Source organism: Glycine soja, chromosome 15 (genome assembly GCF_004193775.1).
Source record: "Glycine soja cultivar W05 chromosome 15, ASM419377v2, whole genome shotgun sequence".
In the NCBI taxonomy this organism is placed as follows: domain Eukaryota; kingdom Viridiplantae; phylum Streptophyta; class Magnoliopsida; order Fabales; family Fabaceae; genus Glycine; species Glycine soja.
This window is the reverse complement of record NC_041016.1, coordinates 33,042,271-33,114,359: the sequence shown is the minus strand read 5'-3', so window position 1 is coordinate 33,114,359 and position 72,089 is coordinate 33,042,271. Positions and strand designations below refer to the sequence as shown.

Genomic DNA, 72,089 nt, shown 5'->3' with positions numbered 1-72,089 from the left:
ATTTCAAGTTAAAAAAAAAAGTTGCAGAAATTTGAAAAAAAAAGAAGAAGAAAACAAGAAAAAAAAAAGAAAAGAAAAGAAAAGAAAGTGGGGCGTTTGATCTTTGAACACGAAATTGAGGAAGTTAGAAGCTTTTTTTGGCAGAAAATCGTGTACCAAATCCCCTTATCTAGATTCTCCTTTGAATTCTGAGCATTTTGATATATAGTGGGCCTCAAACGGACAACCGTAGCAAAAGTTATGAGCATTTGAAGTTTACTGGTCATATCTGTTATCTTATCTATTATCCTATCTAATATCTTATCTGTTATCCTAGCTAATATCCTATCTAATATCTTATTTGTTATCATATTTGTTACCCAAATTAAAGCTAATTTGTTATCCAAATCCAATCTAATATATTATTATACAAATCAAGTCCAAGTTGTTATCCCAAATCAAATCTGTCTGTGATCATTATATTGTCTTTCCTTTTATTTGATATTACCTTGTGTGTCTAATTTGGTCCATCCAGAAACTTAAGAGGAAACACGAGTGGTAAAAGGCAAGAATGAAAACATCACACAAAAGCCTATATTGAGAACATCAAACACGAGAGAACTATCATCAAAGAGAGAAACACGTGAGTAGAGTGTGGTGAGGTTCGGAATTTTTTTTTAAAATTACTGCAAAATTCTTTGTTCCATAATCATGGCAGGAGCTGGTGACAATGGTGGTGTATATCATCAACTGGACGGATTTCAGCGCTTGTTACTGGATGCGATGACTACACAAATGCAACGTTTGTTGAATCGTAATAATGAAGTGCTCTAGAGGCGAATAGAACGACTAGAGCACCAAATGAATCCAAATGCTGGGAGACCTTATGGTGGCAACAGAAGGGTCAATGATGGATCGAACCGAATAGAGGGGCAAGACAAAATTGAGGGAGTAAAACTCAATGTATCCTCTTTTAAAGGCAGGAGTGACCCAGACGCCTACGTTGACTGGGAGATGAAGATTCAGCATGCATTCTCATACAATGATTATCCTGAAGAGCAAAAGGTGAAGTTAGCAGCAGCTACATTCTCAGACTATGCCCTTGTTTGGTGGAAGAAAAATCAAAGAGAGATGAAGAGAGAGGAAGGGCGGGAGATAGATACATGGACTGAGATGAGAAAGGTTATGCAAAAGAGGTATGTTCCAACTAGCTACAGTAGAACCATGCGACAGAAACTCCAGAGGTTATCCCAAAGAAGTTTGACTGTTGAGGACAAGGAGATGGAGATGGCACTAGTGAGGGCCAACATTGAAGAGGACACCAAAGCAGTGCATGATGGCTTCACCAACAAGATTTCTTTCCAGCACCATGACCAGAAAATTATTCATAAACCTCTATCCCTTAGAGAAGTGTGTGATAACCAAATCAGAAGGAGAAAAAAGAGAGAACAAGAGAGACAATAGTGAGGCATCACAGAGGAATAGAAAAAGGAAGAGTGATACACTTGAGAGATGGAGTGATACACAAGAGAGAGAGAGTGATAATTCTAATCAGTTAACTATTTATGTTTCTCCTAGTGTTCAACCCTTATTGCAGGAATGTAAATATGTCTTTCCCAAGGAGATTCCTCATGGACTGCCACCTTCAAGAAGCATAGAGCATCAATTTGATCTCCTTCTAGAAGCTTCATTGCCTAACAAGCCAACTTACAACAGTAAGCCCCAAGAGACTCAGCATAAGGATGCACAGGTCAAAGTTAAGTATGTGAAAAGATTGTATGTCCAAGTGAAGGTGCAAATTACAAAGAAGAATGAAAGTTATACTAGGCAAGCCAACAAGAAAAGGAAGGAAGTGGTACTTGAACCTGGTGATGATATTGGACATTTGAGGGCAAATGTTTTCCAAGAAGGAGGGAATGATAAGAATCCTGAAATTGGCCAAATACAGGCTAAAGGCCCAAGTGGAGAAGGGCGAAGGCCCAAGTGGAGAAGGATAAAGCCCCCGAGTGGAGACAGATGAAGGCCCAAGTGGAGAAGGATGAAGGCCCAGAGGCAGAGACACTATCAAGACTATTAATTGTTGCTGAAGGCCCAGATTAATTTGAAGGCCCAAGTTAAATATGTTTTTTAGTTATTGTAATTTTGGCCCAAACTATTTAGAAGGCCCATGTCTATTTTTAACTTTTAGTTCAGATACACTATAAGTATTGGTTTTTGTTTTGAATAAAAAAACTTTTGGCATTTTCATAAAATTTGGTGAGAGTTTCTCTCTGAGTTCCTTGTTGAACGAATCTCAGACTTATCAAGGTAATCCTTGTGGCATCTACCCTGACTTATCTTCCTCCATTGGAAGTGGTGTCTACCTTGACTTATCTTCCTTCACTGGGAAGTGGCCTCTACCCTGACTTATCTTCCTTCACCGGAAGTGGCATCATCTAAACCTTCGTAGCCTGTATCAAACGATCCGCCCCATAAGATTCACATCACCTAGTGGATTCCCTCTAATAGATCCTATTAGAGGGTGTTGAGCTGGCAGGAGGATATTGGTCCATAGGGAATATGTTGTTGACATGTTGCTTCCCATCATGCAACACTGCATTATCACCATTTCCATAATCCTTTCTTTCATAGCCCTTTTACCCCTGACCAGGTTACAAGCCCAATAAAGCCCATGCGGATCAAGGAATGGCTAATTTTGCTTTTGAGTTTGGGTTCTGGAATGGAACCCACGCATGCTTGTGATTGCTGAAAAAAAATGTATATAAAAAAAAAAGAATCCCTTGAGGTTCGCACTTGCACATTTGAGAAGAAAGCTCATTTGACCAAGAGCTCGTGGAAGATGCCCAAATATTTGATGTTAGTCTCTCATGCAAACTCTTTATGATTTCTTTCGAATCAAAGGGTAGCTTTGTTATATAAATTCTTTCATGATCAGCCCATGTCAACAAGTTTCAGCGGGATCGACAGACCCTTGACATCACTCTATCAGGAAAGTTTCACTTGGTCACATACCAAAGTGTGACAATTCATTGTCATCCTTCAATGGGGCACACAATCGATCCCGAAGCCTTACGTTTTCTTGTTGCATAGAATAATCAAAGTTTTAAAAAAGGAAAGGGGACGAACCCTAGGATTTCAATTGATTGTTTAAATGTCAAATGGCTCCACTGTCGTCACCCAAAATTGTCAAGTGGTTAAATAAAAGCATACACTCTGAGGGAGTCCCCCAAGAGATTTGCAAAAAGTGATAGGATGAGGTTGCATGAGTTATCACATCTTTCAAAAAGAGACAGTCAATCTGTGTTTTCCACAAAAAAGGAAAAAAAATCAAATCAAAATCAAAATCACAAAAATAGGAAAGAATGTCATGAACATTGTACAATTTTCCATTGCATTGCATTGTTGCATACAAAGCCTGCATTTACTGCATTTCAAGATAAAGGTTGCATGCATCTGCACCTAAAAATCATGTTCATATTAGGCTATGAGTGCATAGATTTCTCTTTATGTAGCACTATCCCAAATCTAGTCTTTCAAGTTTAGGATGAGGGGTCCTCTCAAAGAGTCAATCTCTTACTTTCTCATAAGGTTGAGCCCTTTGGTACTAGTGCCTGTTAGACAAGTGGCCTTAGATATCTTAAGAAGGGGGGGGGGGGTTGAATTAAGATATCACAATCTTTTCCTAATTAAAAATTCTATTTTGATTGTAACTCAAAACCCAAGATTCCTTTCAAAATGTTCTCTTAAATAATTATGCAAATTAATCTTACTGAATAGAAACAATAAGCAATAAGCAATAAACAATAAAAGAGTTTAAGGGAAGAAAGATTGCAAACTCAGATTTATACTGGTTTGGCCACACCCTTGTGCCTACATCCAATCCCCAAGCAACCCGCTTGAGAGTTCCACTATCTTGCAAAAGCCCTTTACAAGTTCTGAACCACACAAGGACAACCCTTCCTTTGTGTTCAGATTTCTTTACAACAAGAGACCCTTAGTCTCTTAATCCCTTTTTAGAAATAAGATGAGAAGAAGAATTCTCTCTTGAAAGAGATAGATTGAACAATTGAGCACTCAAATAATTCCTTATTGAATTGCAAGTGCATTGGCCAAGGAATTTTTTAAGACAATTTTTCTTTTGAGAGGATAAGACTTTTTTTTATGAAAAACTCTAAGCAAATTCGTGTTCCAAGTCACATATAAATAGACCTTTGATGGCCATTCAAAAACCATTTGAATAGATGTGACTCTTTGAAATTATTTTATGAAAATTTCCTCTGGTAATCGATTACAAGACTTGTGTAATCGATTACAAGCTCTAAAATTTGAATTAAAACGTTCAATAACTGCTGGTAATCGATTACCATCCATGTGTAATCGATTACACATTGTAAAATTTGAATTCAAATTTCTAATAGTTGTTATAAATAGTTTCAAATCATTTTGGCCACTGGTAATCAATTACATCCTCTGGTAATCGATTACCAAAGAGTAAATATCTTGAACAAAACATTTTAACTCATATTCTTTGGCCAAACCTCTTGTTGTTTCAACTTGGAATTCCCTTCCTAAGTCTCTAGAGATTTTCTTGATGATGTATCTTGAATTTCTTGGATTCTTGTCTTGAATTAAAATTGAGAAGCGCATGATCATATGGCATCATCAAAACATCAAAGTCAAAGTCTTTGCTTTTGCTTCTATAGTGCCCATTGGCTTGTTTCATAGGACTCAACTTCCTTTGCTTTATGATTTCATAGGACTCAAAGTCCTCTGTCTTTGCTTTCATAGGACTCAAAGTCCTCTGTCATTTACATTTCAAGACTATCATAGTCTTTTTTACCTTTTGAAGACTTCAATGTCTTTTGTCAAGACTATCACAGTCTTCTTTACATTTCAAAGACTTCAATGTCTTTTGTCGAGACTATCACAGTCTTCTTTACATTTCCAAGACTATCAGAGTCTTTTGTCTTGCAAAGCCTATCAATGTCATCTGCCTTTACTTTTCAAAGACTATCATAGTCTTTTGTCTTGCAGAGACAACCAAGGTCATCTGTGCCTTTACTTTTCAAAGACTATCATAGTCTTTTTGTCTTGCAGAGACAATCAAGGTCATCTGCTCCTTTACATTTTGAAGATGACAATGTCTTCAGTCATTTATGCTTTCAAAAGGCAACAATGCTTTCATTTACTTTTCAAAGACGACAATGTCTTCAGTCATTTATGCTTTCAAAAAGCGACAATGCCTTCATTTACTTTTCGAAGACGACAATGTCTTTAGTCATTTATGCTTTCAAAAGGCGACAATGCCTTCATTTACTTTTCAAAGACGATAATGTATTTAGTCATTTATGTTATCAAAAGGCAACAATGCCTTCATTTACATTTCAAAAGACGACAATGTCTTCAATCATTTATGCTTTCAAAAGGTGACAATGCCTTCATTTATATTTCAAAAGATGACAATATCTTCAGCCATTTACACTTTCAAAGATGACAATGTTTGTTCTTCATAGGACTCAATGTCCTCTATGTGTTTAAAAAAAAAGAAGAAGAACTTCAATGTCCTCATGTTTTCTCGGTTTCACTTCCTTAGCTTTCGCCAGTTGCCCGATCAAATAGCAAGATTGCTCGAACGAAATTAGTGTCCTTATCTTTACTTCCAATTTATTTCCAATAAAATATAAGTAAAGAGGGGCAACTGTCATACCCTAATTTCATCCAGGGACTGTCATTTGCTAAAATTTTCATCCTTGCTAGCCGAATTGATCTGCTTGACACCAGTTGTCGTGCAATACAAAAGGTTTTTCGATGTTTCGAAAAAGAACACGAAAATATCCAAAGGGGAGGACAAAAGGGTCATTTTAAGGCTTTTTCAGGCCCCTGGCTTGCCCAGGCTAGCCGCTGGCTCGCCTGGGCCACCAGATAACTTCATGGTGAAGTAACCAGCTCGCCTGGGCAAGCAAGGTTGCTTCAGAATGAAGTAAACAGCTCGCCTGGGCGAGCTATCATGACCCCAAATGCCTTGTTTTGCTATAAATAGGCGTGAAGAGGGGCTGAGAGAGAGGTCCTGAGGTCCAGAGGTGAAGGATTGGAGAGAAAGAAGAGAAAAAGAAACTAAATCGCTGCTAAATCATTCTTCGTTTGTTCTTTATTCTTCATCTGGTTAGTGTTTGTCTTTAAGGATTTGAACATGATTCATGGACCCTTAGGGGTCCTTTTTATTGTTTTGTGCATCTTTATCTCCTTCTCTTATCATCAGTAATTGTTTTCTCTTGTAAAGCAAGTTTTAACTGATCATTAGTGCGGCAAGTTATCTCTAAAAAAAGGTTGAAGCTTAATAAGCAAAAACCAATATAAAACCAACTCATAGCTAACATTCTTTTTATCAAATATCACTTGAGATCGTTTCAAGGTCCAACGCCTTAAACGACTCTCTCCACTTTTCAAAAATCCAAAGATTGTTTCAAGGTCCAACGCCTTAAACAACTTTTGTTCGCGGTTAAAATCAATCTTTCAAAAAACATAAAAATAATGTAACACATAAACTTTCAGACTTAAAGAACTACGTAGGTCTGATTTCCTCATCTCACCTGAGGATACATAGGAGCAAAGGCAACACCCTTGTCGACCCCAAAAAGTAAAAAAACATAAAAAGGGAAAATATATAAAAAATATAAAAGGAGAAAAATACATAATTTTGAAGTCATGTTTTGCACAGTCGAGTAAAGGCTGTCGTCCCTTGTGATGGGCGCATAGGGTGCTAATGCCTTCCCCATGTATAAAAAACTCCCAAACCCTCATTTTCAAAATATGCAGACCCTCACCTTTTTGGTTTTTCTAATGTTTTCCTCAAATAAACATTGGTGGCGACTCTGCTCATTTTCTCCCTTGGAGACAAACACTTTGGCCTATCCATTTTTGCCTTTTCGCACCCCCACCAAAGGGTAGGTTGCGATAGTTATGATTAAATGTTGTAAGACTCGAGTGTGACCACTTGGCAAGGCATGTTGCATAATCATGAACTATTGCGATTTGGGATTGGGTCCAGGGGTGTTCAACCCTTGGCAAATTTTATTTGGATGTCTTGTGATGAAGAAGTATTTTGGATGGGTATTTATGAATATGCAAGTGGTCTTGTCCACTTAAAAGGTCATTTTGATGATGACCTCAGAGATGGAAGAGGATTATTTCCCCTCCTCTCTTGTTATGTTTGTGTGTGTGTGCATGATGGAGAATACTTGTTGTTGGAGACTTCATGAGGGTCGGCACACATTACAAGGAAAGAATAGAAGAACGAGGTAGTGTGATTATGTTAAAGTTGGAAGGACTGTTGTGTCGAGAGTTGGGGTATGACCCCATACTCAGTAGGAATACATTCTTTAATGTTTATTCACAAGTACCAATGCAACCATCATCTATACTTCACATCATGAAGAATGAGTGAGTATTCGTTAAGTGAGGGTCGATGACACACAATAGGTACACTGGGGGGCGGTCCAAACAATTGAAAGGAACCTGGGGAAAATGTTGAGTGGTGATAACCCAACTAAAGGCATTTTCCGATTAGATCAATAGACTCACAAGTCTCACTTGGCATTCTTAAATAGAACGGGGTTGTATCCATGGTTGGTGAGAGTGTCATGTCCTGTACAGGCATATGACGTGTACTCCTAATCGTCATCCATATGTTACATAAATCATGAAGGCTTAGGAGGCTTAGTGGTAGTGTTAGGTCCAAAATAGTAATAGTGTGAGTAGAATGCGGAATAGAATGTCATGAGTGATGCATGCTAGTAAACCACACGTGGTGGTTGTTAGGTCATGTGTAGGACTTAGCGTCTGTGTTATGGGTTTCGAAAGGGATGGAATAGTCACCCCTTACACCAACATTTTCAAGTTCGGATGATAAGCATCAGGATAGATATTCGCTCATGGGTTAGCATCCTTAAGTGTAGAAGGATCCCTCTAAGAGTTCTTCATCGAGTTCTCATTGGTGGGTTTACTTTCATCTGGTATGTACCTTGATAGCATGGTTATTCTGCATGACTTGGATAGATGACTGCTTTGAGACTTAGGTTTTCTACTTTGGTATATCGATTTGAATAGACCTAGGTTTCTCTCTCTATACACACACGCATACACACATGATGTTATTTCAAAGATGTAAGGTGTTATGCTTGAATTTTAATTATTTATTATGCATACCAACTTATGGCTTTAAATTAAACAACATTTTGTAAATACGTATATTGCATATGATTTTGAAAATAGACCTCTTTCTTTTCAAGTTGATAGCTCTCATTAAAACTGAAAAGATTGAGGAACTTTCATGAAAAGTTTTATTTCAATGAAAAATTTACCCTGTCTTTTTGTTTTCTATTACAATATTTTTTAAAAAGGCTTTGAACTCACTTGCTTATAAAGATAAATAAAAGGTATTTGAAGTTTATTTGTAAACCCTAATTTAAGGGTGTTACAAAAACAATATCGAATGAATAAATTAATGTCTAATCAGACATACATTACACATGCTAACTTGTACCTAATGAATCAATTAATAACCATACTCCCTCAGGACTCATATATAAGCAAAAAAAGTTAATTTGTATCTTGGACTCAAATATAAGAAAATCTAACTAATTTCCTCCATATTTAATGATATCATTGTTAGAGATAGGGGGAGTAACATAAAGATCAAGACTAAGAAGTGTTTTGACTTTTACATGTCCAACTCCTTATTGAGTGGCATTTGTATTGTTTGTTGCTTATTATTCTTAGTTTTTTTGTGTGTACATCATGCATCATCATATTAAAGTAGGAAGATAGTTTCTAAGGTGAGAAACATCTTTTGTGCTATATTACTCATTGGTTTAATCGATTACCACTGTGTGTAATTGATTACATTAGTCTTTGAGAAACTTGCAAAGAGATCTTAGCTCTGGTTTAATCGATTACCATATATTCATAATCGATTACACAGTTCATATTGAGACCATGTTTGTTTTCTTGGGTCTCTGGTTTAATTGATTACGAGGATATAGTAATCGATTACTTTGTTCTTTAAATTGTTCCCAAAAGTGATAAAGAACACTTTAATCGATTAAATCAAGATTTTAATCGATTACATTGTTCTTGAATGTTTTCCAGGGTTAGAGAAGAACACTTTAATCGATTAATTAGGAAATTTAATTGATTACTCTCATGTAATAATCAATTACATTGTCAATCTAATTTATTACAAACTGTTAGAACTATTTTCTCTATATATACCCACCTTGTGTTCTCACTTTCAACAAGCTTCGAACGAACTTTTACAACTCATAAACTTCAGTTTTCATTTCTTGGAGATATCTATAGCATAGTTTCTCTAAAGGTTATGTGATTAGGAAGTTGTAAACACACTTGAGATCAAGATAGGTCCATTCAATCGTCTTTTGTTCTTGCATTTGAATGTAAAGGTTGTATCTCTCCCTGACTTTGTTTCATATGGTTTTTACACATTGTTACTGCATGTGCCAGATTTTTACTGCATGCTAGAATAAGTGTTTCTAGTTTAAAGCTAAGAGTAGGTTTCTCTTAGGCTTAGATTCACTAAGGATCCTAGGATTGGGTGCCTAAGTTTCATTTTCTAGGTAGAATTTGAAATTTCTTGTGATTGCTTGTAAAACTCACATTGCATAGTAAAAATCTAATTGGATTGAATTAGGTAACTAGATTGTCTTTTCTAGAAATAGAGAGTGAACTTGTATAAATCTTGTTCTCTATCTTCTCTTTAACTCTCATCTCTCTATTGCATTCTTTATCAATTTACCAAGTTTCAAAGATATTTCAATTTGATGGACTTTATCAAAAGGATACTATGTTCGGGTGATTGATTCAATATTGTTTTATTTTATTCATGATATCAAGCTCCAATGAAAGGAATTTCAGGAATAACCTTATTTGTTATTTGGGATTAGTAAAATTAAATGATTTCAACTAACTTTTTTAATCTATGTGAAAGTAGTTATTTTTTGTTTATATATGAGTCTAGAGAGAGAATCAAATAAGCATGACATAATATATTCACAAAAAATATATTAGTAAAAAAATATGTAACACACACACACACACACACACACACACACACACACACACACACACACAACTAAAATTTAGTAGACCAATTAAAGGTGAGCGGAGACATGAACAATTTTATTATTTTAGTAAAAGAAATTGTGGGAAGATAATATTACTATAACCATGATATTAATGAATTAAAATGCTTAAGAAATTAAATGTTATTAAATTGAATCCATTTTATATTAATTTTTATCTTTCAATGTAAATCACTTTAAGAAACACTATTGTTTCAAAAATAAAGTTTAAATTTACATTTGTTAAGTTTTGGTATTCATTTAATCATTCTAGTGCTTGAGATTGTATTTTTGTCTTTTAGGAATTATCTAACGAAAATTTAGAAAATAGTAATTTAAACAAAATTAACGATAACATAACTAAACATAAAATATTACAAAAAGATAAATGAAAATATGAAGTTTTATAAAAATAATGGTTTGGGGTAGTAGGTATTAAATTATCAAAATTGATCTAGATTGTAATTTTCAAATAAAATCTTGGAAAATTGTTACCAAACAAAAAATCTTAAAAACATAATGTATAAAAAAATTGGAATATTCAATATGTATAACATTAGGACTTACATAAGTAGTTTACATAATATGTTGAAAAGTAATGCTAGGGACTTTGAAACTACATAAATTGTAATGGACTTGTATTTTAGGTTACTTTTTTTAATGATTTTTCTAACATTATTAAATACTCATATAAGTCTTCTCCTTTGTTTATAACCCATTTCAATCCTATTTAATGGCCTAGTAGACCATTATGTCTTTTGATCCCCAACTACTCCTTCTACTGTTCATAACATAGATCAATGTTTTAGATAGTGCACTATAATGTCGTTATAGTGGTGTAGTAGTGTAGCATGTCATAGTGGAGTGGTTTAGTGGAGTGGTCAGAGTAACATAGACCCATTTTATTGACATAGACTCATTTTATTGGATGTTTGCTAACAAATTGATATGTAAAAAGAGGGGAAAAAAGAATCACACTACTTACGATTGTAAATGTGGTTCGTTTACCCAAGAAGGGAGGCTACCTGATAGATCATTATATGACAAGTCTCTACAAGCCTGTTAAATCAAACCAAATGAAAGATAATATGTGAGGAATAAAGTAGTTTCAAGCTGAAATTAGTATAGAAAAAATGACCTAAGTTTAATATTAATACGAGTTGACAAACTCTTGTGTTTACATGTATACCTAAATAGTTACTTCTTACTAAACCCATAGAAATTAATATGATCACAAATACAAGAATGGATAGAAGTGTCGTATATACCACTCTTAAAAAATTAAGTATGAATGAGCATGATGGGATAAAGTAGAATTTTAGAACAATAATAAAAAATTATGTAAATTATAAATCATCTCATGAAAATATCATAAAAATAGAGAGATTATAAAACATCATTCAAAAAATTTATAGTTGAGAAATTCCAAGAATGAGTTTAAAAAGTGGAGAAAGTAGAAAAAAATCAAGATAGATGTTGTTAGCTTTTTGTTTTCACCTTTATTGTTTACTCATTATAGACTTAATAGATGACTACCATTTATTCAATACATATGATTACCCATACATATCTACAAAATATTTTTGCCCTAATATTTTGAATTAGTGAAATAATAAATTTCATCCTCCATAATTCAAGCAGGTCAATCTTACATATTTAGAAGAGATGGACTTTTTTGCATTGGGAGGGTGCCACTAAGTCTATTATTTTCCAAGAAACCTATGATTTGATAAAAATGAAACATCCTTTAAACTATGTACATTAGCATATCAACAAATCAAGATGTAGTTTCTTGAAAATGCAATATTACAAGTAAGAGAGTGAACTCAAATTGAAAATTGATCCTAAAATTTGTCTTGTGATGTTATTGAAGCTTAAATCCTTGCAAAAACCAACATAGATATATAGTTTTCTCGGTGTGGGGGTACCACACAACTATAAGATAAGATGCTTATTTATTTTCTGTAAATAAAGAAAGAAAATGTACAAATATCTTATTTTTATGATAAATAAGTTGAAAAGTTATATCTTTCTACCACATAACAATGGAAAAAAAACAAAAGTAAAAATGATAAAGGAACAATAAGTTAGTAATTCATTTTGAAAGCACACATATTTATTTTTAAGATATCTCTCATATAACTAGCCAGAAATTATATTGGAGATATACTATCGAATAACAATAGAGGATTGATCAATTTCTTGCTTTCTAGCCAACACCTTTTACATAACAATTTCATTTGAATCTAATTTAACACAAATAGGTGATACTCACAGCTGAGTCAAAATTTGTAACTCTCCAATGGAGGATGAAATTGAACCAGAGATATTATTCCTTAGCTCTCTGCAACAATTGTAACAAAAAAATTGGACAACATTTAGGAAGATAAAAAAACAAGTGAAGAATTCAATATGCATGGTAGAGTGAGTAATGATCATTAGCAAAGTTGGGGCCTTACAAGATAGTCAAAGATTTCATATTCCTTACAAATTCTATTGACAAGCTCCCATTAGATAAACCACTTATTCTCCTACATTTATATCATCATAAAATATTAGTTTTCATAATTCAACAATAACCAAAGAAACTAGTAGTGGTACTTACAATTCTGTTAAAGAATTCAAATTGGAAAATGATGCCATTAAAAGAATTGCCCTGAAATCTCCTGTCAAGACATACAACAATTCTCAAAAATTGTCAATATTCACTTTTGGAACAAAATATGAAAGTAACCATAAAAAAGAAAACTTTAATTTCACATCCAATATAATTGATTTTACCCCAAAAAAAAAAATCACCAACTTATTTCAATTCAAGGAGGAAGAAAGAGTTGTATTGTTGTCTTACAAGGTTTGAAGCTTAGACCAATTCCCTATGAAGGCTGGTATTTTTTCTGTGAATTTCATGTCTGAAGCCCATCTGAAATGAATAGAAAAAGCTTTATTGTTGTAGAACCTCTTTTTTTTTTTAATTTATTTAGGCACATTAGAGTAGGAATATCTTACACATGCATCAAATTCCTAAGATTTGCAAATGTGGAAGGAATTGGACCACTAATTCCTAAACTATCAAAGTCACTACAAGAAAATATTTTTTGAAATTAATAGTGTAACCACGATAAAGATATACTTTGTAGCAAACTGTAATTTTGAATTAAAAAAAGACCTAACACTTTGCATTATCCAGAATCAACTCATTATTCACAACAATGTATGCTTATGACAATAGACAAGTCTCATTGATGAGTATCAACAATAATAAATAATTATTTGTTACATGTAGGTGAGTATGGGCCTAACATGTACTTCGTAGGGATATTGCTATTTGCAACCGCAAACCATATTTGAAATAGTAGAGATAAGATTATACACAAGAATAAAGAAACTTATATATGACTAACACTGGAATTTAGAGATAGGATTCACTACTATTAGAAACAAATGTTAGACGTATAAATATTTGAGCAATAAGATGTAAGGAAGAATGCATTGGGGGTTGGGGGAGTAACTTTTTATTAAACCGCCATTCCAAATTTATAGTGGCAGCCTATTTATGGCTTGTCAAAATTTTACTTTTGCCGCTACACTTCTAAAATAATAATTAAAAAGAATTTAGGTGGATAATATGTTGTATATGACTTAAACTTGATTAAATATAAGGCCAGAATATATTTGTGATACTTAATAAATATTTAAAGTTTGTGTTTGTTCCCTAATAAATTTTTTCTTTGTTTTTTCTTCCTAATAAAACAAAAAAATTGTTTTTGATCCTTAACTTTTTTTGGTCCCTGATAAATTAGTGAATTTTGTGTTTACTTTCTAGTAAATTTTTTCATGTTATTAAAAAAATAATAACAAATGAAAAAAATTATCAGAAAGTAAACACAAAATTCAATAATTTATCAGGGACAAAAATACAATATTATTGTTTTATTAGGAATTTAGTGTAAAAAAAAATTATCAAAAAATAAACACAAAAAATCAGTTATTTATTAGGAATTGAAAATATAGTTTAGCCTTAAAATAATTTACTAGTACATATAAAAGGTAAAACTAAAGAAATACTTACATTTCTTCTAACTTGGTCAGTTTCCCAAGTTCAAATGGAAGAGATCCTTTGAACTTGTTTGACCCAAAACCATTACAAATTTAACAAATTATAAATCTCATTAGTTCCATCAAGAGAAATTTCTCATGCATAGCATCATGTATCAATAACATAACAATCTTAGATTAATTAAAGAGAACAACTATTTTGTACAAATAAATTCTTTCAAGTCAGAAGGGAAAAAATTATTTCAACTCAAAATTTTCCTCTTGACTTTCTATTAGTTTACAACTCATTTTTTGTACAATATGTTTTTTTGTTAATTAAATTCATCATTTATAGTCTCATCCCTTATTTGTTAGAGATTTCATTAATCCCATTACTAGAGGAAACAAACATCAATTATCAAAAGATTAATCATAAGACCACAACATCCTTTTTTACACATATATGTCATTCTAATCTAAGGGCCCAAATGAACTTTGGTCCATATCAGCCCATTTGGGTCTAGGCATGGTAAGTGTACCTGTCCCCGAGGGGACTGACCCAGATCGATCCTGACTTTGATGGGAAAAAACCAAGTTGACTGGGGTTAGGTTCGGGTTTCGGTTTTCCCATATTGAGAAAGTCGGGTTCAAGGATGGGATCGGGTATGTTGGTCCCCGCCCCCGTCCTTGCCCCATTACTATTCTGATATAATAAATGTTTTAAATTACTATTATAACCTTATAATTTTAATGGATTAATGCTTGTTTTATGCATGAGATTATTGTTTTCCTTATAAATGTGTGCAATTTTTACTTAATTTCATGTTGAGCTCAAAAAATAAATGAGAGCAAACAATTTTTGCTTAATCTGTTGCTAAGCACTTGGAATTTTGACCTTAGTAAACAAGGTGTCATGATCACTATTTTTTAAGCGATCTAAAAATAAATAAGATCAAACAATTTTTACTTGAAATTTCGATTTAGCATGTTGAAATAAATTAGTCCAATTACAAAAAAGAAAATCTTCTGTTTTCTCCATTTTTTATGAATAGAAAAACAAGATAGGATCGGGGGCACAACAGAGTGGGAAACCTGATCCCCAAGCAAGGACAGGGATGAGTCTAATTTTTGGACCCGACAGGGATCAAGGGCGAAAGCGGGGAGAACTTGGGGAGTTGGGGTGGGAGTACAGAGACTAAACCTCACCCTCCCCGCCCATTGCCATACCTATTTGGGTCAATCCACTTTCACACCATTAATTAAACTTTTTACTAACACCCAAGATTCATACCACAAGGCACACTGATATGACTTAAGCATAAGAGAACCAAATCCAAAAAACTAGTCCATTAGGTGAAAGAAGCTCGAGTACCACATTAAGTTTCTTATCCTATTCAATAATGTAAGACTTATATTAGACACTAAATCTCTTTGGTGACTATTTGATCCCAAAAAGAAATCCATTGATACCTTCGTAACTAGAGAAGAAAAGTCCAAAGTAAATATCGTACAATACTTTTATCTCTGTAAGTTTTCCCAATTCCTTTGGAAGCTCCCCTTATAAATTATTGGTGCCAATGCTCCTAACAAATAATAAAATTTAATGTTAGAATTTATGTGTCTCGACAATACAAAAAATGTTATAACTTCAACATGGGTCAAATTGGCTTACAAGTATTGCATTCGAGTTAGATTTCCAATGGCGAGAGATAGAGAACCTGTCAAGTAATTTTGGCAAAGATCCCTGCTTGCAATTTGATTGAACATAGTATATAAAAAAAGGTATGTGATTCTTGCATGAAAACAACTAATCAAAAGCTTAAAAACACTTAAATAATAATAACAATAGAATTTAATTAGAACACATTGATAGTGTAAGCTATTGCAATTATTTTTATACCATCATTAATCATAGAATGGCATTTATAGCAAGTTTGTTGACTTTTATAATAACTACAAATCTACTATGTAACCTAAACTCATAATAATAAAAATAAGGTTTAAATATATTTTTAGTCTTTTCCATTTAGCATTTTGTTTTGCTTTTAATCTTTGCAAGTTGTTTTTTAGTGCTTACAAATTATGTTTGTTTGGTTTTTGTCCTTTAACACTTTAGATAAAAAAAAATTTCCACTATTCAAATCACTTTAAAAAAACAATAATAATTTGAAGTAGTGGTAAGTTAAATTTTTCCTAAAGTTATTTTAATGTTATTATTAATTAATTAATTAATAAGGAAGAAAGCATACAAATTGGTGAGGTAAGTCAAAGTCCATAACTTTTCTAGAATTTCACCAACTACATCCAATGCATAAACCTTCATGTTCCATTCAAAAAATAAAAAACAGAAAAAAGAGTATTAAATTGTTATAGTTATAGCAAGTTTTCAACTTTGAAACGGTAACACAAATTTAAAAGTAATTTTTAGAGAGAAAGAAAAAGATACAATTTTGTGATGTGACAAGTAATTCTATTGTCATGGGAACAATCACATTTGATGAATGGGTTGAAAGTGCTGTCAACAATGGTGGTGGTAGTGTCGATGGCAAATCCATTGTAAAGTTCACTGCTAATATTCCATTGATTTGTGTATGCTAATATACCCCATTTGTTGAACATTGAATTTAAAGCTCTTGCTACATTCATAAGTTCACATTTTGAGGGATATGTAACCAATATAAAAACAAAATAGAAAAAGATTCAATTTGAAAACTTATAGAGAGAAACAAGAAAGAAAGACTTTGTTTTTTAAGAAAACTCATATTACCTTTGTCCCTAAATATAAAACTCTTTTCTCAGATTTATTTTTCTATTTTTATAACACTGTTTTCAAGTTGTCTTTTACATTAATTATTTTTTAAAATATTATTAATTACTTTACAATAAATGTTATGAACTAAAAAGATAATTACACTGTCTCTTATAAGGATTGGAGAAAAAGACTACCAATAATTTTAAGAGCAATTTTAGAAAAATAATATAAATTACTAACAAGTTTAATGCTATTAACTAAATCAACCAACTTTCTTAAATGATGTGAATTGAGTCATATATTTAGGGACACATGTAGTACTTGTTTGGGGAAAAAAGAAAAAATATTGATACTAAGAAAGTAATTAAAAAGTAATATCTTTTAGTTGTTTAATACAAAAAGAAATGTAAAAGAAAATAAGAAAATAATGATAATAAATTTATATCTTTTACTCATAAATGTTTTATTATGAAAGAGAGATACAAAATAAGGGTATAACACCACTTAAATGGTCTATTTCTATCTTGTGTCAAATTAAGGAAAATACATTGATAATTGAGTTTTTTTTCCTTACCATGTCCATTTACTTAATTTTCTTTTACTCCCTTATAATTATAAAATATATACTTGCTAACTACATTTTTTCTATATATATACAAAACACAAATTTGAGATCATATTTAAGAGATCTAAGTATAGTTCCATCCTACCAACAACAATTGGTACAAATGGTAGTGACTTGTGTCCCTTAACCAAGTGGTCCAAGTATCAATTCTTGATTGACCCTTAGATTTGGAATAAATCATGTTAAAAGGGAAATACCAATACCATGATTAGAAAAAATAATATATATATATATATATATATATATATATATATATATATATATACCAGAGATCAGCGGAATAAGATCAAACGGACAGATAGGAAGTAAGAATGCAGTATGATAATCAAAAAATAAGAATTATAAAATTGTAAAGCAGATATCAAGGGCACACCGAAACGGCTTACAAACCTAGGTTTTTGAAAACAAAGAAACCGAAGCGGCGGCAGAGCCGCACAGGATCGGTGAGGGGAGAAGGGAGATATGAAAAATAGAACTTGAAATTTATTAAAACTGAAAGAAAAGCTTACAAAGAGTTTTTCCCTAGGCAGAGCTTCTCTCTCTAAAAACCTGATTCTGGGACTATCTGAAAGGGTGCCTCACAAAGGGGATGAGGACTCCTTTAAATAGACCCAATTTTTACTGTTTCTACAGTATCGGTAATGTTTACCGGAACTGTTACAAAACTTTTACAAATTACATTTTTTTAAAAGAAACTGACAAATTAGTTACAATAATTCCTGATTACTACAACTAATTAATCGTCGTCCAATGATATACCAAAATAGTCATCTTCATTCTGGTAGAATGGATCATCTTCTTGGTCATCATTAGTCTCGGATGATTCAGCTTCCTTCTTAGAAGGTTCTTCTTCCACTTCCTGTTGAAGTAGTTGGAGAACTTCTTTGAGATTCTGAGCAAGACTCTCTTTAGATTTTGAGCTCGCTAAGAATGCTGCCAGTTGCGACTTTTGATTTAGAAACAAAGATGTCTCCGGATCAGCAGGTTTAAGGAACTCAGGATTGCTCTAGAACTAGTTCTTGACTTGGTCTGGAGCAGCCTTTGAAGTATCGAATTGTGACCACCATTTTACAAAGGCGTGTCTCTGTAACGGTGGATATTGTTTGTTGTTTTCAGTTTTTCCGTATCTGTATTGCCATGAAAAGATCCATGACAAGGAAAAACTAGAAAAGTACTTTAAGTCTCCCGGAATACGTGATTCCTTGCTATTATAGAGCTTGTTGAATTGTTCAAATCCCTGTTGGACTTCTTATGGAAATATTTGTGGAATTGGTCCGAAGTAGTTCCACCATTGGAGGAACCAATTTGGAAAATTATATGCAATATTATTTTTGAAGTAAATCAGCCATGAATGCTTGAATTTACTATTTGGATGCCAGAACACATTGGTCCAGGCATCAATGTAATCCCAATAATTGTATCCTGCAGGGTCAAATGGTGCAGAGAATTTTTTGGGTTGGTTTAAGTTTGAGCCATAATGTCGTGGTTGCATAACTTTCAAGATTTGGATTGTGGAATGGGTATTTAGATTTGGATCTTTGGGGTCTTTGAAGTGTTTAATAGATACTGAGTTTGTATCTATTAGGATGAATTCGTAGAATTTGCGGGTTTTGTTTGTGGCTATTGGCCTGTAATGGAATCCCGGGGGGAATACTTTGGCGGTTGCCTTGAAAGGATTTTTGTCCCAGTATTCTGGTTCCATTTGTAAAACATTGAAAAATTTGTTTTTTGAAATGTAACTGTTACCGGGTTGCGTTGTTGATTCTTGTTGAGTCAACGATTGGCTTGGTTTTTGGTTACAGACGATTTTGGTCTGTTTGGCTTTTTGGATTTGTTTTTGCAGATCTGTTTCAAAATCATCGTCTGATTCTGAGGCCATTTCTGCCCAGGTCTTTTTGGCTAATTTTGGTATTTTGGTGAGGCCTATATCTTCTAAGGCCAAGAGAGTTTGTATTGACCAGGCATAGTCAGCCACAGTCTGTTTGCTTGTTGTTGGTTTTGGAGATTCCTGAGTTGATGACTCAGATTTGACGGTAGTTGTCTGGGTTAATGACCCTTCAAGTTTTCCTTTCTGGGTTGATGACCCAGTCTGGGTAGGTGACCCAGAAGATGTTGTAGTTGCCTTTTTGGTTACTGGCTCTGGTAGAGCTAGTAGAACTTCTTTACCTTTTGTACTGGATCTTCCTCCTCTGTAAAAATTCACGGGTGAGGTAGTCAGGTAGAGAGTTGGAAGAGCCCTTGATATATTCTATATTAAAATCAAAGACACTTAAAATTGCTTGCCATCTTACAAAAATCTGTTTTGAGGCAAGGTTTTTTACATCCTTCTGTAAAATGTCTTTGGCTGATTTGCAGTCAACTCTTACTAAAATTTTTTTATTTAATAAATCAGATTGAAATTTGGAAATGCACAAAACAATTGCTAAAACTTCTTTTTTAACAGTTGAATACTTTAATTGTGCAGGATTCCAATGTTTTGAAGTATATGCGATGACATGTTCTTGACCATGTACTTGTTGTTTGAGGATGCCACCGTAACCGATGTCTGATGCATCAGTTTCGACAATTTTGAATGCCTGTGGAATGGGAAGATACAGACATTTTATGGACTGGACTTTGACTTTGATTTCTTTAACTGTTTGGGTATGGAGGTCAGACCAAGGAGGCGGATTTTTCTTTAGCCTATCATGCAATGGTTTGACAATATTGTTTAAGTAGGGGACAAATTCACCTACGTAATTTAGACAACCTAGAAATCTTTGTAACTGGGTTTTGTCTAAAATTTGGTTGGGGAATTTGCTAGCAAACTCAATTGACCTTTCGATTGGAACGATTGTACCTTGATAAATATTGTGACCAAGGAATCGAATTCGTGTTTGGAAAAGATTGATTTTTGATTTGGAGACTGCCAAACCATTTTGTTTGATGATATGGATGAAGGTTTAGAGGTGTTTGAAATGTTGGTCAATGTTTTGGGAAAAGATTAAAACATCATCTATGTAAACAATGACAAATTTTGAATAGGGATTAAAAATATCATTCATAATTTATTGAAACTCTGAAGGGGCATTCTTCAGTCCGAATGGCATTACATTCCATTCATATTGCCCGAAAGGTACAGTAAACGCTATTTTGTTCCTATCTGATTCTTGGATTTGGATTTGCCAAAATCCAGATTTCATATCAAATTTTGAAAATGTCTTTGCAGAATTTAATCTGTTAAGCAAATCTTTTTTGTTTGGAATAGAATATCTAATCCATTGTAATGCTTGATTTAGTGGTTTGTAATTTATGACTAAGCGGGGTGTTCCACGCTCAATCTCAGATTGTTTGTTGACATAAAAAGCAGCACAAGACCATGGGCTCTTGCTTTTCCGGATAAGGCCTTTATCAAGTAAATCCTTGATTTCCTTTTGACAGTGTTGAAGAAGTTCTTCATTCATTTGAATTGGTCTGGCTTTTGTGGGAATTTGTTTTTCCCTAAAGTCTTTCTCATAAGGGAGATCAACAATATGTTTCTTTCTGTCCCAAAATGCATGTGGTAATTCAGAACAGACGGTTGATTCAATATGATTTAATAAAGATTGAATTTTTTCTTTTACTTGGGGTTTTCCCAGTTGTATCTGAATATTATTAAAAGATACTTCTTCTTTTAAGAAGTTAATTTGATTAATCTTATTTTCTATAAGATTTATATTTCTGGAAATTGGTTTAGTAGAAAAATTAAATATAATCTTTCTTCCTAAATAATTTGTGGTTATTCCTTCATTAGATATTTGAATGGGAAACAGGGCTCTAATGAAGGGCGTTCCTAAGATTACTTCATTCTTAAGGTTTTTTACCAGAAGAAAGTTTGTGTTAATCCTAAGACCTTGGTTTTCAATGATTGCATTTGATAGCTTAAAATTAATTTTTAATTTTGAGTCGTTTGCCGTACTTAATTTTTCTGAGGTTTTCTCAAAGAATTTTGTAGGAATTAATCCTTCTAAAATGCAGTTTGAATCAGCCCCTGTGTCAAATAGGGCCATTGTTTCTAAAACGAAATCATTAATAATTATTTTTGTTTATGTAAAATTTTTGGATTTTAATCTTGTTGATTAATCCCATAAACATATCATCTTCTAAATTTTCTGGTTGATTTTCTTCACTGTTGTGGGCACTTTCAGAATCACTATCTTCCTCAAGCTGGGAAAGAATGATCTGATGAATTTCTTGTTGTTGACGAAGTTCTTTTACCTCTCTCTTTAGATTGTTTATCTCTGTTTGGAGATCTTGGATTGTCGTTGGTTTGGTTGAATAATTTTCTAATCTCTTGAGTATGTTACTTACATCAAATTTGTTGTTCGTGATAAAATCCTTTTGTCTAGGTTTTACCTCTAATGTTTTCTTGAGTTTTTCCAGGAAAACCTTCTTTTCCTGGGGTCAGGTATGGAATTGATTGCTTCAAACAAGAGATCTTGTTCTCTCGTTAGAGTATTGATTTGCCCATCATCATCTGTTGATGATAGTTGGTCATCTTGTTGGATTAGGTTTAGGTTTTCATCGGAAAGCACGGAGGATGAAGTTTCTGTTTCTGTTTCCTCCTCCGAGGTTTCTATGAGCAAATTGTTTATTTGCTCTGCAATTGAGGGTTCTAGGTTAAGGTTTCTTAACTTCTTTTTTAGTCTACAATATTTGCTAATGTGACCTTGTTTTCCACAATTGTAGCACGTTATTTTTGATTTTATTTTTTGTTTAGGATTTTCCATTTCTCTACTGGTTGAGGGGTTTTGAGAGTATCTTCGTTTTCCAATGAAATGTCTCCATTACTAATGACGATGATAATCAAACACATATCAGTTAGATTTTTCTAAAAATAATTGGAATTATTATTATATTAGAGATATAAATATCTTACAACAAAAATTATTTCCTCCTGATATTGCTTACATGTTTGGAATATTGATTTATTAAAAGTACATAATTTTTAACATATTATAGGTTAAACTGATATGTGGGTTTCCATACTTTAACCAAATTTTCAATTAGGTCTTTGAACTTTTTAAGAAAAATTAGTCCCGAAACTTGATTATTTTTCAATTGGGCCTTTTCTTCTAATTGTTGTTATGAAAAATTAACCATAAACTCCTTATTAGAGGTGCATACAGTGGACTAGCGCTTCTAGAGTATGTTGTAAGCACAAGTGAGCCAATTGTGAGTTTTCTGCAGTTTTTTACCCCTTTGTAGAGTCAAACAATTATAAGAGACTTGTGAAAAAATACATAGGTTGAATGAACATGTGGAGGTTGGAACTCTACATAAATCTCTCACAATTGATTCACTTGTGCTTATAACACACTCTAGAAGCACTAGTCCATTGTCTACACCTCTAATTAGGTGTTTGTGGTTAATTAATTATAATGACAATTATACAAGAGGACCCAATTGGAAAAAAATAAAAAGTAAAAGTTCAGGAACCCAATTAAAACAAAAAAAGTTCAGGAACCTAATTGAAAATTTGGTAAAAGTATGGAACCTGCAAAATAATCAAACATATGTTATATAAGATTTTTTAAATATATATAAAATTAAAAAATGTAAATGTAAATATATCATTACTTAGTAATGATAAAATTACATATGTAAGGAAATGAGATTTTTTATTAAATAAAATAAAATTAAACAAAACATGGTTTTAAATTAATAAAGAAATTATATATATAGAAACAACTTGTTTAATAAGATATGTTGTTTTATATCTCTACATCTTTGAATTTGATATATTATGTCAAAATTTAAAATTTTAAAAATTAATTGATATAGATTGATAAAAACAATTAAATAATAATATACAAGATTAATAAAATTTAGTATTGTAGTCTATGCAATATACACAACAAATATTTTTTATATAACCAAAACTTATAATAAATAAATAGTTTTGAATATATAAATTATATTATAATAAAAAAAATCAATAATAAATATTTATATATATATATATATAAATTATTTAAAATTTATAATAAATAATTTATATTGTGATATAAAATTACTTTAACTATTTAGTAATTTCTTTTAAAATAAATATTACAAAATTTGGTTTGGAAGTGAAACATAGACAAGAAGGGTCCTCTTTAGTAAAATATGTCCATAATCATCAATAATGTGGCATGCCAATAAGCGACCCTGGCTGGTCTTTGGAAGGTAACTACCAATTAAAAGTTAAGAATAAAATGAAGGGTTCAGTATGAGATGAGTGTTGATCCTTGATATGATTGTTGTCTTACAGCTAAAGGCGAAACCACTTGGAATGGTATGAATAGAGACGATAGGAATAATAGTACAAACAACTGTATGTGTTCCTTACTAGGATGCATATTGTTTCATACAAGTTACAGAGTTTTGGATGACACCACTTCCAGTGAGGGAAGATAAGTCAGGGTAGAGGTCACAAGGATTACCTTGATAAGTCCAAGATTGGTTCAGCGAGGAACCTAGAAAGAAGTTCTCACAAAATTTTATCAAGTGTCCAAAGTCCTTCTATTGAAAATGAAAACAATACATATAGTGTATCTAAATAAAAAGATAGAAATAGACATGGGGCTTCTAAACAGTTTGGGCCGAAATTACAACGAAAAAAATTATAAATAAAAAATAGAACATATTTGACACGGGCCTTCAAATTAGTCTAGGCTTTCAGTAACAATTAATATTCTTAGTAGTGCCTCCACCTTTGGCCTTCATCCTTCTCCGCTTGGGCCTTCATCCTTCTCCACTTGGGCCTTTTTCCTTCTCCACTTGGGCCTTCATCCTTCTCCACTTGGGTCTTGTTAAGTATGTCTACTACCATTTGTTGGAGGGTATCCACTGACTGCTTGGTCTCACTCCTGGTCATAGGTCCCTATATTTGGGCAGTTTTAGGATTCTCATCATTCCCTCCTTCTTGGAAAGCATTTGCCCTCAAATGTTCAAAATCATCACCTGCAACAAATGGAGTCAAGTCAACAACATTAAATGAAGAACTTACTCCATACTCACCTGAAATATTGATATTGTAAACATTGTCATTGATCCTTTCTAGTACTTGGAAAGGTCCACTCCTCTAGGTTGAAGTTTGGACTTCCTTTGTTTAGGGAACCTCTCTTTCCTCATGTGTACCCAAACCTAATTACCTGGTTCAAGTACCACTTTTTTCCTATTCTTGTTGGCTTGCTTGGCATAGCTTTCATTCTTCTTTGCAATTTGAGCCTTCACTTGCTCATGCAATCTTTTCACATATTCAACTTTAGCATGTGCATCCTTATGCTGAGTCTCTTGGGGATTGCTTTTGTAAGCTGTCCTATTAGGCAATGAAGCTCCTGGAAGGAGGTCAATTTGATGTTCTATGCCTCTTGAAGGTAGCAGTGCATGAGGAATCTCCTTAGGAAAGACATCTTTAAATTCCTGCAATAAGAGTTCAACACTAGGAGAAGCAGAATTAGTTAACTCATTAGAATTATCAGCAGAAACTTTACTTTCTTTGCAGTACAGTAGATAGAGCGGCCCACGAGCAAGTAACACTATCCTCACTTCACTCGCCTTTGCTAAACAATTAAATTTTCTCTCATGTGTATCACTTTTTCCCTCACGTGTATCTCTCTTTTTTTTCCTATTTCTCTTTGGTGCCTCACTCTTTTCTTTCTCTTGTTCTCTCTTTTCTCTCATTCTGATTTGGTCATCACACACTTCTCTAGGGGATAGAGGTTTAAGAATAATCTTCTGGTCATGGTGCTGGAAAGAAATCTTGTTGGTGAAGCCATCATGCACTGCTTTGGTGTTATACTACCATGGTCTCCCCAACAGTATATGAGTCGCCTCCATTGGAACCACATCACATAGCACTCTATCATTGTATCTTCCAATGGTGAAACATACCTCAACCTGCTGAGTCACTTTTACCTCTTCATTTTCACTAAGCCACTAAAGTCTGTATGGCCTAGGATGGGGCTTAGTATCCAAATTCAGTTTGGACACTAACCTGGAACTTGCAACATTGGTACAACTTCCTCCAACAACAATTAAAGAGCAAAGCTTACCATTAATTGTACATCTGGTGTGGAAAATATTTTCTCTTTGGGTGTCATTCAGTGGCTGCATCTGACTTCCCAAGAGCCTTCTCACCATTAGCATATCACCCTGCATAGCTTCCTCTTCAAGCTCTTCTTCCACTTCTTCTTCATTGATTTCAGATTCACTGGTGATTTCTCCATTTGCCATTTGCCTTCATGATCATGGTCCTCCTAGTTAGACAGTCAGAAGCAATATGTCATCTGCATAAACATTTGAAGCATTTTATGTTTCTGGTACTTGTGTTGGATGATGAGGCAAAATTATGCTTGGTTTCAGCACTGGACACTGCTGACTTTCCATGTGGGCTGGACGAGTTGCCTCCTTCCTTCTTGGATCTGTTGGTCCAGTTCTGGTTGAAATTGTTGGATGAGTTCCTTTTTGCTGCACTTTTCCCCTTGAGCTGTTGTTCAACCCGTACTGCTTTGTGCAGTAAGTCATCCAATTCCACATACTCCTATAATTCAACAACATCTCTAATGTCAGGATTTAGGACACTCAAACAATGAGCCATTGTGTCCTCAATTTCCTCTTCAATGTTGGCCCTCACTAGTACCATCTCCATCTCCTTGTGTACTCCTCCACAGTCAAACTTCCCTGGGACAGCCTCTGGAGTTTCTGTCGCATGGTTCTGTTGTAGCTAGTAGGAGCATACCTCTTTCACGTAACCCTTTTCATCTCAGTCCATGTATCTATCTCCCGCCCTTCCTCTCTCATCATCTCTCTTTGATTTTTATTCCACCAAACAAGGGCGTAGTCTGAGAATTCGGCTGCTGCTAACTTCACCTTATGCTCTTCAATATAACCATTGCAAGAGAATACATGTTGAATCTTCATCTCCCAGTCAATGTAGGCATCTGGATCACTCCTACCTTTAAAAGGGGGTACATTGAGTTTTACTCCCTCAATTTTGTTCTGCCCCTCCATTCGGTTCGGTCCATCATTGGCCCTTCTATTCCCACCATAAGGTCTCCCAACATTTGGATTCATTTGGTGCTCTAGTCCTTTTATTCGTCTGTAGAGATCTTCATTGTTACGATTCAACAAATGTTGCATTTGTGTAGTCACCACGTCCAGTAATAAGTGTTGAGATCCGTCCAATTGATGATATTCACCACCACCATCAACAGCTTCTACCATGATTAAAGAACAAACAATTATGTAGTAATTTAAACAAAGATTATAGGACCTCACCACACTCTACTCACATGTTTCTCTCTTTGATGGTAGTTCACTCATTTTTAATGCTCTCAATATAGGCTTTTGTATGATTTTATTTTCTCTTGCCTTTTACCACTCACTCCCTCTTAAGTTCCTGGGTGAATCAAATTGGACGCACAAAGGTAATAGAACAGGGAAGACAACTTAATTATGGAATAGCAGATTGGATAACAAACTAATAGATCAGATAAAAAACTTGAATAACAAACTAGGATAACAAACTAACAGATTGGATAACAGATTTTTGCCAAAATAAAACACCTCTAACTGCTTCAAATTCGTGTTCAAAGATTCAAACATCCATTTTTTTCTTCTTCTTTTTTCAAACTTTCTACAACTTTTTTTTCTTTCTTTTTCAAACTTCGTCTAGGATAATAGACTATTTTTCACTCAATCAATTCCACTAGTCCAAATTCAATAGGCAATTGGGCAATTCGTTCAATAGTCAAACAAACAAATATGAGAAATTGAATGGCCTACTACACCCTAAACCCCCAAAATTCTTCCAATAAGCCAAATAGTCCCAAACAAAATTTGAAACAGAATTCAAAAAAAAATTGACACAGAATCTAAAAGAAACAAGAACAAGAATAAGAATAAGAACGAAAACAAGAACATAAACAAGAATGCAAACAAGAACGCAACAAGAACGCAACAAGGACGCAAACAAGAAAGAAACAAGATGTAAACAAGAACGAAACAAGACACAAACACGAAATTGAGACACAAATGACAAAGGAAAAAAATAAAAATTGGATAGGATAGAACCTGTAACAAGAGCCGAAGCTCTGATACCAAATGATGTGATCCTTACTAGGATGCGGATCGCTTGATACAGGTTATAGAGTTTTGGATGGCGCCACTTCCAGTGAAGAAAGATAAGTCAGGGTAGACGCCACAAGGATTACCTTGATAAGTCCAAGATTGGTTCAGCGAGGAACCCAGAGAGAAGTTCTCACAAAATTTTATCAAATGCCAAAAGTCCTTCTATTGAAAACGAAAACAATACATATAGTGTATTTGAACAAAAAGATAGAAATAGACAAGGGCCTTCTAAACAGTTTGGGCCGAAATTACAATGAAAAAATTATAAATAAAAAATAGAACATATTTGACATGGGCCTTCAGCAACAACTAATATTTTTAGTAGTGTCTCTACCTCTAGCCTTCATCCTTCTCCACTTAAGCCTTCATCCTTCTCCACTTGGGTCTTGTTAAGTATGCCTGCTACCATTTGTTGGAGGGTATCCACTGACTGTTTGGTCCTACTCCTGGTCATAGGTCCCTGTATTTGGGCAGTTTTAGGATTCTCATCAATTTTGTCCTTTCCGTAAACTCAAATATTATCGATTTCAAATAAAGACATGCAGAGCTAAAATTCAAAAAGCAAGAACATGCACTTCCCTTTGTAGTTAACATTGTCATTTACTGCCTTGTTGGACGTTACTTATGAGGATATAAGATAAGTTTATAAGTGATTTAAATCCAATGGGCGCGTATAAAAACAACTTAGTGTCTAGACACTGGTTTTCATAAAAAGTGGACAAGGTTAATTTAACAACATGTTGGATGTTGAATATATCTTAACAAAATTGTATTTCACTTGTGAGTGGATGCATACTTACTAAAGCTATAGATGGTGATATAATAATAAGTTAGCTCTTTTATGAAGTAGGTCTTGTTCACTTAACAATAACTTGTCAGTCCATCAATAATTTATACTCTTATAATCATCAAAATCTAAGATATGATAGGTCATTCAATGGTCAGTGGATTGTCCGAACCTAACAATCCATCTACTATAGAAAGGATCAATTTAGTCCAAAAATGTGAAGTTATCTCTGTTTCTATTAATGTGGATTGCATATGTGTCTTTTGTTAGCCAGGAATCTAGAAAGGGGGGTTGAATTGTTTCCTTCAAAAAATTTACCGCTTAATTTCTTAATTCAATAAAAATGACCCCTTTTGATTAATCAAAATTTTCTCAAAATGCTTGTCACTAAAAGATTATCATAACCGAGAAAACCATGAAATCAATAACATATGAAAAACAAAGTTTTGTGGCTCTTTAAGATCAATTCCATTACCAAGATTGAAATACAAGACTAAGGGTTAGAGAAAGAGAAAATCACATAGAATTTATATTGGTTCAATTCTCAAGAGGACCTACATCCAATTGTTCTAAGACCCCTTAGAACTTCCCCTAATAGAGAATCAAGTACAAACACTATGCACATGCAATTCCCTAATTCTACTCTTCCCTTAAACCCTACAATAGAAAGAGCAAGAGTTGAAATCCTATCAACTATCATAAACCCTTGGTAAACCTAACCAATATCAAAAAAAGAAATTAGAATTGGATTAAATACACCTTTATGTGTAGATCAATATATCCAACCTCTTCTTCAAAGAATGATCAAATCATGATGAACAATGAATGAATCTTGATCAGCTTGAATCTCAAGAAGAAATGTAGTGAAAATCCCTTAGTTGACTATCTTGGAGTATTTTCTCAAAGATAAAAACATATCAAGAGTCACTAATGAAAAGAACAAATGAAGGTATTTATAATTTTAACTGACGAAATTGGTTTAATCGATTATCAAACTTGGTAATTGATTAATTCATTAAAATCCTTCTTGTTCTACATTTTCAAAAACATGGTAATCGATTACAGGAAATGGTAATCGATTATCTCGTTTCAAACCTCGCTTCTCATGCTTCTGTGCTTTCTGGAATAATCAATTATCAACGTAATAATTGATTATTTCAACCACATAGAGGGCTCCTTAAGTTTCTAGACATATTTAATCAATTATAATAAATGGTAATTGATTATCTCGAGCTACAGAGCCTTCCTTCTTCTAAAACTAACACATATAATCAATTACAGAACTAGTAATCAATTAATTCAATGCTTCTAGTCAAATTTCAAGTAGAAGATTGTTATGTTTCATGTTCTAACACTTTGTAATGGATTACAAAACCTTGTAATCGATTACATAGTGTTGAACTTAATGCTTCTAAGAAACTTAAAGATCAATCCACCTGTCTAACATAGTTGAATCATACTGCGCATGGATATAAGAAAAACTACAATTTTATCAAGCATTATGCCTAGTCTAAAAATATACAATACAAATTCCACATCTATTAAAACGTGTTTGGCATTGTAAAATCATGAAACTAGAACCTAAGGGCTAATCTTCAAAACTTCAAACTTGAATCAACAGCGTGGCATGTTGATGTTGATGTGGCAAATTCGTGGGAGAGGTTCCACATTAGCCAACAATATTTTGGACAAATTGTTAGTAAAACTTTTCTTAACTGTTGATTTTTAAATTTACAAAGATAACAAGTATTTTGACAAAAAGGCCATTCTTAATTTCACGCTAATACATCTTTATTCAATGACAAAATGGTCCCTAACAAATATAACCTAATGGCAAAATGGTCAACAATAATTATGTTAATTTTAAAACGCACATTCAAATGGGAGAGTTCTTGTTTCTTCAATTTCATTCCAAATCCAAATCTGAATCAATTCAAAATTTTAAACCACAAAACCTCAAAATTAGGAATTATGATTATTAATTGCAAAACAAACATATACAAAAAATAAAAGAAAAGAAAATATGGAACATCAATAATGGACAGTTGTCACTGGTGACCTAGACGGGGGTAGAGTTGAAGATACCTTGTCATCGGTCATGGAGAAGGGGAAGAACCACTTAGTGTATATAATCGATCTCCTTGTCAGCACCGTCATCAAAGGCAGTAGATGAACTGAATATGAAGGGGTTGTTGAGTCAGAGGCAACCATGAAGGAGAAACCAAAGAAGAAGGTTGAGTTCACAGAGATCTTTCTTGCAATGGCCTTTGATGTGCCATCATTTTCTTCTATTTTCTAAACCCTTTTTGCACCATTTTAATTACTGATTGGTCTTAATTGTCAATTAATCAAGCAGTTTTATTATTTGGGCTCATTTAGCTAATTTGATGTTTTTAATATAATTTCAGGAATTAATGAAACATTGGGCTTAATCCGGATTTTGGTTATGGACTTGAAGAGGGCAAATAACGCAGCGCTTACCTTAGTTAATTTCTAATTAGGAAATTTCGCAATTTTATTTTATGTTGTTCAGTGTTTATTTCGTTTTGGGCCAGAGTATTGTAATAGGGCCTAGTGACTTTGAGTGACTCTTTTTAAATAGCAGCCTTGGGATTCATGCAAGGCTATTCTGTTATGCAATTTTATTATTCAGAGCTTTTGTTTTAGGTTTTCACGTTTTTCTGTTCTAAGGCTGTTGTTTTCGTTCTTAATGCAATTTTCTGTTTTCTGCTTCTAATTACAATTTCGTTCTTGCTTCTTCATCTACTCTCATTTACGTTTCTGTTTCATTTACATTTCTGTTCATTTACGTTTCTGCTTCATGTTTCATTTGTGTTTTCTGTTTGAATCTATGGAAGGCTAGTTTTTCTGGTGTTGTTTCCTTTTGAGGACGAAGCCCAACTCTCTTTGAGGTTTCGTTTGTAATGTGGTTTCCTGGCAGTTTTCCCTTCACCAGTTATCCCAAATTCGTGAACATTAATCAGTGCACGCTTCGTGTTCGATTAATTGCCTCTGAGCCTAACTTGCGTTCATGCTTAATGGACGAAGGGGTAACTGGTGTATGTGGTGCCTAATCACGTATTGACAACCCTAAGTTGATTTTCGCTTAGTAAATTGAAATAGGGTTGGATTAAGTGGTTGACTGTTAGGGACGAATTCTCCAACTTGTTGCAAAAGGAGGTGGAGTTTGACTTTAATGACAGATGCAAAGAGGCTTTTGATTGCCTCAAAAGAGAGCTGACTACCACCCCCATCATCTAGGCACCCGATTGGACAGCCCCTTTTGAGCTTATGTGTGATGCATCAAATTATGCATTGGGGGCTGTCCTTGCTCAGAAAATTGATAAATTGCCCAGGGTGATATATTATGCTTCTAGGACTTTAGATGTTGCCCAAGCGAATTATACTACTACTGAGAAAGAGCTTCTAGCCATAGTTTTTGCTCTTGAAAAATTTCGATATTATTTGCTTGGTACCCGCATTATTGTTTACACTGACCATGCAGCTCTAAAGTACTTGTTGAAGAAGGCTGATTCTAAGCCTAGGTTGATCCGATGGATGCTCTGGCTCCAAGAGTTTGACTTGGAGATCTGTGATAGGAGCGGAGCACAAAATCTAGTTGCTGATCATTTGAGTCGGATCGAACGTGTATCAGATGCGGATTCACCCATTCGGGATGATTTCCCGGATGATCATTTGTATATACTGTATAGTATTTCTGACTCTCTTTCTACTCCCTAGTTTGCTAACATTTTCAATTATTTAGTTGCCTCTGTTTTTCCTCCCTTGGCATCTAAGGCCCAAAGAGATAAAATTAAAAGTGATGCTAAGCATTTTATTTGGGATGACCCCTACTTGTGGAAATTGTGCAGTGATCAGGTAATTAGACGATGCATTCCAGATCATGAGACTGACTCAGTCCTGCAGTTCTGTCATTCTTCCGCACCGGGAGGTCATCTGGGTGTTCAAATGACAGCTCGCAAAGTGCTTGATTGTGGTTTTTATTGGCCCACCATCTTTAAAGATGCGTGGAAGATCTGCAGCACTTGTGAGCAGTGTCAGAGAGCAGGAAATACACTTACATGGTGACAACAAATGCCTCAGCAACCTATGCTATTCTGTGAGGTGTTTGATGTCTGGGGTATAGATTTCATGGGCCTTTTTCCTGTCTCTTTTGGTTATGTTTACATTCTCCTTGCAGTTGACTATGTTTCAAAATGGGTGGAAGCCAAGCCCACTAGAACTAATGATGCTAAAGTTGTTGCAGACTTTGTCAGGTCTAATCTGTTTTGCAGGTTTGGAGTACCTAAAGCAATTGTTAGTGATCAAGGAACCCATTTTTGCAACAGGACAATGCATGCCCTACTTAAAAAGTACGGGGTGGTACACAGGGTATCCACACCATACCACCCCCAGACCAATGGGCAGGTAGAAATTTCTAACCGGGAAATCAAGAGAATTTTAGAGAAGATTATGCAGCCAAGCAGGAAAGATTGGAGTACCAGGCTTGATGATGCTCTCTGGGCACATCAGACTTCCTACAAAGCACCCATAGGAATGTCTCCTTATCGGGTTGTCTTTGGAAAGGCATGTCATCTTCCAGTGGAAATTGAGCACAAAGCTTACTGGGCAGTGAAGACTTGCAACTTCTCTATGGATCAAGCTGGTGAGGAAAGAAAGTTGCAACTGAGTGAGTTAGATGAAATCCGCCTAGAAGCCTACGAGAATGCCAAGTTCTACAAAGAAAAGACCAAGAAGTTCCATGATAGCATGATAGTTAAGAAGGACTTCATGGTTGGGCAAAAAGTGTTATTGTATAATTCTAGGCTTTGACTCATTAGTGGTAAGTTGAGGTCTAAGTGGATTGGTCCTTTTGTTGTTACTTATGTTTTTCCTTATGGTACAGTTGAGATCAAAAGCGACTCCACAAACAAGAGCTTCAAGGTCAACGGACATCGACTTAAGCCATTCCTCACGAACCCTTCTTTAGTGGACGTAGTGGTGGAAGAGACTTCCTTACTCCACCCAACTCTTCCTCCACCATGACTTAGGGAGTTTTTCTTTTCCTATCTCCTTCTTTGCTTTTATTACACTTGTCTAATTCTTTTTGATGATTTAATTGTTTTTAATCTTTTAATTGTGCTACATTGAGGACAATGTGTTGTTTAAGTATGGGGGGGGTGTTCTTTGGTTTTGCTAGTTTTGTTGGTTTTGTTAATTTGTTAGTTGTGTTAATTTGTTAATGTTGTTAGTTTCGTCGGATTTTTAGTTTAATATTTTGGGTCAATTTTGTGTGCATGTACGACTTTGCATGTTTTTCTTTGAATTATAGGATATGTTCAAGAAATGGGTAATTGTATTGAAAATAAAAGTTCTTGACATTTTGTGACTTGAAATCCTTGATTCTCCTCTACATGTCATGATAGTTTTGAAAGCTCAATTTGAAAGTGATGAGTTTACCTTTGTGAGAATTTGAGCCATCCATCATCATAATCATTTGGTGTGTTTTGCCCCATTGATTGCTTGCACAATAGCATTGGCTTGATTCTTGTTGATGCTTCCTAACTCACATGCATATTTGGAAATGATTAAGGCAATTTTGTTCTTATAAGCTTCTAGCCAAATGGACTTACCTTGAATTAATTCCTTTGATAGCCCTTTTGAGCCTTGTTTCCCTTTCCTTGTTTTGAAGCTCACTACAAGCCTTAAATGAAAAAAACCATGATATCACCATATCCTTAAGGAATTTTGGAGCTTTGGAATTGTTTTGGGAATAAGTGTGGGGGGTTTTTGTTTCATTGGATAACTTGTTTTGTTGGCTATGCTTCATGATGTATTTTGGGCCATACTTGATGTACATTGTATATTGGTTAAATGTTGGACATGCTGAATGAAATGTTGTTTCTCAAAGGCTATAGAGCAAAAAAAATCGAAAAAAGAAAAAGAAAAGCAATAAAGTTGAGTGAATAAGATCTTAAATGGCACAAGAATGATGAAAATCTTGGTTCTACTCTTTATGTTTAAATTTTATCTTTACTTCTTTTTATTTTCTTATTTTTTTTCTTAATATGCACTTATTCCCCATTGCTCCTCTATTCCTTTGGGATTTAGCCACTTATTCCATATTTTTCCATACCTTGTCCTTGGCCCCATTACAACCTTAAGAGACCTTTTGATCCTCATGTGCTTGTGTTTATGGGTTGATTGTCAATTTTAGAATCTTGCCAAGTTTATGTGGTGTTTGCTTTCATGGGTGCTTTGAGGGTAAATAGTAGCCTAGACACTTGAGAGATAGAGTGTATATCTTGTGAGGCTTTATCACTTTTCATTCTTGAGCTGATTAACTATTTTGCCATGATTGGGTTGCTTGGATGATTTTCATGAATGTCTTGACTTTTTGGATCTCCTTATGTTAGATGTTACCCATTCCTTTCATTCCTTGATGTTCATTGAGAAATATGTGAATGTTTTTGTTTGTCTCTCTTTGATATCCTTGGATTTTGTTCTTTGTTTCATTTTGCCCAGGAGTGCAAAAGGCTAAGTATGGGGGGTATTGATGTGCCATCATTTTCTTCTATTTTCTAAACCCTTTTTGCACCATTTTAATTACTGATTGGTCTTAATTGTCAATTAATCAGGCAGTTTTATTATTTGGGCTCATTTAGCTAATTTGATGTTTTAAATCTAATTTCAGGAATTAATGAAACATTGGGCTTAATCCGGATTTTGGTTATGGACTTGAAGAGGGCAAATAAAGCAGCGCTTACCTTAGTTAATTTATAATTAGGAAATTTCACAATTTTATTTTATGTTGTTCAGTGTTTATTTCATTTTGGGCCAGAGTATTGTAATAGGGCCCAGTGACTTTGAGTGACTCTTTTTAAATAGCAGCTTTGGGATTCGTGCAAGGCTATTCTGTTATGCTATTTTATTATTCAGAGCTTTTGTTTTAGGTTTTCACGTTTTTCTGTTCTAAGGTTGTTGTTTTCGTTCTTAATGCAATTTTCTGTTTTCTGCTTCTAATTACAATTTCGTTCTTGCTTCTTCTTCTACTCTCATTTACGTTTCTGTTTCATTTACATTTCTGTTTATTTACATTTCTGCTTCATGTTTCATTTGTGTTTTCTGTTTGAATCTATGGAAGGCTAGTTTTTCTGGTGTTGTTTCCTTTTGAGGACGAAGCCCAACTCTCTTTGAGGTTTCGTTTGTAATGTGGTTTCCTGGCAATTTTCCCTTCACCAGTTATCCCAAATTCGTGAACATTAATCAGTGCACGCTTCGTGTTCGATTAATTGCCTCTAAGCCTAACTTGCGTTCATGCTTAATGGACGAAGGGGTAACTGGTGTATGTGGTGCCTAATCACGTATTAACAACCCTAAGTTGATTTTCGCTTAGTAAATTGAAATAGGGTTGGATTAAGTGATTGACTGTTAGGGACGAATTCTCCATAACCCAGGATAAGAGAATGGCTTCTGAATCAGAGGAAACAACCCGTTTTTAATATTAGTAGTTTCATATTCCAGTTTACTTGTTCTGCTCTTTAATCACCAAACAAACAAACCCCCCCCCCCAATCGTTACTATTACTGCGCAAGTATATTATGAACATTTGGTTTGTCATTGCTCGTTGGGAAACGACCTAGGATCACTTCCTAGTTACTGCATTTTCATGTTTATTTGATTCGGGTACGGCCTCGATCAGCCTTGCTCCACAGTGGCGAAGAAGCCAAAGATGGGGGTTGAGTCAAAGCCTATAGCTAGAAGAGACAACACAAAAACCAAAGAATAGGAGGTTAAATTCACAAAGGACCTTCTTATGATGGTTTTACTCAGTAGTAGAGGAGGCATGGTTGTCGAAGGTTGCAATGCAATCAAAGCTAAGACTCTACTTGGGTCAAAGGGTTTCAAATCTGGAAAAGAAAGAAACATATATAGAGAAAACATATGCAAAATGGTTTTTTGAATCTTAGTTGTTTTCAAGTGCATAAATTGGTTTGGAATGTAGAAGATTTGAAATTTGAAACTATCCAGTTAAGAGATTTGTTGATTTTAAGTTAATAATCCCAATTCCTAAAATTTGGTTTTGTGCTTTAAAATTTTGAATTGATTAATATTTGGATTTAGAATGAAATTGAAGAAACAAGTATTCTCCCCATTGAATGCGTGTTTTAAATTCGCATATAATGGACTATTTTGTTATTAAGTTATATTTGTTAAGGACCATTTTGTCATTACATAAGAACGTATTAGCACAAAACTAGGAAGAACAACCTTCTTCTCAAAATACAAGCTATCTTCATAAATTTCAACCGTTAAAAAAAAATTTACTAACAATTTAGTCCAAAACATTGTTGGCTGACGTGGAACGTTTCCTATACTCATGGATTTGCCATATCGACATCAACATGCCACATATCGAAAACAAAGATAACTTGACCATTGAACTACATTGTGCGTACATTGGTGCATTTAAGGACTAAATTGATCATTTTCATATTATGTGGATGAAATTGTCAGCGATTGCAAAATGCAAGGACTAAAGTGGGCATTTACCCAGAAAACTAATTAAAAAGTCCAATCATCTTGGTCAAAGTCAAAGCTAATGTTCAACTATAAATATAGTTGATGCTTCCCACTATTATGAACATTCCTGGAGTTTGATATTCTTGCCTTTACTTTCTGCACACCTTAATTTTCTTAATATCCCTAAACTACCCTTTTGTTACATGTTATGGAAAATCTTCTCTTGAAGTATGTAACACATGTTTCAGAATGGTCATTTTAGAATTGTGTGTTGTTAACACACCCATTTTTGGAACAAGTATTCCAGAATCAAATAAACACAGTCCAGAAGTATGTAACATGTGTTCCAGCATGGTCATCCATAATCTATGTTGTTAACACACCCTTTTCCAAAAACATGTATTCCAGAATCAAATAAGCACAGTTATGGAAAGACATTTTCCAGAAGAATGTAAAATGTGTTTTAGAATAGTCATTCCGAAATTTTGTGTTGTTAACACACCCTTTTCTGGCACATGTACTCCGAAATCAAATAAACACAATTATGAAAGACCTTTTTCAGAAGTATGTAACATGTGTTTAGGAATGGGCATTTTGGATCTGTATGTTGTTAACAGACTCCCTTTCTGGAACAGGTATTCTGGAATCAAATAAACACAGTTATGGAAGACCTTCTTTAGAAGTATGTAACATGAGTTTTGAAATGGTCATTTTGGAATTGTATGTTGTTAACATACCCTTTTCTGGAATAGGTATTTCAGAACCAAATAAACACAGTTATGAAAGACCTTCTCCAAAAGTATGTAGCGCGTGTTTCAAAATGGTCATTCTAGAATTGTGTGTTGTTAACACACCCATTTCCGTAACAGGTATTTTGGAATCAAATAAATATAGATCTGAAAGATCTTTTCTGTGAGTACATAACACGTGTTTCAAAATGGTCATTTCAGAATTGTATGTTATTAATACACCACTTTCTAGAACATGTATTTTGAAATCAAATAAGATAGTCATTAGGGACAATTTTGTCTACACACAAGTATTGGGACATGCAGGAAGTAAGGGTGTTGCTAGGTGCACCCAACAACATTGTTGGTGCACCCAACATTTTATCAAAATGCCAATTTTCCCCTCCCTTTTTTTCTTTAAATTGGCAACGTTGTGTGTATTATTTTATGTTTCAAGCTTTGTTTCTTTCATTCTTGTCCGGTTTCTACCGTTCGTGGTGGTTTTTGCAAGTGTTGAGAGAGTTAGCGGTTCGGTGAAGGTGAAACTCTTACCAGGTGGTGTTTTTTTTTTTCAGCAGAGGTACACATTTTATGTCTTTTCTGGGTATCTTGTATTTTAGTAGATCTGTTCGTAAGATGTAACATACGGAAGAAGTTCTTATATTTTTTTTTTACGTCATCATATTATTATTTATTAATTTTATCAATTCTAGAAGGTGTGTGATATAGAGTGCACAAAAAATAAAATAATGTAACAAATAATTTCAATAAATGTTATAACCAAAATAATATAACAAATACAAAAATGTTTTCAAATACAAGACATAACATGATCTATCAATGATCTGTGTGTCGTCTTCGTCGCGCCCTAACATTTCCATTTGAGCTGTCACCCCTAGCGATCCTAAGGCAATCTTCCATGATCTCATGTAACTTTGTGTCTTTAGTGACCATCCTTAGGTTGAGCACTCGCTCCAACCTTTCTGCAATTGCTTCACAACCTTCACAAGCATCCTATGACATTCATAAAAACACATTTATTACAACATTTAAAATAAATAACATTTTATAAAGCATTAAAGCAACTAATCTTACCATTGCATGTCTAGGGGGATCAGATGCCTCTAACGGTCCATCTTCTGCTCCCACTGGAACCTTCGGAATACCTGGCTCAACGTATTCCTCATGCTATGGGGCAGGTGGATGTCTGGGCTCATCACCTACCTGTGTGGGCGTGACAAACGGATGAGATATTCGGAAGAATCACTCCATGTAATCTGCTGATACCTGCCTAGGCACAACAAAAATCTCACCCACAGGTGCTAGATGGTCCGAGTAATGCATCCACCTGTCGTCGATATCCTCATATGACAAGGAGGCACTAACAAGCGGCGGAGGGATGGTCTGAATGTAGCCGAACTATCGTACCACCCTCTCTAGTCGAACTATGACCACAATAGGACCCCATCTAAGCTAGCCTTAGAAGCACGAAATGAGGTCAAACCCCCTAACTCCTCGATGATCACCATAGGGAATCCAACACACCTCAGTGATCGTCAAAGCATCTAAACGTGTCTGGTACGGCGCTGCTGGTAATCCCTTGATATAAGCCTTCATCGTAAGCCAGCGGCAGGCACGTGGGGATGTCTCATCGTACGCATCGTCAGTGACGCAATCATGGGCACTAGGAAAGTGCTCATATATCCAGCACTACAAACATGACATGAGCATAAAATCAATGTCAAATACACATAAAAAAAACATATTTACATCATAATTCATTTTAACATATTACAAACAAAAAATTTACCTGTAATAAAGTCAGGTACCCAACAATATGTCGTCTACTGCTCTGAGAAGCTTCATTTAACAAGTCATACATATGCACCAATGCGGCAGCTCCCCAGGCATAGCTCCCACTCTCACCCAGGTCTTGAATAGCCTCCTGATGCATTACATGAACATGTGTTGCACTCTTGTTAGCAAAAAGAGTGCAACCAACCAAGTGGAAGAGATAAGCACGAGCTGCTACAATCCACCGTCCGGCCTCGCGTCTCCTCAGATAGATATCCCGTAGCCACGACAGGCATACATATGCCCCATGCGCCCATACAATCTCAACTCTAGCCTCCTCACCTAAGACCTCAAGCAACTCCATCAACAAGACGACTGCCTCGTCCACAAGTAGAGGCTCAAAGCTGTGGAAGGCACCTATGATCGGTATATGGAGGAGTGATGCCACATCATCTAGTGTGATCATAACCTCTCCTACCGGAAGATGGAAGGTGCTAGTCTCCCTATGCTACCTCTCCATGAAAGCGGATATAACTCCCGGATCGCCGGTGACTACTGAACACCCGATCAAAGGAGTTAATCCTATGGCAGCGACTAACCCCGCAATCTCGGGCGCTGGCCTCCCAAATTTCTCTACCTTTCTTCCGTGGGAGGCCAGCTTCAATTTAGGACGTTCCTGAATTGAAGAACACATGATTCCAAATAACAGTATATCAAAAATTTATTATCACAAACCACTCAACAATAACAAATAATTAACAATTAACTTTGCGTAAAAATTATAATACCTCTCCACTCCATATGTTGTGTGCAACATGCTCCGCAAACGAAGTCAGCACTGATGGGTCCCGCGGTCCACCTGGGAATCCCTCAGCATCATCAACAACTGATCTCGCAACAACATCACTAGCTAAGCCCTCTACACCAACTGCAGGTACGTCCGTAGTCATCGGAGGAACATCCTCAGTCATATCAGCAATTTCCTCAGCAACAGAAACATGTACTCGTTGTCTATGGAAGGATGCAGTAGGCCTATGCCACCTGGGAACATCATCTGCATGATGTTCATCCTGTCCACCCCGGCCTCTGCCTATACCCTTACCTAATGCATGACCTAAACCTCTCGTTCTAACCATGATCTGCAAATCATGTATTTTTTTGGTCAAATTCAATATTCATATATTTGTAAACCTACATAACCCTAAGTCATCAACCCTACATTATAAACCCTAATCACACTACCCTAAACACTACCGCCTATGCACTACATAAGCTAAACCCTAGACACTAAACCCTAACCTAACCCATAACATCTAAACTAACCCCTAACCTAAATCCTAATCAATAAACTAACCCTAACCTCAACCCTATCAACTAAAAATATCCCAACCAACTAAACTAACCCCAAGCCTCACCCCTAACCAATACATATCTACCATTTCTAAAACTTAATAACATAACACCATATATATATTAAAACCTAACCCTACACCTAAACCCTAACAACTAAAATAAGCTCAAAGCTCAACCCTAGCCACTAGAATAAACCCTAACGACTAAACTAAACCATTAGCTCACCCATAACTACTAAGATAAACCCTAAACCCTAACCCAAACCCCAAGCTCAACCCTTGACACTAGAATAAATCCTAACCACCAACCTTACCCCTTTACATATCTACCATTTCTAAAACTACCTACCAATAACATACCACAACATATATTAAACCCTAAGCCCCACACCAAACCCTAATGCCACCCCTAACTGCTAAACTAACCCTAACAACCAACCCTAACTACATACCATCATACATATTAAACCCTAACATCCCAACTAACCCCTACGCTCAACCCTAACCCTAACATAAACACTCCTCTGCCCCCTAAGCCCTATGCCCTAACCACACGGTCAGTCCTAGGCACCCTTAACTAAACCTTAGCCACTAACCCTAATTTCTATTTTGATGCAAATATATTAGACATCAAAAACAAAAATGTTACCTAATATATACTATTTTGATGCAAATATATTAAACATCAAAATTTATTTCATACACCATGCAATCATACATATTTTTTTCATTAAAAAACAAAACATACCAATTTTTAATACAAAACAAACAAGTACAATTAAATTTAAAAAAAAATTAACTAAATTATTAAAAAAAATCAAATGTTCATACAAAAGAAGTTCTTCCATAAGTGTTTACAGAAGAACTTCTTCCATATGAGTTTACGAAAGAACTTCTTTCGTATGAGTCATACGTCTTCCGTATTACTCATATGGAAGAAGTTCTTCCGTATGAACCTATAAGCCATCATTCGGAAGAAGTTCTTCCATAAGCAAGAACTTCTGCTTACGGAAGAAGTTCTTCCCTAAGCGCAACAACGATTCCTATTCCATTTTTTCCCAACTACGGAAGACCTAAATCCTCTATCCTACAACCATCTTTGTCTAACCTACAACATCAAAGGCCATTAAAGGGGAGGGGAGAGACGTTGTACTAACCTCGACGGCGGAAAGGCCACAATGGAGCTCGAAAACGGCACTGTAATGGCTGCAAGGGAGAAGAAGCTGCACGGAGAAGAAGGAGACCAAAGAACCACACAAGAAGACAAAACGTAAAGGCTGGGTGTGTGTTTTTTAATTTAAATTTAACCCCCCATTCAGTTAATTGCTGGGTGCATCAGCAATGTTGCTGGGTGCACCTAGCAACACCCAGGGAGTAATGACCTGAATTTTTTTGTGATTCGTGATTTAAGCCCATAACGAAACGCAGGAAAAAAAATTGAAGCCCAGTTACTTTAGAAGATCATCATCAGTATCGTAAAAAAAAATATCATCATCAATGGCCGTCCAAGTTTATATTGCGTAAGCATTTTTCTATAGTTATTCACATGAGAGGAATTTTCAGTGTGAGAAAAAAAAACATGAGAGGAATTTTGTTAATCTTTAATAAAAAATGAATATTTACATTACACTGACAGGTACTACTCATTGTACGGACATGTGGAGAGACTAGCAGAAGAAATAAAGAAAGGAACCAATTGTGTTGAAGGCGTTGAGGCCAAACTATGGCAGGTACGTATATTTATTTTCAGTTTACATGAAATACATTATTTACCCTGTCACATATAATTAAAATTCGTGAGCGTTGGTAACAATTATTTTAAAAATCATATTAGAGCGATTTCTAAATTGGTTTATTACAATAACAGTGTATTTAAATTAAACTCTATTCCCCATTCCTAATCCTATCATTCCTATGTATTCAATTTTATAAATGTATAAAATTGTAAATAACTGAGCAAAGTTCATTCCAGAGCTAAGGTTCGCTTTTCCTTTTAGGCTTAGCACATAAAATACAAGTTTTTTTTGGTAATTATATTGGAGTTGCTGTGTTAGTTGTGGTAATTGGTTTCAATATTATTGTTCAACCACTTTTCATAAGGTTGGTTTTGTAACTTGTGTTCAATTTTCTCTACATTGGGTTTTGGCCATAGTTTCCAATGGTTCATGGCCTCTCAGAACCTCTTTTTAAGACTTCAGTCTCTGTTCTTTCAATCTTTGTTCTTTCGATGAAATCATGTAGCAAGTTTTCCTATATTTTGTAGTCTTATTCCATTGAGACATTTACAGCTCAACAGTGAGACCTTAAACAATGTGTGTGTGTGTGTGTTAAACACATGAGCAGGTACATGAGACATTACCAGATTAAGTGTTTGGCAAAAGGAGAAAACCAACCAGGAGTGATGTACCAATGATTACTCCCAATGATTTCTCTAAGGCATAATTTTAAATCGATCTGATGAAAGCATTGGATCACTAGTCAATGGTCAAACTAGTGGATCATTAATTGAATCGCATAATCAGGAATTATAGTGTTATAAATAATTATATATAATTTATAATATATATATATATTACAGTTGTTAATGTTGTATCAACAAATAGTCTCTAGTTTGCTATAGGTGGTGAGTTCGAATCATGGCAAGGGTGTTTTTCCAGTATTCATGTTTAAATGTATGACACATCCAGCAGTGACCCGAAACCCGCGGTTCATCCGGAAACTCAGCCTGGTCGCACAGATTGCCCCGATTATGCAGCATGCACCAATGACCAACAACCCTTAGTTCAGCAGTTCATTCGGAAACTCGGCTAGGTCACACAGGTCGAACCAATTTCCACCAAGTAGATCGCATGCCCAACCCCATAGGGTTTTAAAAAGCTCCAAGGTTGATGGATTTGTCTTCGGCTTTAGTTTAAAGCCTTTCTAGATGCAAGCGGAGGTTTATGGGAAACACAACAACTTGCAGGCAAACTTGTTGGAATCTTCTACAGCACCAGATCCCAAGGTGGTGGGCAAGAGACTACAGCATAAGACCCTCTGTCTAAACACTTGGTTTCTTGATCAATTTCGTTAATGGTGTTGACATTTGCTAAACAGTCATTGAGCACTAAGAAAACAAACAAAATTTATTGAAAAAATACACCTTTTTTTTTTGGATAAGTATGTTGTGAGTATGAAGTATATATCTGTTTTTTGAATGATTAATTTTTGTTGGAAAATTTGATTAGTCACTTTAAGTGAGATCTTTCCTGGGTTATGTTTGTTTCATCTACAAACTTATAACCCGAGCCGAGACTCTGCTTAAAAGACCCAAATCATATTCCACTTAAATCAACATGATGCTAAAATGTAAAAACTATAGGCTCTTTTAATGAGGATCCTAAGATACCTATTAAGTAATCAATAGGAGAAAAGTTTTTAATAGAAATCATGGCAGAATATATATGTAACATTTTTCTATAAATAAAAAATTACTTCTGGTTTCTTAATCGAACATTGTGAGAACATAAAAATCTTTCAATCTTATCTTTTTAAGTAATTGTAAGTATATAATGTATTAAATGATACTGACTAGTGTCTTTAAGGAAGATCTTACGGAATATTAATGATGAGAAATTGTGGGATGAGTATGCCTGGCTTACTGCTATAGCTCAACCGGTTCATCATGGAATGTTATTTGTTCCAATTGGATACACATTTAGTGCTGGAATGTTCGAGATGGAGGAACTAAAAGGTGGTAGTCCATATGGTTCCGTGGTTCAGGAACTTATGCTGGTGATGGTTCAAAACAACCAAGCTTGAGCTGGAGTAAGCATTCCACCAAGGCAAATATATCACCAACATCACAAAGAAGCTCAAGGAAGCTGCATAATGTTGATCCAATATTCTTGAAAACCATTCACATTATATTTTAGTCCCAGAATGAGTTTTGAATTCTGTTTTATAGGTGCTTGCATTGCATGTTATAGTATTTTTCTTTTTAAAAAGGAAATGTTTTGTATTGAGTCTATTTTTTGTTACACGGTGCAGTGGTTATTGAAATTTGTTGAATAAAGGAAGTTTGTCTTGTGTCGTGTACACCATTATTTTTTTTCACTTTTTTTTTCCTTTTTTGTTATAACAAACTCAATTTGATCACAATTCAACTGTTATTGTTCTAACGTAACAATGATCACATACTGTCGGCAACAGCCTTCATCTGAAGATTTAGAGCACTAACAAAAAGCATAAAAGCTATCAGCTATGAAGAGTAAAATTACAACAGATTCAAATGATCTTCAAAAGTAACTAACTTTGAATTTCCCTAAGATGGTTAATTAACTAACAGTTTTAAAAAAAAAACCAAGACTTTTGCTACTTTTCATCTTCGACAGCAACAATTTTGTACTTCCCAGATTGCTGTTGCTGCGTCAAAAAAAGACAAATTAGTTAAACCATATGAATCTAATCCACACCGATAAACTTGTCCACAAAATACCAATGTGCCTAACCAAAAAACAAATTGACATCAATACTTTGCACATTTGATTTAGTTTTATTTGAAAGTCAATCATTACGCCTCTATTTGATTCTGCATTTAAACCTTTAAGTGAATATGAGAAATTATAGGTAGCTTTTCCTTTTTTGATCAGTGAGTATCTATTACTTAGATGAAGGAAACTGACGCGATAACATGAAAATGGAATACCAAACACAATGATATTAATTAATGTTTGGTTAAACGTTCAAAAAGTATTTTTAAGTGTTGAATGTACTTTTGCAGAGTAAATTCAGTTTTGACATGTTTGGTTACTCCCAAAAATACATTTGCACACTGGAATTTTGCATAATAACTCAGTTCTGTAAAAGCAATATGTTTGCACATTCTAAAAACTCAATTATGTAAAAACAAAACTTGGTTACTTTTGCCAACTCAGTTTAACCCGAACTTAAATTTTAGAAACATTAATCCAACCATCCACTATAAAATTCATATTGAAGTTATTTGAATGCTATCTTAAGCTTATCGGACACACAAATATGACTAGACAGAGGGAAAACTGAACAAAACCCAATTCCGATTCCAAATGTTGGTCCAATACCAATTAGGAAGATTCAATTCCCAGCACACAAATTATAACAAAACAACAGCAACCAAGTACCAAAAACACAACCAGTATAGAAATTATGCAGACAATTGAAACGCAAGTGCAGCAATAAAAAAGCAAACAGCATCTGGTTGCTGCTGTTTGGTTTATTCAGGTTTTTTCGACTCTTCCTAATTGATTAGGACCAACACCAAAACCAAAAAATAGAGGGAAAAGAGACATTACCTTTTCCCAAACTTGGGTGTGGTTTTTGCAGAAGCCGGCAACTATGGTACCACCCTTCTTCCCTTCCCTGTACTCAATCCAAAGTTCCTCCTTCAGCGCACAAGTGACATGAAACCCCAACCCGCACTTGGGCTCAGAACACACCAAAGCACACCCTTCGCAGGATCCGCAAAGATAGCACCTCTCCTCCCACCTCTTCTTTGGAACCTTGGAGAAGTCGATCCCCTCCCTCCCTTCGGGGTCAAGAAAGAACACTTCCGGCACGAACAGGGCGCACACCACGTGTGCCCACGTCGCGCCACCTTCCTCCTCGGCGGTGGTCCGCTTCATCGCCCCCTCGGTGGAAGGGCACAGCACGCAAGCATTGCAATTGATGTTGCCAACATCATTCTTCTCGAAACGGAAACAGCAGCGTTCGCAGAACCAGTCTCCATCCGGGATGGACTTGGACAGGGGAGTGCCGTAGCAGGAGGCGTGCACCATGAGGTCGCACCCGTCGCAGAAGACTATTGGATCCGCAGGGTCGCCGTCCGTGCTCTGGCACACACAGCATAGAACCCCGTCCTCGTCCTCGGAGTGGTCTTCTTCGAAGTCTCCGTGGTTGTTGGGGCTGGGTGTGTATTCCACATTGAGGTCGAAGGCGGGGACGACGTCATTTGAGGGTGGGCTCTGGGGTTGTAGGGCCCACACTCTTTTCTTGGCGGGGAGGGAATAGTTATAAACGGTTTTGGTGGTGGTGGGAGAGGGTGGAGATAGGGTTCGAGACTCCTTGCGTTTTTTAGCGGGTAAAGGTGAAGAAGAGTCATAATAATGATGTTCTTCTTTTTGTTGCTGTTGTTGTTGCAAGAGTCTTAGTCTCTTGAGGGGAGGAAGGTCGTTGAGGAATGTGGTGGAGGAATCCATTTTGGGGTTAGGTTAGAACATTGAAGGGAAGAAGAGAAGGAAAGTGGTGGAAGGAGGAATTGATTGGGAAGGGAAAGTGTTGTGAGGGAAACGAATTGAAGTTTGGGTTTTGATTCTTTTGAATTGAGATTTGAGAATTGGAGCGGGTTAAGTGAAAAAGGGGAAGGAAGGGAGGGAAGGGAAATTGGGAGGATGGGAGAAAATAATTGGAAGCGGAATTTTTAGAGTGATGAATGAATGAAATTGAAAATAGGGCGGGAGTTCGAACAAACGGCTGTCGTTTTTAGAGTTTGATTAATTAATGAAACAGCGTATTGCAGTACCCGCGCTTTGTTGAGTCATACCATGGGATTAAAATGGAGTTGCACTGAAACGCAGCGTTTTAAGGGTGATGGGTCAGCGTTAATTCTTCTGACCAAGCAGGAGAACATGAGATTAGTGGATTTGGAATTTGGGACCGAAATTTGATGGTTTAGGTGGGAGGAGGGAGAGGGAGTCTAATTTCACTCGAGATTGGCGCATGCAGTTTATAACTAGATTAAAATAATAATGATAATACTAACATTTTACATATAAAGTATAGAATATAATATATAATTTAGCTTTATAAATTTTTTCTATATATATAAATTAAGAAATAAAGATGTTAACAAATAAATTAAATAAATATACGTATAATACTAATTTAAGAACTTATATTTTATACAAACAAAATTATCGCCAAAATATAAACGAGTACACACAAAAGTGATGTAAAATTTACTCATACAATAAATTAAAATGCACAACTCGAACAATGAGACTTTTATGTTATATATTCTTCCAATTAACTATTTTTAATATTTTCTCCCCTATTCCTTTTAAATGTACACTTCACATTTAGTTCTGCAACTAATAAATTTTTTTCACTCTTGATGATTTCAAACTACTTTTTTATATATATTTTTGTATATTTTTTAAAAGATTTTTCTTTATTTGTATTAATTGACGACAAATATAAAAAAATATTCACAACAACTCGTACATTATTCAATCAATTAAATATTTTTTTTATTTCTTTTACCTATAAAAAAACCAATTAAACTAAATTTTCTCCGTGTATAGTGGAAGTAACCAAATTTTAACTTAAGATTCACATGAACTACACAACTACCTCACCAAATTTTACCCAAATTTTACTTTATCTTTAAATTAATTTTCAATTTTTTTAAATAATAATAATTCAAAATAATTATATGATTATAAATTAAACTATAATTTAAATATTTAAAGTATTTATTTATTATATATTTTAATTATAATATATTATATATATTTAAAACACTTATTTGTTTAAATTTTCATTATATTAAAATAAGCATTTATGTCATACAATTAAAAGTTAAAATACTAATAAATAATAAAATAGATAAGGAAAATGGTGGAAAAAAAGAAATAAACAACAAAAAGTGACTCAAATAATAGATAGTGCAATAGTCTATACAAAGTTAATCTAGAAAATTTATGAGTTTGGGTAAAACAAAAATTAAAGTTGTCTTCATATATAAATATTCTAAATTGTTATAATATATTATATAAAAGAATAAATATGTAAGTTTTTTATCTTAAACTAGATATCATGTTGTCTTCTAATTTTCTGCTGCTCACATTACATAATTATCTCTAATCCAACAATATTTTACACTGAGGGAATCGAAAGTGGATCCTTCCTCTAAAATAAAAATGTCTTATTGAGAGAGGGAGTGGAGTGAAAATTTTACTCTCCAAGTTAGAGATTCTAATTTGTGGTATAGGAGTATATTTTTTTACAATTCGTGTTTCTTATCTTGTGTGTGAAACAAACACTTTTAAGTTTTCTTATAATCATTACTTCATTATATGTTAATATATCACATTAAGATAAAAATCATTTTCTATAAAAAAAAAATGAAGCTAAAAGTCATTTAACATGAATTTATGAACGTAACACATAAAAAAGCAAGAGAATAATATTTCCAATGACATATCACATTTTGATTTAAATATAGAAAATAAGACATGAAAAAAATATTAGTTTTAATTTATTTATAAAAATAATATGGAATGAATATTTACTCAATAGCTATATAGATTTTTGACTAAAATATGTTTTTGATCTCTAATAAATTAATAGAATTTTATTAGTAATTGATCCACAAATATATTCCGTTTTATTTTTATTGCTAATAAGACTAGTTAGTAATAAAAATAAACAGGGTATTAAAAATAGACAAAAGTTTTTAGAAAAACTAAAAATCAAATATGAAATTTGTAATATTTTAATTTTTCATGTGTGTGTGGTAGACAATGTTATGCGATTGGATATTATTTTAGACTATTGAAATGGTAAAAAATGAAATGTTACCATAGGATACCTAGACATGGTTAAACTCTTAAGTTTGTAAGCTAAATTCTAGAAAGAATAAGGATAATTAAGAGAAAATTCTTTGGTAGAATAATGATTCATTAATGACCTAAATGTTAATAATTATATTTTGGTATAGAAATAGAAATTAGTGCAAGTAAAGTTAGAAATTAATGTAAGTAAAGTTAAGGGGGTTTCTCCAACTCTTGAACCATATGCTTGTTGAAATTCTGATACCAATGCCAGATGTCGTACAGGATGTCACGACATCACGCTTCAGAACATGCAGATTATATTTGACTGTATGAACAGATTAAACAAGTATATAACACAAGAGAATTGTTAACCCAGTTCGGTGCAACCTCACCTACATCTGGGGGCTACCAAGCCAGGGAGGAAATCCACTCAAATAGTGTTAGTTCAAGGTCTAACAGCCACTGTTTACAACCTTCTCACCTAACCACTACCCGTGCAATCTCTACCTAAGAGCCACTCTTAGATATGAGAACCCCGCTCACTCCCTCTCAATCACACTCCCGTGTTTACAAATAATTCAAAGACACACCAGAGATTGCTCTCTGAACAAAAGAGATCAACTCTACACACTAGAGATCAACTCTACACACTAGAGATCAACTCTACACACTAGAGATCAACTCTACACACTCAGGTCCAACACTTGATGTTAGGGTACCATCAAGGTGGCTCACAAAACACTCAAGTCCCAAAACTCACAAAATAACTCTTCAATCCCGGACTTGGTACAGAACTCGTGCAGCCTTCGTGTTTATATAGCAGTGAGCGTATCTGGGCTGCAACTTCTTGTGCTGGATGAGATCTATCATTCTTCTGAAAAAATCTGCACTTAAAGATCTAAAAGATACAGTTTGATCTTTTAGTTTTTTATCTTTAATCTTTAATCTTTAATCCCTGAACGAACTCTTCTAGTTTGTAATTCGAACTTTAATTATCTTTTAATTCGTTCCTAAAGATAGATCATCTTATCTCTTGCTAACTGCACAATAATCTGTTAAAGATATAGTAGATTTATATGTCCAGTATTTTCGGGCCGGATGTCAGGACATCGTATCCGACATCGTGGATCCTGCAGCTTCACTTCTTCACTTGACTTTTATCTTGCATTGTACAGCAACTCCAGTATTCTCGGGCAGGATGTCCTGGACATTGTATCCGACATCGTGGATCCTGCAGCTTCAATGCTTTTAGCAATTCCAGTATTTTCGGGCAGGATGTCCTGGACATTGTATCCGACATCGTGAATCCTGCAGCTTCAATTCTTCATTCGACATTTCATCTTGCCTTGTGCATTGTGCAGCCCGATCTTATTCTTTGACATAACGTTGGACATCATGTGCAGCAACTCCAGCTTTCCTTCATTGTCTAAGTGCTTATGTTTTAACAAAACTTTAGCCAATCTTTTAAAAACTCAGTAGAGCTAAGCACTAACAATCTCCCCCTTTGGCAAATTTTGTCTAAAACATACTTAGACACTTCCTGAGCAGGTACGAGCAGTTATGCAAGTGGGATCAGCAACTTTCATTATCAGAGTAATCAAGCACAACGGAATCTGTAGTTTAGACAAGTTGCAAGTCGTTTCCAGGATGTCAAGACATCTCTCGTGACATCAGCTGCTCCCCCTGTCTCCATGCTCTTACTGTTGCATCTATTGTCAGCTACTAGTAGCTTACACCAGTCATCCTCAGCAGCAGCAGCAGTCTCCCCCTCAAAATCATATACATACAACTCCCCCTCAAAATCATGAATCATGCATACATCGTATCCTACTGCCATACATCGTATCAATCATGCATAATACTACTATTGCATACATAGTATCCTACTACTCAAAATCATAAATCATGCATAATACATAACACTATTACTCCCCCTTTTTAGACAGAATTTGACAAAAGTAGAATGCATGAATCTTAAGGTGCAACTATTACAGACCAATAGTAAATCATTGTTTAAAGGGACATGCCCTTATAGCTAGTAAAAGCAAAAAAATAAAGGTCTGATGGTCATGGGGTGGCTTCAGAATCATCATCTGAATCAGTATCCTCTGCTGCATCTTCCTCTTCCTCTGCTGCAGCATCTTTTTCCTCAGGTGCTTCTTCTTCTTCCTCAGCTGCTTCTTCTTCTTCCTCAGCTGCTTCTCCATCATCAATGCCACTTTCTGAGAGCCTTTTGATCAGCCGTTCTAGCTCCATCTTCTTCTCTGTGGTGGCTTTGATGGTTGCTTCCAGCACCTTGCATGTGTCCTTGAGTTCAGCAATCAGAGCATCCTTGGACACAGCACCTGAAGCAGCAGCTTTCCCTGATGTCGAGACAATGTCTGGGACATGTGTCCCCTCAAACAATTTGTAATGCAGGGATAGAGGAGATTCTCTCTTCATCACAGAGTCAGTGTAGTTTAAAATGTTGGGATGTTGACTCAACATAATGCCACATAGTACAGTTGGGAAGGCAATGGGTAATTTGACAGCAAATGATTCTGAATGCTTAACAGTTTGATCAAAAATATAGTTTCCAAAATTAAATTTGGACTTGGTTCCAACAGCATACAGAAATTTACCCAAACCTGTGGCAACAGTGGAAGTATGATTGGTGGGTACCCAGTTTGCAGCGCCAATCCTGTGCAGAATTGCATACTTCACACTTAGCTTCCCTGCTGAAAGCTTCCCTTTCTTTGGCCAATGCTGGACTTGTTTGGCAGTGATTTCCTTGGCAATTTGATGCTCAGAGACATTAATGTCCACCACTCCATCAGTTGGTCTGCCCAGGTATTTGTTGATCACAGCAGGGGAGAATTTAACACATTTTCCTCTGACAAATACTTTTTGATACTCATCACTCTTTCTGTTTGTTATGTCAGAGGGAATGTTGACAATGAATTCCCTTACTAGGCTTTCATAACAATCTCCCAACTTGGTGACTGTTTTCAGCAGTCCAGCAGCCTTGATGAGGTCCATGATCTCCTTGCAATCCAAGGCAGCTCTTCCCAGTTCTCTTTCCAAGGCAAGTCTGCGTTGATACACGAATTTCCACCTTTCAGCATTGCCAATGGAGTGGAATGAGATGTTGTCCAATGGTGCATCAGGGACATTTCCAGGCACCTTCTTCCCTGATGTCTTGGTCCTCTTGATGTCGGGAGCATCTGGTTCGACATCATCATCAGAATCAGATGAGGAAATTTCTTTCCTCTTCTTGGAAGGGATTGCAACTTTGCTCCGTCTGGATGTCGTAGGAGTGATTGGAGTGCTTTTCTTCTGGGCCATAGTCTTGATTCGTCCAGACCTCTTAAGGGGGGTTTTTCCTTTTCTGCTTTGTAGTCTTTCCGCAATGCCAGGTGCCAACCTGTTGGCAATGGGTTCCTCATCAGATTCTACTTCTTCCAGGTCAATGAGGTCACCTGAAGCAGGTTCTGGTGCCCTTGGTGCAGGGGTCTCCTTTGTGGCTTGATCCTCTTCCTCTGTTGATTCCTCTTTGCTGGGTGAAGAGAGGACTTCAGTATTTGGGGTGGAAGATGTCGGAACATCTTTCTCAGCATCAGGAACAGCAACATCTGGGGTGGAAGATGTTGGAACATCTTCATCAGCATCAGGAACAGAGGCATTTTTCAGAATATTACTTACAATACTGCGGATCTTCTTATCCATCTCTGTGTCTACTTCCCTAGGACTGGTTGCAAGGCTAGGGTTTTCAGAAATCTTCACACCCTGTTGTCGTTTGGGAACCAGTTTTTCAGGAACAGGGGCTTGACCAGGAATCACCTGTATGGGTTGGATATGGAATTCAGGTTGTTCCTGGATTGATGGTGCTTTGGTGGATGATGGAGATGATGGTACAGAGGGTGAACCAGGAGCTGAAGTTTCTTTTGGTGAGGTAGCCATGGAAAAGCAGAGCGTTTGGAATGGTTTCGTAAATCTCTGAGAGCTGTTGGGAAATGCTGAAAACGAGATTACCACGTAAATATAAGTTTGAATGCGGAATGTAGAGGGACGTGTGAAGCAACGGTCGAATTTGCTTTGGTTTAGTAGTGAACGTGCTATTAATGTTAAGTGAGACGTTTGAGCACGTTCAGATAGCAGTAGCTGCTATAATTCCTCTAGCAGACAAATGCCCAGCTTGCCCCTCAGTTTTTCAAACTGATTTGCATCCAATGCCTTTGTGAAAATATCCGCTATTTGTTCCTCAGTGTCAACATGCTCCAGTGTGATAACTTTATCATCAACAAGCTCTCTAATATAGTGATGTCTAATGTCAATGTGCTTGGTTCTGCTGTGTTGAACAGGATTTTTAGAAATATTAATAGCACTCATGTTGTCACAGTATAATGTCATGACATCTTGTTCGACATTGTACTCCTTGAGCATCTGCTTCATCCAAACTAGTTGTGAATAGCTGCTTCCTGCTGCAATATACTCTGCTTCTGCGGTAGATAGGGACACACAGTTCTGCTTCTTGCTGAACCATGAAATAAGATTGGTTCCCAAATAGAAACATCCACCAGAAGTGCTTTTTCTGTCATCTGCACTTCCAGCCCAATCAGCATCACAATACCCAACCAGCATTGAATCTGAACAATGATAGAACATAATCCCATAGTCACTGGTGCCATTTACATATTTCAGAATTCTCTTTACTTGAGTCAAGTGACTTATCTTAGGATTGGCTTGATATCTTGCACAAACACCTACTGCATAGGTGATGTCGGGTCTGCTAGCTGTTAAATATAGTAAGCTCCCAATCATGCTTCTGTACAGACTTTGATCAACACTGGTCCATGCTTCATCTTTTGACAGCTTCAAGTGAGTAGGTGCAGGTGTTCTTTTATGGCTGGCATTCTCCATCCCAAACTTCTTGACAATGTTCTTTGCATACTTGCTTTGTGAGAGGAATATGGAGTCTTCCATCTGCTTCACTTGGAGTCCCAGAAAATAAGTCAGCTCTCCAACAAGACTCATCTCAAATTCAGATTGCATCTGTTGGACAAAATGTCGAAGCATCTCATTCGACATCCCTCCAAACACAATGTCATCAACATATATCTGTGCTATCATCAAATTTTCAGCATCTTGTTTGACAAAGAGAGTCTTGTCAATTCCTCCCTTCCTATACCCTTGCCGAGTAAGGAACTCTGTTAGCCTTTCATACCAAGCTCTTGGAGCTTGCTTCAATCCATAGAGAGCCTTCTTGAGCCTGTATACATGATCTGGATGAGTTGGATCTATAAATCCCTTTGGCTGCTCCACATAGGCTTCTTCATTCAGGTATCCATTCAGAAACGCGCTCTTCACATCCATCTGGTACAGCTTGAATTTGAGGATGCAAGCTACACCAAGTAACAATCTGATGGACTCAAGTCTAGCAACTGGAGCGAAAGTTTCATCAAAGTCTACACCTTCAATCTGAGTGTAGCCTTGAGCAACAAGTCTGGCCTTGTTTCTGGTTATAACACCTTCTTCATTGGTTTTGTTCTTGAAGATCCACTTGGTGCCAATCACATTAGTTCCCTCGGGTCTCGAAACTAGCTCCCAGACTTCATTCCTTTTGAATTGCTCCAATTCTTCTTGCATAGCATTGATCCAGAACTCATCAGTCAGTCCCTCTTTCACATTCTTGGGCTCAATTTTGGAGACAAAACATGAGTTGGAGACAATCTCAATCTCCCTTGATCTTGTAGTGACTCCTCTGTTTGGATCTCCTATAATCAGCTCCTTGGGGTGCATCTTCTGGATTCTAATGGAGGGTCTCTTGTCAGGTTGGTTGATGTTTGATTCATCTGTAGCAGAATCAGAGTTTTCTGCATTTTCTGCACTTTTAGCTGTATCTGCTACATTGTCTCCCGATGTTCTGACATCTTCTTCGACATCCTTCTTTCTTGCTGGAGTTAGATCATCAACAACCACATTGATGGATTCCATCACAGTTCTGGTTCTGGAATTGAATACTCTATATGCTCTGCTGTTTGTAGAGTATCCCAGGAATATTCCTGCATCACTCTTGGGATCCATCTTTCTCCTTTGCTCTCTATCTGCCAAAATGTAACATGGACTTCCAAAGATGTGGAAGTGCTTGACAGTTGGCTTCCTCCCTTTCCAGATTTCATACAGAGTGGTTGGAGTCCCTCTTCTAAGTGTGACTCTGTTGTGGATGTAGCATGCTGTGTTCGTGGCTTCAGCCCAGAGATTATAGGGAAGTTCTTTGGCATGAAGCATGACCCTAGCAGCCTCTTGCAAAGTCCTGTTTTTCCTTTCAACTATGCCATTTTGTTGTGGTGTAATGGCTGCAGAGAACTCATGAGTGATGCCTTCAGATGTGCAGAATTCAGTAAACCTGCTGTTTTCAAACTCTCTGCCATGGTCACTCCTGATTCTCTTGATGACACAGTCCTTTTCTCTTTGAAGTCTTAGACTCAACTCCTTGAATACTTCAAAGGTGTCTGATTTCTCTCTGATAAAGTTGACCCAGGTAAATCTGGAGAAATCATCCACAACAACATAGGCATACCTCTTTCCTCCAAGGCTTTCAACTTGCATAGGCCCCATCAGGTCCATGTGAAGTAGTTCCAGTACCCTGGAAGTGGTCTGATGTTGAAGCTTCTGGTGGGACATCTTGACTTGCTTTCCAATCTGACATTCACCACAGATTCTGCCTTCTTCTATTTTCAGATTGGGAATGCCTCTCACAGCACCTTTGTCAATGATTTTCTTCATGCCTCTTAAGTGCAGATGTCCAAACCTTTGATGCCATATTTTGACTTCATCTTCTTTGGAGGATAGACATGTGGAGGAGTAACTGGTTTCTTGAGGTGTCCATAGGTAACAGTTGTCCTTTGATCTGCTGCCCTTCATTAGAACTTCACTCTTCTCATTTGTCACCAAGCATTCTGACTTTGTGAAGTTTACATTGAATCCTTCATCACACAACTGACTGATGCTGATCAAGTTTGCAGTCAGTCCCTTCACCGGCAGTACTTTGTCCAGACTAGGAAGTCCATCATGGACTAGCTTTCCCATTCCAGTGATCTTTCCTTTAGAACCATCTCCAAATGTCACATAGCTAGTGGAGCAAGGTTCAATGTTCACCAGGAATTCTTTGACTCCTGTCATGTGTCTGGAACAGCCGCTATCTAGGTACCAATCTTCCTTAGCTGATGCTCTAAGTGAAGTATGAACAACAAGACTAACAGTCTTGTGTTTTGGAACCCACATCATCTTCCTTCTACTGCTGCTACTTTGAGTTCCATGATGTGGATGGCCATGCAAGTGATAGCAAAAGGGCCTTACGTGACCATACTTGCCACAGTAGTGACACCTCCAATTCTTTCTTTTGCTCCTTTTCTGCTGCGTTCCATGATGTCGAGACCGATGTTGTGACATCGTGGCTCCAGTGCTGTTTTTGGCAGGAACAAATTCTGTCATGGTTGTTCTGCCAGCAGACTTAGGATTAAATCCAAGTCCTCTCTGGTTTCCAACATTCTTTCCAAGCTGTAGCACCTCATCAAGCGTATCTGAGCCTTTATTCAGCATCTTTATTGATTTTGTCATGTTTTCCAGTTTAGAGTTCAGAAAACCAACTTCTCCTTTAAGCTCAGAGATCTCCTCTTCATGTGCCTCCTTTTCAGCCTCCAGATTTGCAATGACCTTCTTCAGTTGTGCTTCCTGCTGAAGAATCTTCTCACTTTTGATGCATAGTTCTCTATAGGATATAGCAAGCTCATCAAAAGTGATTTCACTATCTGTATCACTTGAATCTTCAGCAGAGTCAAATCTCCCAGTGAGTGCATTCACATCTCTGTCAGAATCACTTTCTTGTTCACTCTCTGTATCATCAGACCGACTTACAGAAAGTCCTTTCCTCTGCTTCTTGAGATGAGTGGGACATTCAGCTTTGATGTGTCCAAAGCCTTCACACCCACGGCATTGAATTCCTTTGCTGTGACTGGGCTTTTCATCTGACCTTTTCTGGTATTCACTACCTTTCCTGATGTCGAAAGGGATGTTCCGGACATGTGGTTTCTGCCTCCTGTCCATTCTGTTCATCACTTTGTTGAACTGTTTTCCAAGGAGCACAACTGCATTAGTCAGACCTTCATCAGTATCCAGGTCATACTCATCTTCTTCTCCTTCATCATTGGACACGAAAGCCAAATTCTTGCTCTTCTTTTCAGCCCTATCCGAGAGTCCTAGCTCAAAGGTTTGAAGGGAACCAATGAGTTCATCTACTCTCATGTTGCAAATGTCTTGGGCCTCCTCTATTGCAGTGACTTTCATGTCAAATCTCTTAGGCAAGGATCTGAGGATCTTTCTCACCAGCTTTTCATCTGTCATCCTCTCTCCCAAGGCAGTGCAAGCATTGGCAATTTCAAGAATGTTCATGTGGAAGTCATGAATACATTCTTCCTCCTTCATCTTCAGATTTTCGAATTTTGTGGCCAATAGTTGCAATCTGGACATCTTCACTTTGGAGGTTCCTTCATGAGTGGTTTTCAGGATCTCCCATGCATCCTTGGCCACTGTGCATGTGTTGATCAGTCTGAAGATATTCTTGTCAACTCCATTGAATAGAGCATTCAAAGCTTTGGAGTTTCCAAGTGCCAATTCGTCTTCTTCTTTTGTCCAGTCTTCTTCTGGCTTCAATTCATTAGAGGGCTTTCCTTCTGTGTCCAGCATCTTGGGATGTTCCCAGCCTTTGATGACAGCTTTCCAGGTTCTGCTATCCAGTGATTTGAGGAAGGCCACCATTCTTGCTTTCTAGTATTCATAGTTGGTTCCATCAAGAATTGGTGGTCTGTTCACTGGTCCTCCTTCTTTCTCCATGTTCATCAGAATTTATCTCCCTAGATCTCACTCAGTGATTTCGAGTGCCTGCTCTGATACCAATTGAAATTCTGATACCAATGCCAGATGTCGTACAGGATGTCACGACATCACGCTTCAGAACATGCAGATTATATTTGACTGTATGAACAGATTAAACAAGTATATAACACAAGAGAATTGTTAACCCAGTTCGGTGCAACCTCACCTACATCTGGGGGCTACCAAGCCAGGGAGGAAATCCACTCAAATAGTGTTAGTTCAAGGTCTAACAGCCACTGTTTACAACCTTCTCACCTAACCACTACCCGTGCAATCTCTACATAAGAGCCACTCTTAGATATGAGAACCCCGCTCACTCCCTCTCAATCACACTCCCGTGTTTACAAATAATTCAAAGACACACCAGAGATTGCTCTCTGAACAAAAGAGATCAACTCTACACACTAGAGATCAACTCTACACACTAGAGATCAACTCTACACACTCAGGTCCAACACTTGATGTTAGGGTACCATCAAGGTGGCTCACAAAACACTCAAGTCCCAAAACTCACAAAATAACTCTTCAATCCCGGACTTGGTACAGAACTCGTGCAGCCTTCGTGTTTATATAGCAGTGAGCGTATCTGGGCTGCAACTTCTTGTGCTGGATGAGATCTATCATTCTTCTGAAAAAATCTGCACTTAAAGATCTAAAAGATACAGTTTGATCTTTTAGTTTTTTATCTTTAATCTTTAATCTTTAATCCCTGAACGAACTCTTCTAGTTTGTAATTCGAACTTTAATTATCTTTTAATTCGTTCCTAAAGATAGATCATCTTATCTCTTGCTAACTGCACAATAATCTGTTAAAGATATAGTAGATTTATATGTCCAGTATTTTCGGGCCGGATGTCAGGACATCGTATCCGACATCGTGGATCCTGCAGCTTCACTTCTTCACTTGACTTTTATCTTGCATTGTACAGCAACTCCAGTATTCTCGGGCAGGATGTCCTGGACATTGTATCCGACATCGTGGATCCTGCAGCTTCAATGCTTTTAGCAATTCCAGTATTTTCGGGCAGGATGTCCTGGACATTGTATCCGACATCGTGAATCCTGCAGCTTCAATTCTTCATTCGACATTTCATCTTGCCTTGTGCATTGTGCAGCCCGATCTTATTCTTTGACATAACGTTGGACATCATGTGCAGCAACTCCAGCTTTCCTTCATTGTCTAAGTGCTTATGTTTTAACAAAACTTTAGCCAATCTTTTAAAAACTCAGTAGAGCTAAGCACTAACACTTGTTTTTGAACTTCCTTGAACCTGTTGTTGCTTTGAAATTTTCGAGCTTGTTGTCATGTTTTGAATCTGCATGCTGAGTCATTTTCCTTAAGTTTTTTATGCCAAAAATGAGTTCTTTGCATGCAAAAACATAAAGTTAGCCTAATATTTTACCCAAATTGGAATTTCCTAGCACAAGTTACAAATAAAACAAGTTTAAGTACCTTTAGTAAAATGAAAATTTTGTTACAAAGTTGGAATGAGAGTTAAAGTAGTATGGATGTCATAACCTGCCCTCCGGCGGGGGCGCGATGCGAGACTCAATGATGGGCCAAGGGTGTGTCTTCCATTGAAGGAAAACGCGTGGAGTCGCCACCAACGTTTATTTGGAGAAAACGTCAAAAAAACCGAAATGAAAAAGGTCGAGGGTCTGCGTATTTTGAAAATGAGGGTTCGAGAGCCATTTACGCACGGGAAAGGTATTAACACCCCATGCACCCGTCACAAGGGACGACAGTCTCTAATCGAGTGTACAAATCATGACTTCAATATTATTTATTTTCCCTTTTATATTTATTTTTCCCTTTTATGTTTTTTTTACTTTTTTGGGATCGACAAGGGTGTTTCCCTCGCTTCTACGTATCCTCGGGTGCGATTAGGAAATCAGACCTACGTAGTTCTTTAAGTCTGAAATTTGTTGGTTAAATCGTTTTTATCTTTTTTGAAAGATTGATTTTAACTGGACAAAAGTCGTTTAAAGCGTTGGACCTTGAAACGATCTTTTGATTTTTGAAAAGAGGAGAAATAGTCGTTTAGGCGTTGGACCTTGAAACGATCTATGATTTTTTTATAAGAGAGAATCGTTAAGGCGTTGGACCTTGAAACGATCTCTTGATTTTTTTTAAGAAATGAAGAAGTTTATGAGTTAGTTGTATTTGGTTTTGGCTCATTAACCTTCAATCCCTTTTTTAAGATAACTTGTGGCGTTAATGGCCGGTTAAACTTATTTTACATTGATGAAAAGAGTTTACTGTAGAAGCAAAGCTTCATGATGAATCAAGAATGGTTCAAAGATGTTTTGATGATAACAAAGGTGATGACAAAAAGCTCAAAGGTCAATCAAAGAATGAGTTCAAGATGTTTAAGATAGAATCAAGAAAGAATGAGTTCAAGATGCTCAAGATAGAATCAAGAACACTTCAAGATTCAAGGATCAAGCTTCCAAGAATCAAGATCAAGATTCAAGACTCAAGATTCAAGAATCAAGAGAATACTTAGTCAAGATAAGTATGAAAAGTTTTTTTCAAAAACTGAGTAGCACATGGATTTTTCTTAAAACATGTTTACCAAAGAGTTTTTACTCTCTGGTAATCGATTACCAGATTGTTGTAATCGATTACCAATAGCAAAATGGATTTGAAAAAGTTTTCAAATGAATTTACAACGTTCCAATTGATTTCAAAAAAGTTGTAATCAATTACAATGTTTTGGTAATCGATTACCAGTGCCTTTGAACATTGAAATTCAAATTCAAATGTGAAGAGTCACATCCTTTCACATAAAAGCTTTGTGTAATCTATTACACTGATTTGGTAATCGATTACCAGTGATTGCTTCTGAATAAATCAAAAGATGTAACTCTTCAAATGGTTTTTGACTTTTTCAAATTGGTTTTAAGTTTTTCTAAAAGTCATAACTCTTCTAAATGGTCCTCTTGACCAGACATGAAGAGTCTATAAAAGCAAGGCTTTGTTTTGCATTTTACAAAAAATTCAATCAATTCATTCAATCCAATACAATCCTTTACAAGCCTTGAATCTCTTTGAACTTCTTCTTCTTTCTTTTGTTCCAAAAGCTTTCCAAGAGTTTTCTGGTTTTCTAAACCTTGAAAACTTGTGCTATTCATTCTTTTCATCTCTTCTCCCTTTGCCAAAAATAATTCGCCAAGGACTAACCGCCTGAATTCTTTTTGTGTCTCTCTTCTCCCTTTTCCAAAAGAACGAAGGACTAACCGCCTGAATTCTTTTGTGTCTCCCTTCTTCCTTGTCAAAGAATTCAAAACGACACAGTCTGAGAATTCTTCTGATTCTTCCCTTTCCCTTATACAAAAGATTTCAAAGGACTAACCGCCTGAGAATTCTTTTGTATCCCCATTCACAAAGTTTCAAAGGTTTAACCGCCTGAGATCTTTGTCTTAACACATTAGAGGGTACATCCTTTGTGGTACAAGTAGAGGATACATTTACTTGGGTTTGACTGAGAACAAGAGAGGGTACATCTCTTGTGGATCAGTTCTAGTGGAGGGTGCACCCACTAGGTTCAAAGAGAACAAGGGAGGGTACATCCCTTGTGAATCTTTGCTTGTAAAAGGATTTTTACAAGGTTGGAAAAGAAATCTCAAGGACCGCAAGTCGCTTGGGGAATGGATGTAAGCACGGGTTGTTGCCAAACCAGTATAAAAACTCTTGTGTGTTTGTCTCCTTCTTCCCTACTCTTTTACTTTCCGTTATGCATTTTAATTTCCGCTTTTACTTTTGGTTAAGTTTCTTTTCTGTTCTTCATTTACTTAACAACATAGTAAAAGCCTTAGAAGAGTAAATTTTTAATTAGTAAAGGTTTAGGAATAATTAATTCAACCTCCCTTCTTAATTATTTTGAGGCCACTCGATCCAACATTTACGACACAAACGATTGGTCAAAACTTATTTAAACAGTGATTAAGTGAGATTACAACACAAACGATCGGTTGAAATTCATTTAAACAGTGATTATGTGAGATTACAATGTAAACAATCGGTTGAATTATATTTTAACTGTGATTAAACGAGATTACAGTATGAACGATCGGTCAAAACTCGCTTTAAACAAAGAAAAAGATCATCGGTGATCGAAGAAGGAGATGAAGATGCATAAACAATAAAGGGGACCCCTAAGGGTCCATAAATCAAATTCAAATCCTTAAAGCAAGCACTAACCGGATAAAGAACGAAGAACGGATGAAGAACGAACGATGAATGGTGTAGGAATCGATCACGAATGTGATTCGGAAGTGTTTCAGACTTGTTTTCTCTTCTTTCTTCTTCCTTTCTCTTCTCGCTGGACCTCTGGACCTTGGGGAACCTCAGGGACCTTTTTCCTTCAGCCCCTCACGCCTATTTATAGCAAAATGAGGCATTTGGGCTGAAGGTAGCTTGCCCAGGCGAGCTGGTTACTTCACCTTTAAGTTTTCTAATGGCCCAGGGGCTAGAAAATGTCCCCAAAATTACCATTTTGCCCCTCTTTTTGAATATTTTTCACATTTCCTTCTGAAACATCGCAAAACCCTACGGATTGTGCGACAATTGGTGTTAAGCAGTTCAATTCGACTGCCAAGAATCCAAATGTTAGCAAATGAAGGTTCCCAGACGAAATTAGGGTATGACAATGGACTATTTTTATTAAAGTTTTGACCTCAAAAATGAACTTGTTAGGTTTGAAAATGTAGGTTAACATATAAGATTTGTGAAAATCCGACTCCTAGAGAATCGAGAACACTAAAAATAAGTTAGGAGCAAAACTTTAAAAAATTGAGTGACAAAGTGATTCTAGACAGTAGATAGCTTAACTTTGGAATCCATGCCCCCATATAAATCATCTTAGAATTATTTATTTTCTAAAACTACTGATTAATTTTCCATTATATGGTTGAGATATTTGCAAGATCTTATGATTGATGCATGTTCTAAAATTGTGATGATTTTTTGCTGATAAAATTACTAAAATGTGTGCCTATATTTTATTATGATTATTGAATGATAAGACTGGCGAAGTGTGAACTCCGAAAATTATATTTGTGGCATGCGAATTTATTTTATAATATATATGTTTGCATATTGTCATTTTTTACTATATGCGCTGCAGGTTGGGTCTGGGGGTGTTCGACCATCGACAAATTGTTTGTTATGTTTGTTTAGATAGCTATAATTATAGTCGTTACGCTGTCCGATTATTTTGTGTGACAAGTGTTTTTGCCGCTTAATGGGCCATGACTGGTTCCCTGAGAGTAGGTCTGAGCCTTGTCTCTCTTTCTTGTTTGTTTGTTTGTTTGTACGCGTTCGTTGATGCACGTGGCACAAGGGCTACGAACATGATGCAATTGCAACAATCAAGAGGATTGGATAAAGATTAAGGAACCATAGGTTCGATCTATTTCCTTCTATGAGAAGGTGAGGTTGCGTTGAAGAAGTGGATGATGGACAGAGATAAACTAGAGTATAGTGAGTGGAGAGGTTTGATTAACTTAGGGGAATTAGCGAGTGGTGACTGTAACACCCTGAAATTTCGATAATTGAAAATAGATGTTTGATGTTTCTCTTGTGTTATTTGATTACTTGATTAATTTGGATGAGTTAAGGTATTTTTCAAATTAGCCATGTGCGATATGCTTGATGTGGATGTTGAGTTATGTGGACTTTTATTGACTTAGGTTGAAATTATGAGATTTCAAGTTTTACTTAAACCTATTCCACTAAAACCCTAATCCTGGATTCATTAACCGTTGGATCGCTTTCAAATGTGGACTATAGGCTTGCAACCCAATTTTGAACATTATGACCGTTGGGATTTACAATATAACATCTTGAGTATTAGATATGAGTTTTTAACTGAAGCAGTAAAATTTGAGCTGGATCAGCTCACCTAGGCAAGCCAAATTTCGCCTGGGCGGGTGTTGTAGGCTACAAATATGTCCAACAACGTAAAAGAGTCATTTCCTTCTCCTTATCTTCCCCTAAACCCTCCCCCAACACCCCCAACCTCCTCCTCCACCACCACTGACCACCGGTGACTGCCACGAGCCGCCTTTGCTTGCTGTCGGTTCACCGTGTAACGACTTGCCTCGTCGCTAAGATATCACAACTCTAAACCGCAAGAATTTCAATTTTTAAATGAAAACCCTGTTAATTTGCTTATGAAAAAAATGAAAGTAATTTTTTTCTTGATATACATTCACCAAACAACGCACCATTACTTAAGTGAATACTTATATATATATATATATATATATATATATATATATATATATATATATATATATATAGTAACTTAGTACACATCATTCACATAATGGAAAGTAAATTTGTTCATACATATAATTAAATTTGTAATTTACATCCTCAATTCAACCAAAAGAATAATGGAACCAGCTATGGAGGAGTTGATTAACAAAACACAACTCTCCCAAAATAATCCCAACGTCATTATGTCGGCTCGACGACTCCACAAGAGAATCTCACTTCTCGTACTCTACTGTTGTCATTCTGCTCCTATAAATAAGTTAATACAAAAATCAAATAGTTGTAATTAGTAAGAAAATATTAACAAATATCATAAGTTTACACAAACATTCATTAGTCCAACACACAATCAACAAATAGTCCTCATCTATCCATAGTTCCAATCAATCATGCTCATTATGATGTATGCACCTGACCTCAACTCTCAAATGCAATGTGGTACCATCCCTAAGGAAATAGCCTAAGCGTGTCCACACGATACTCTCACTTAAGAAAACTAGGCGGTAAGTGTCGAGGTCACCCTGTCGTGCATAGACAACTCCCCCCCCATGGTAATCAGCCTGAGTCTCAAGGGAGTTCCAAATCGAGTGACATGCCCCCAAGTACAAGTATTCCTTCTCATGAAAAACTACAAGTACTTACTAACAAAGTTTATACTATTTCCATGTCATATGAAGTATGAAACATGGGTACCATGAATGCACTGACCATGGATAATTAAAGATTCTAAGCCATCCCCCTCCAGAGATTCTTAAAACTCTTTAACCACTCTATTTTCCCCCACCAGGGATATCCAACAAGGTCACTGCACCCCCCATGTACATACACAACATACAACGCATGAAACATGAGCATCATCTATGCATTGATCATGGATAATTAAGGATTCTAAGCCATCCCCCTCTGGAGATGCTTAAAACTTTTTAACCACTCTTTTTCCCTCACCAGGGATATCCAACAAAGTCACTGCACCCCCCAATGTACATACACAACATACAACGTATGAAACATGGGCACCATCAATGCATTTACCATGGATAATTAAAGATTCTAAGTCATCCCCCTTCAAAGATGCTTAAAACTTTTTAACCACTATATTTCTCCCACCAGGGATATTCAACAAGGTCATTGTACCTCCCATGTACACACACAACATACATCATCACAATGACATTTTCAACATCATCAACATCTCACCTCAATATCATTATCTACATCAACATTGCCTCATCTCATTTCAATGACGTCAGCAACAACAACAACATCAAATCATATTAACATGATCATCAATAACAACATCAACTCATATCAACATAATCATCAATGACAACATCATCTCACATCAATTAATATCCTCAATAATAGTTGTCACAACCTACCCTTCGGAGGGAGGGCGACGCGGGGCTCACGGGTGCGTCTTCCAAGAGAGGAAGGCGCGCGGAGTCGCCACCGATGTTTATTCGAGTAAAACGTTGGGAAAACCAAAAAGGTGTGGTCTATGAACTTTAATCGTGAAAGGTTTGGGAGTTGTTTTTACGCATGGGGAAGGTATTAGCACCCCACGCGTCCGTCACAAAGGACAACAACCTTTAATCAAGTGTGCAAATATGACTTCAAAATGTTTTATTTTCCCTTTTTTATGTCTTTTTGTGTTTTTATGCTTTTTGTGTTTTTTTGTATTTTTTATCTTTTTGTGGTCGACAAGGGTGTTTCCCTCGCTCCTACGTATTCCTCAATTGCGATGAGGAAATCAAACCTACGTAGTTCTTTGAGAACTAAATGTTGGTTAAGTTGTTTTTATCTTTTTTCGCAAGATATATTTAACCGAACAAAAAGTCGTTTAAGGCGTTGGACCATTAAACGATCTTTTGATTTTTGGAAAGGAGAGAAACGTTAAGGCGTTGAACCATTAATGATCTCTTGGTTTTTGAAAGGGGAGAAACGTTAAGGTGTTAGACCATTAATGATCTCTTGGTTTTTGAAAGGAGAGAAACGTTAAGGCGTTGGACCATTAACGATCTCTTGGGGTGGTCGACAAAAACGGGGCTTTTGCTCCTACGTATCCTCAATTGCAATGAGAAAATCAGACCTACGCAGTTCTTGCAAAAGCGATAAAGTTATGTGTTGATTTTATGCTTTTGAACGATCCATATTAATCAATAAAAGCAAAGAGGACCGTTTAAGGCATTGGACCTTAAAACGGTTTTAAGTGACTTTTGCGGACAAAGCTTAATTTGTGAGTTGATTTTAGCCTTAGTTTCACTTTGGTTATTAGTCAATTCATTCAAGGAAACTTCCAAAGAAAAACGTCCGATTGATTTTTTGATTATTTTATTCAAAGATATTTTGATTATTTTATTATTATTTTTTTTCAAGATATTTTGATTATTTTATTATTATTTTGGCTTTTTTTTTTATTTAACCGAGGTTACAACGTGAATGATTGGTTGGATTTTTTTTAACAGTGATTAAACGAGATTACAAACACAAATGATTGATTGAAATTCATTTTATCATTTATTAGGCGAGATAACGGCTTAAACGATCGGTTAAAGCTCGTTAAAAGTGGAAGAAAAGAAAATCGAAAGTGAACAAAATAAAGATGAAAGCCAACAAAACAAGAAATAAATTGAAAGTCTCGGATTTGAAAACTTACCGGTTGAAGAACGAAGAACGAATGAAGAACGGATGAAGAACGGCGGAAAACCTTCACGGATTTGCTCACAGAAACGTCTCAGAAGCGTTATGGAAGCCCCCCGACTTGGATTTTCTCCACAGAAACAATTTTTTTCACCCAAAACAGCTGAAATGCATAACATAGGGCTTAGAGACCCTTTGGAACAACCTCCCTTCACCTATTTACAAGAAAAGGGGGGAGGAGGTTGTCGTCCAGCTCGCCCAGCCGAGCTGGGTTGCAGTCTTTTTAAGTAACCCATCTTCCAAAATGTTCAGGAAGGGCTCAGATTCGAAAATTTAAAAATTGCTATTTGCACCCCCATCTTGATAAGTTCACCCCCTTTTCGTAATTTACAGAAAAGTTATGGAAGCCTTACGGAAGCATATAGGACTTGATTTTCTTCTTTTTCTTCTTCCCTTTCACCAATAGTAAGTGAAATAAATTTATCCAAGATTTTCAAAAATTTTACGAAAGCATTACGGAAGTCCCAGAGGCCCCGGAAGCCATTTTTTTAACAAAACGGGGGAGGTGGTTGCCTCCCAGCTCGCCCAGGCGAGCTAGGTTGATTCTACCTTAAGCAAGGAAATGCCCAGAATCCTCTAGAAGGGCCCAGATTTGATAATTGCTATTTGCACCCCCATTTTACTAAATACACCCCTTTTGTGTTTTTATATCGATTTCTTTCCGAAACATCATGGAACTTTATGGATTACACAACAATACTCTTTTTGCCCTCCAGAATGTTGCGGGACTTTACGAATTATGCAATAATGCTCTTTTGGACTTCTGGAATGTTGTGGAACTTTACGGATTGTGCAACAATGTTTGTTTAGACTTTCGAAATGTTGCGAGACTTTACGGATTACACAACGATGGGTGTTAAACATTTTGAGGTGGTCAAGCGAAGGTCGCATGCCAACAAATAATGGTCCCCAGACGAAATTAGGGTATGACAGTAGTATCATTAGTAAGTCGCATTCTGCATGTATAGTTCATGCCTAAGATTCACACTCCCCAGGTCTTCAGACCATACAAGTCTAATAGAAGCAATAATCTTATTCATCAATAATAGATATATCACATCCCATTAGTAAAAAACATTGTTTTCTTGAAAACCAGCATGCAACATGGACAAGCATACATCCCCATAGTTAGGTCCCCTGACCCTAACTATGGTATTAAAAACTGTAAATGATAATAAACTCCCCTCACCTATCATGAGCTCTCTGTCAGTTCCTCTTTGTGTCGCTTAGAGGTCTCTCTCTCGTTCACGCTCGTCAGTCCAAACGCAAAGTTCTATATACCAAATTGAAGGAAATTTATTATAGATTTCAAAAACAAGGTTAATAACAATATTCAGAGTCAAATACCCCTATCAAAACATAAAGGGCTGAGGGGTGTTTCAGATTCTACTAAAAGGAGACCTCATTTTAAAATTCCGATCACGCCAATGTGACCGGAGTTCAGTGAAGGTCACAAAAATAACATCAATTGTTTTAAAAAATAACTTTTACAATGTCTCATTCTCAAGGGTTTTCCAAAGTAAGTGTAAAAACACCCTATTACAATACCCAAAACACAAGAGACACCAAGAGAAACTCAAAATAACTAGGAGAAAGGCTTAGAAGTCAAGATTACCTCAGAGAAGCTACAAAATGAAGGATTGAGGAAGTTTTGTCCATCGAATTCTTGAGGAGGATTCTGAGGATTCCGCTCCGATTACAGTGTTCTTCATGGTGTGGAGGTTCATAGGTAAGCAACGGCGGCTCGTGATGGCCACTGGTGGTCGTGGGTGGTGGAGAAGAAGGTGTTAGGGTTTGGGTGGCATTTGGAGAGGAGGAGAGGGGGAAAATCGTGTTTTTCATGCTGAGGAATGTATTTATAATTTTTAGATCTCGCTTAGCGAGCTCGTCTCACAAAGTAGGAGTCCATTTTTCGTGCTTAGCACGACAATTCGTGCTTAGCGCAACTCCCTCTACACTAAGTCTCGCTTAGCACAATGATTCTCGCTCAGTGCAATTCCCTCTCAGGTTGGAATTGCACTTAGCGTGCCCTTCACGCTTAGTGAGACATCACAAGTTTTTATTTTCCAAATTGCAACGGTCAGATAGTGCAGAATTGTCTTAGGAACCTCTATTCAAAATTTGAAGATGATCCAACGGTTAACAAATCCAGGATCGCAATTTTACTGAAATAGGTTTAGGTAAAATTTGAAATCTCATAATTTCAACTTAGTTCAACAAAACTCCACATAACTCAACATCCACATCAAGAAATTCACACATGAATAATTCAAGCCATACCTCAACTCATTCAAGTCAACCATATAGTCAAATAACATGATAAATATAATTAAAGATCGATTTATAATTAAAGATCGATTTATAATTAGTAATATAATTAAACATGATAACACGGAGAAGAACAGTTTAATCAGAGCGGAATATTCAAAACTCAACTCGAGGATTCGGTAGAGAATGAAGCCTCCAATCCTTCCTTCGCGCTTTCTTTGAGGTAACTGTGATTCTAAGTTTTCTCCTTGTTAGTTTGAGCCTATCTTTGCATCTCTTCTTACTTGGGAACCATTATTGGATATTTTTACACTTCCTTTGAAAAACCCTTGAAAAAGAGATGTTGTAAAAGTTGCCTTTTTATAAAATAGACTTTGTTTTTGTAACATTTTGTTGAACCCTGGTCATAGTGGCATGATCGGAATTTCAAAATGACATCTCTTTGATATGAATCTCAAAACATCCCTTTATCCCCTTTTTAAATTGAATGGGTAGTTGACCCCAAAAGTTAATATTAACTTTGTCTTTGAAATCTATATTGAATTATCTTTGATTTGGTATATAGAGCTCTACGTTTGGTCAAATGTATGTGAACCTAAGAGATCTTAGAACAACGCCGCATGGAACTAAGAGAGAGATATAGATAGGTGAGGGGAGTTTATTGTTTGTTTACAACTTTTGATACCACAGTTGGGGTCAGGGAACCCAATTATGGGGATGTATGCCTGTCCTTGTGCATGCTGGTTTTCAAGAAAAACTGTGTTTTTAACTAATGGGATGTGATATATTTGTTATTGATGTGCATACTAGTTTTCAATAAAAACTGTGTTTTTAACTAATGGGATGTGATAGGTTTGTTATTGATGATTGAAATTGTCAATGGTGTTGTTGTTGTATTGATTGAAATTTTTGGGAAAAGTCTTAATTATAGAGGAGATTATGCCCAAAATTTTATATTTGTTCTTCTATTTACTTCTTTATTAAATTTTAAATTGGCATAAGAGTTTGTTTTGAATACTATAGTTTTCCTCTTTAATTTAGAATTTTCCTTAAAAATGAGTCTCGTGGTATTATAGATTGTTGTTGTATGAGGTTTATGTTTCCTGAAGACCTGGTGAGTGTGAATCACGGGCATGAATTTATATGTATGTATGTGGAATGTGATTGCTGGTGATGTTGATGATGATGTTGAGATGAGATGATGTTGATGATGTTATTGTGATGATGTATGTTGTGTATGAACATGGGGGGTGTGGTGACCATGTTGGATATCCCTAGAGGGGGAAATGGTGTTTTAAAGAGTTTTAAGCATTCCTGGAGAGAGAAGGGGAAGGCTAAGAATCTTTAATTATCCATGGTTAGTTCATTGATGATGCTTATGTTTCATACTTCATATTGCATGGAAATAGTACAAACTTTGTCAGTAAGTACTCATATTTTTTCATGCGGAAAAATACTTGTACTTGGGGGCATGTCACTCGATTTGGAACTTCCTTGAGACTCAGGTTGATCACCATGGGGGGGAGTTGCCTATGCACGACATGGTGACCTCGACACTTGCTGCCTAGTTTTCTTGAGTGAGAGTGTCATGTGGACACACTTAGGCTATTTCTAGATAAATGGTACCACATTGCATTTTAGAGTTGAGTTAGGTTCATGCATCATTCTGAGCATATATGATTTGAATTATGGAAAAGTTGATGACTAGTTTGTTAAGTGTACGTTGAATCGATGGGTTATTAAGAATGATTGTGGTCATTATTATTATTTTCTTGTTAATCATTGTCTTTTGGTGTTTGTTGATCTTTTATAATAAACTCACCTTTGCAATTTTTGTACCGTGTGATTGGTGCCTATGATGATCTCGAACTTTCATTCATGGGAGCAAATGAGCAGCAGTAGGTAACTTGGAGGGAAGTCTTTTGTTGTAGCCGCTAAGTTGACGTGATAACGATGGAATTTATTTTTGGGGAGAGTTGTGTTTTGTTATGAACTCTTCCTTAGTTGGTTCCTTGAATCTTTTGATTGGGCATGTAAGTTCCAAGTTTAGATATATGTAAAAAAATATGAATTATGTTCTGACATTTGAAAGATGTGCAGTGGTGTATAATATATATATATATATATATATATATATGTATATATATGTTCACGTGTTTGTGAGTTGTTTGATGAATGTACATCACGAAAAATTTACCATTGTTTTCATAATCAAATTAATGGAGCTTTCACTTAAAAATTGAAATGTCACATTTTATAGTAAGTGATATCGTAGCGACGAGGCAGGTCGCTACAGTGACTACTTGACATTTGGTGTACTCATTTGGCATGGGTAACTCACATGCCTCACTTTTCTACTCCTGACAGGCTTCAATACTATGTTTTTCGAGTTGGGAGATGAGGGGTTGGTGTACGATGTATCCGTATGTAGTGCTCGCTCTTGACTGTCATCCATATGATTTTCAAGACCATCAAGAACTGGGAGGATTAGTGGCAATGATTAGACC

At 35.9% G+C, this 72,089-nt stretch overlaps 2 protein-coding genes and 1 pseudogene across 3 annotated transcripts; 1 reads left to right on the top strand and 2 right to left on the bottom strand.

The window, feature by feature from the left end:
* Window positions 1-40,001: 40,001 nt before the first annotated feature.
* On the bottom strand, window positions 40,002-40,629 carry LOC114386075. Its single transcript, XM_028346082.1, has 2 exons — window positions 40,282-40,629; window positions 40,002-40,169 (listed from the first exon to the last, which is right to left on the bottom strand). Exons 1-2 carry the CDS (start codon window positions 40,627-40,629, stop codon window positions 40,002-40,004), a joined length of 516 nt encoding a protein of 171 aa, XP_028201883.1.
* Window positions 40,630-42,342: 1,713 nt separating this feature from the next.
* Window positions 42,343-44,716, top strand: LOC114386481 (annotated as a pseudogene).
* Window positions 44,717-44,974: 258 nt separating this feature from the next.
* On the bottom strand, window positions 44,975-47,274 carry LOC114387131 (protein Jade-1-like). Of its 2 annotated transcripts, none has more exons than XM_028347264.1 (2): window positions 46,158-47,274; window positions 44,975-45,243 (listed from the first exon to the last, which is right to left on the bottom strand). In XM_028347264.1, the coding sequence occupies exons 1-2, from the start codon at window positions 47,058-47,060 to the stop codon at window positions 45,199-45,201; spliced, it is 948 nt and encodes a 315-aa protein (XP_028203065.1). In that variant the 5' UTR covers window positions 47,061-47,274; the 3' UTR covers window positions 44,975-45,198. The 2 variants fall into 2 exon arrangements, with proteins under 2 accessions (XP_028203065.1, XP_028203064.1); XM_028347263.1 differs by having other exon boundaries at window positions 44,975-45,249; window positions 46,158-47,270.
* Window positions 47,275-72,089: the final 24,815 nt, after the last annotated feature.

Excerpts from the sequence above, each read along its gene's own strand:
- LOC114386075 (XM_028346082.1), bottom strand. The coding sequence starts at position 40,629 with ATGGTTAGAACGAGAGGTTTAGGTCATGCATTAGGTAAGGGTATAGGC. Across the intron at positions 40,170-40,281 it reads ACAACATATGGAGTGGAGAG|GAACGTCCTAAATTGAAGCT; the intron begins GTATTATAATTT and ends TCTTCAATTCAG.
- LOC114387131 (XM_028347263.1), bottom strand. The coding sequence starts at position 47,060 with ATGGATTCCTCCACCACATTCCTCAACGACCTTCCTCCCCTCAAGAGA. Across the intron at positions 45,250-46,157 it reads ACACCCAAGTTTGGGAAAAG|CAACAGCAATCTGGGAAGTA; the intron begins GTAATGTCTCTT and ends TTTTTGACGCAG.